Raw genomic sequence first — 72089 nt, 5'->3', positions numbered from 1 at the left:
TAGTAAAAATAGAAAAAAAATTAGCCAGTCTGTTGGCATGCACCTGGAGTCCCAGCTACGCAGGAGACTGAGACAGGAGAATCACTTGAACCCAGGAGGTGGAGGCTGCAGTGAACCGAGATCATGCCACTGCACTCCAGCCTGGGGAACAGAGCAAGACTCTGTCTCAAAAAAAAAAAAAAGAAAAGAAAGAAAAGAAAAAGAAAATGTGACATAGATCTGTTATGGAATACTACTAAACCATTAAAGGGAATGACATAATGTCTTTTGCAGCAACTTGGATGAAGCTGGAGGCAATTATTATAAGTAAAATTACACAGGAGTAGAAAAGTAAAAACTGTGTTTTCTCACTTATAAGTGAGAGCTGGGCTATGAACTTGCAAAGGCATGCAGAGTGATATAAGGGACTTTAGAGATTCAGAAGGGAAAGAATAGGAGGGAGACTAGAGAGAAAATAAATACACTTTAGGTAGAGTGTACACTATTCAGGTGATGAGTGTACTAAAATCTCACAATTTAATGCTATATAATTCCTCCAAAAATATTTACCCCAAAAGTTCTTGAAATTAAACAAAAATCAACCTACAAATAAAAGTATCTTCTGTATACACTAAGAAATGATTATTCAAAATTAAAATCAAGAAAATAATTCTAAATACAACAGCTTAAAATTCATAAAATAAATTTTACTGAAATAAATTTAACAAGGATACAAAATATCTGCACGTTGAAAATTATATTGATTAAAATGGAATAAAACAGAAATAAATGGAAGGCTATCTTGTGTTCTTGTGTTGGTGGAACTTATATTGTTAACATGTCCACCCTAACCTAAGCATTTACAGATTCAATGCAATCCCATTCAAAATTTCAAAGACATGCATTTACATAAATTGGGGGAAAAAAAAAAGCTATCTAATTTCAATGGCTGGGGTGATTGACCCGGACTCTCAAGTTGAAATCAGACAACTACTCCACAATGGAAGTCAGAAAGGGTATGTCTGGATTACAGGAGATTTCTTAGGGCATCTCTTTGTATTACTTTGCCATGGGATTAAAGTCAAAGGGAAACTACAACAACTTAATTCAGGCAGGAATGCAAATGGCCCAGAATCTTCAGGAATAAAAGCTTGGGTCACTCAATCTGGTTAACAAACCCTGACCAGCCAAGATACTTGCTGAAGGCCAAACAAACAAACACAAACAAACAAACAAACAGAATGAGTAGTAGAAGAAGGTAGTTATCCATACCAGGAACGACCATGCGACCAGAAGTTAGGACTATAATTGTAATGAGTATTTCCTCCTTATCTTAAGAATATATTTCTACATGTATATAACTGTACTAAGAAAATATCTTCATTGTGCCAGACTCAGTGGCTTACACCTGTAATCCCAGCACATTGGGAGGCCAAGGTGGGTGGATCACCTGAGGTCTGGAGGTCGAGACCAGCTTGAACCCGGGAGGTGGAAGACAAATACAAAGATTAGCCTGGTGTGGTGGCAGGCGCCTGTAATTCCAGCTTCTTGGGAAGCTGAGACAAGAGAATATCTTGAACCCTGAACCCTGGAGGTGGAGGTTGCAGTGAGCCACGATCGCGCCACTGCACTCTAGCCTGGGCGACAGACTGAGTCTCCATCTCAAAAACAAACAAGCAAACAAACAAAAATATATTCATTGTTTTCATTGAATTTGTTTTCTTTTTATCATGTATCATAAGATGTATTGACTTCATATCAGCATTTAAATGTTGTTAACCGTATGTAGTGGCATTTAGGTTAAGGATTAGTGACTTTCAGCTATATGAAGGATAGCTGTATTACGTTAGGCATAACTACGACCTTATTATTGTCTTTATTTGGAGATCAAGCTGATTGCAGCTAGATATGCAGGGGTACTAAGTTGACAAGAGGTGGGCTTGTGATGGTTAATACTAGGTGTCAACTTGACTGGATTAAAGGATGCCTAGAAGGTTGGGAAAGTATTGTTTTTTGGTGTGTCTCTGGGGGTTTTGCCAGAGGAGGCTGACATTTGAGTCAATGGACTGGAAGAGAAAACCCTCCCTCAATGTGACTCGGCACCATCCAATCAGGTACTGGCACAGCTAGAATAAAGCTGGTGGAAGAAGATGAGATAACATTGGTTCCTTTGCCTTCTGTTTTTGTTTTGCTTACCTTACTGGCTGCCTTTTGGTCTCCTCCTGCCCTTGGACATAAGACTTCAGGTTGTTTGGCGGTTGGACTCCGGGGCTTGAAGCAGGGGCTTGCTGAGGGCTCTTGGGCCCTTGGTTAGAGACTGAAGGCTGCGCTGTTGGCTTTTCTGGTTTTGAGACTTTTGAACTTACACTGAGCCACCACCAGTTTCTCTCTTCCCAACCTTTTAGAAAGCCTATATGGAACTTTCTTCTTGCAATTTTTGTGAGAAAATTCTTTCTAATAAACTATTTTTCCTATGTACATATGTTATATTAGTTCTGTTTCTCTGGAGAACCCTGAGTAATGCAACTTTGATACACAAAACAACATTGTTGTATTCACAAAACTTTATATTAACTAAAATAAGCCAACATAAAAGTGCATAAAGTATGATTCTATTTCTACAAACCATAAAAAATGAAAATGAATCTAAAGTAACAAAAAAGATTAGTAGCTGCTTAGGGACAGAGTGGAAAATTATATTTCTTCAAATGCTAAAAATAACATTCTTATCTACTACGGGCATTGCTCTCTCCTAAGGAATTTCACCCCAGAACTGACTCTATGGCAGTAGACATGCAAACAGGTTCCCGTTCATGTACTAACACTTCCTAATACTTCCTTTTTGTGTACTTCCTTGACTTATTTGTTGATGAATGTTGATACCATGAAAATATCTAAACAGGGTTCACCTTAGAGAAAAAAAAGAGAGTGACGGGAAGATTATGCCAGAGCATCCAGTTCCAGTGATTCTTTGACCCTGCCCTCCCTGAATTCTAGAGACAAAAGGATGATCCCTGCTGAGCAGTGCACATTTGTCCAGGGAGAAAGAGGAGAAAGAGGTGTAAATGTGCCCTTCCCATGCTCATATAATGGCCCATGGACAGTTCATTCCCTGTCCATAAAGCGAATGTCAACTGATGTCTGTGCCCTTCCTCAGTGTCCACAACATAGGTTCTGTGCTAATCTGGGCTTCTCTTTTTATCATTCTCAGAGATAGGGTCTCTGTGGATCAAGTCCAGCTGTGGCTGCTTCTCAGCTTGTTTGCTCTGTGTTTGTAAGAGTCCTACATGAAGTTCACTGGTGGAATCTGGAAGATAAATGGTACAGCCCAATAATTCTCAGATACTTTTTTACAAAGCCTCTGAATTTACCTTCATTGACTCTATCGTGAGATCAGTCCAGCAGGCTTCAGGACAGGGGTTGGTGTGGGGGGCGACAGTGAGTCTTTCAAGTGCAATCTTTTAGTGGTACCCTCCATCAATACAAAGAAGAATCGTAATCTTCAGGGACACCCTTATCAGCACAGTCTCCCTCGAAATGACCAACCTGAGAGCCGAGAACAAGGTCATATGCTACTGTGAGAGACACAGTTAGGGGACATCAGCGTGGTGAGTTCAGACACAAACCTCCCTGCAGGGAGACAGGAGGGGACTGCCAGGTAGACACGCTCAGAACCGCCAGGGGGCGATGGAGAAACACAGGATTGCTCAGGAACCAGCAGGGGGCTCTCAGAACACCAGGGGTTGCTCAGGAACCGCCAGGAGATGCTCAGAACCAGCAGGGGGAGCTCAGGAACCACTGGGAAGTGCTCAGGAACAACCACGAGTCGCTCGGGAATGACGAGAGGGCGCTAAGAACCATCAGGGGACATCCAGAACTATCAGGTGGTGCTCAGGACACCAGGGGATGTTCACGACCCCAGGGGGTGCTCAGGAACAACCACGGGGTGCTTAGATCCACCAGGGGGCGCTCAGGACACGAGGGGGAGCTCAGAACCACCAGGAGGCGATCAGAACAACAGACGGCACTCAGGACACCAGGATTTTCTTAGGAGGCAGCTCCTCATCAGGTCCCTGGGGAGGGTGGGTTTCTTTATCTGGGCCTTGTGATTCCTGACCTGGTGAAGCAAAAATCTTCCAGGATCTTTATTTATTTCTTCTTTAGAATCTATGGTTTCTCTCACCTACAAAACCTTAACTTAGAACCGAGGTTCAATTAAACATTTAATTCTTAATATTGTTATAATAATACTATAATATCTCAGTACAACTTTCAAATGAAGAAATTGTATATGCTACTTCAAACAATTTCCACAAACAGATTTTTGTTTCTGTGCTGTGTCAGCCACACTATTGTAAAGGTTTTCTAACAATAACTCAGCATATGCGTGGTGTTGAGTTTCTTTCTCTTTCATCTACTGATTGTGAAAATGAAACACCAATTTAAGGGCTCCTGTCCTCCACTTTGGTGGCTCCTGGTGTTCTACCCCTCAGTCTGTTTCTCCACCTTCGCTTCTTCTGTCCAAACTTTCATATTCCTCGATTTCCATTCAAGGAATCAGCAAGTCCATTTACTTTCCTCATCCATGTCTAGTGAATCAGTTCACTTCCCTTCATGATCACTGAAGCCAATCAAGTATAGGCAGGCAACAGTTCTTAGAATATGTTCATCCAGACTCATTGCCCTCCTCAGCCCTTTCTAGGGTCCTGCAGACATCACCCCCACCCCATCCCCTGCCTTCCCTAATTACCATAGAGAGGGCTCTGCAGCTCCTGCTGCTCTCTGTGTGCTCAACCCTGGGGCTCCCTAGGGCTTTGATGATGAAGTCCACGTCTCTAAAGTATTTGTACACTCTCAGACCACCCTCTAGCAATCTGCTGTTGTGAATGAATCCTGAGCATCCTGGGCAGATTTCAGTTTCACATTGCTGAATGTTCTCTAACATTCAGGAGTATTAGCAAATAAACACCAGTGTGAAATTTGATGCAAAAAATATTTAAAGGAATACTTTCCAGTAGAATATTTTAATATGAGTTTTATGAAAATACAATAATACAATCAATAATATAAAATTTTAATAGTAATGTTTATTACTTATTCAATTTATAAATAACTGACTGATATTCAAAAAGGATGTTGCTAACACACATGAGAAATAAACCAACACAGAGTTCATAAGTAAATACCATTGTACATTTAAATAATATAATTTTCAAGAATGGCATTTATGTTAACTTTTACCAGAACATGCATTGAAATGTATTTGTTTATTGATATTGGAATAGACAGAAATATATATAGAACATTATTTTAGACTAAAATCTCAATTACTATAAACACAATAATTTCAATTCAATAATTAAAATATGCAAAAGGTGTGTATTTTTGTGTTTGAATATGCATTCATTTTTGCTTTTGCACATGTATGTATCGTTGCTGAGCACGTGTGGTTTTTTTGGTGTGTGTGTGTGTGTGAGTGACTGAAGTAGAAAATACATCATTAACTTACAAAGTTATAATAATCAAAGTTTTGCCATGTTGAAAGATAATAGAGAACACACGAGTAAAAAATCATAGAGTACTTCCAACGCTTCAGACTTCTACAGGAGTCATATCAATAATGAGCCTACTAGTCCAAGGTTTTTAAAAAGACAGATAAAATAAGCTATGTCAAATTGAATTAATAGAATACTGCTATGCAGTTGAGAGAAACATCATACAATCAGGCTCACTACTGGCCACACAAATGCTTATGATAATAATATCTGTAATCAATCATATTGTACAATAAGTATATAAATATCACTTCCATTACTGGAATTTAGTATTAGTATTAGATACTTCTAGTATTTTCCTGATACAAATAAACATTTGCCAATATCTTAGACATTTCAAAATTATTTAAAAAAATAATTTGCCATAATGTTTGTAATAATATAATTTTCAATAACCTATTCCATAAATTCTTATGCTTTTTATTTTTATCATAGTACTTTTACAGTTTACACACTTTTGTTTTGGAATAATTATAGATGAGCAGAACAATTTTAGAAGAAATACATACTGTGGTCCCTTCCATCTCCAAGTTTCTTCTAAGATTAACATTTACATAAACATGGACATTCTACTAACATATTTATACTATGCATTTATATTCATTAGACTCCAGACATTATTGGAGCTTCAACAATTTTCCAGTATTTTTCTCTTTTCTTTTCCTTTTTTTTTTTTAAATATGAGGTTTGACTCCACATTTGCTTTTGTTTGTTTCTTTGTTCCAAGGTTCAACCCCAGTCACCACATTGAATTCAATCACTCTTTACCTCTAATCTTTCCTGGTTAATTGGAATCTGTATTCCTGATGTTTTCCAGTTGAACATTTTATAAATGAAAATTAGCCAAGTAGGTTTATACTGCCATTTAGGTCACTTATATCTTTTTGTAATTTTTAACTGTCTGTTCTTTCAATCACAATTAGTATTGAATTTTACATTTACTATAAATACTAGTTTATGTTCTGAAACATTTGTTAGATCTTTTTGGATGTCTTTTAGAAAAGTAAACCCTTTATTCTGTGTAACATTTTTCTTCAGTAGTAACAGTGTATTTCCTAATGAGTACTTTGTCTGAAATTAAAATAACTTCTTAATAATTCTTTTCATATTTTCATGGAACATGTCATCCCACATTTAACTTTGTATTTGTGAAAATATAGAGTAATTTTCTTGTAAAAAGCTAAAAGTTAACTCTTTCCTTTTTAAAGAAACTATAACAAATTATCATTTTAAACTTGTATCTCCTCTTTTCGGTTATGATTATTATTATTTTTTTGAGGTGGAGTCTCGCTCTTGTTGCCCAGGCTGGAGCGCAATGGTGAGATCTCGGGTTACTGCAACCTCAGCCTCCTGGGTTCAAGCGATTCTCCTGTCTCAGCCTCCCAAGTAGCTGAGATTACAGGCATGCGCCGCCACACCCAATTAATTTTGTATTTTTAGTAGAGACAGGGTTTCACTATGTTGGTCAGGCTGGTCTCGAAGCCCCGACCTCAGGTGATCCCCCTGCCTCGGCCTCCCAAAGTGCTGAGATTACAGGTGTGAGCCACTGTGCCCAGCCTGTTAATTATTGTTTCAATTTGGCATTTTATTGTAAAGTTTATCCTTTTTATTAACTTACTTATGACTTAATTTATTTTTATTAATATTTTCTTGGCTACCACGAGGTTTACGATAATAATTTCATATCATCAGATTCTAACTCAGATATTTTTGTATGTAGTACAGAGATATTAAAACTATGTACTTTTAATTCCTCTTTCTAATTTCTTGTTTTTTCCTCTGTTGCTTTTTTATATGCAATAGGATATAATATGTCAATTTTTATTACTGCTTCACATAGTTATATGTTAGAATAATCACAAATATTAAACATAAATTTCTACTTTATTTTTTCCATTTTTGACCATTTATGTTTTTTTGGATAGATTGATGCTTAGATTCTATATTGTGTGGCTGCTTGCCTGGAAAATTGACTAAAACATCTCCTGAATGATGATTGTGCTAGCTATGCATTTTCTCATTGTCTATATGTCTGATAGAGTATTTGTCTTTGAATTTAAATGAAAACAAATTTTTTTGAGATGGAGTCTCACTTTATTGCCCAGGCTGGAGTGCAATGGCTCGATCTTGGCTCACTGCGACATCCACCTGCCCGGTTCAAGTGATTTTCCTATCGCAGCTTCCTGAGTATCTGGGATTACAGGCATGCACCACCACGACTGGCTAATTTTTGTATTTTTAGTAGAGGTGGGGTTTTACCATGTTTGGCCAGGATGGTCTCGAACTCCTGACCTCGTGATCTGTTGGGAGCAAGCCCCCAAAATCTGGCCATAAACTGACCCCAAAACTGACCATAAATAAAATCTCTGCAGCACTATAACACGTTCTTAATGGCCCTAACGCCCAAGCTGGAAGGTTGTGGGTTTACGGGAATGAGGGCAAGGAACCCCTGCCCCACCCAGGGCGGAAAAGCGCTTAAAGGCATTCTTAAGCCACAAACAATTAGTATGAGCGATCTGTGTCTTAAGGGCATGTTCCTGCTGCAATTAATTCAGCGCATCACTTCGTTTCCCATAAGGGATACTTTTAGTTAATTTAGTATCTATGGAAACAACGCTAATGACTAGTTTGATGTTAATAAATATGTGAGTAAATCTCTGTTCAGGGCTCTCAGCTCTGAAGGCTGTGAGACCCCTGATTTCCCACTTCACACCTCTATATTTCTGTGTGTGTGTCTTTAATTCCTCTAATGCCGCTGGCTTAGGGTCTCCCTGACCGAGCCGGTCTGGGCAATGATCTGCTGGCCTCAGCCTCCCAAAGTGCTGGTATTACTGGCGTGAGCCACCCTGCCTGGCTTTGTATTTTTTTGGAACTCCACCAACGCCCACAGGGCACAGCTTTGGTTGATTTTCCCTGCAAGTAGGAAAGGGGGATCCAGATATTTGACAGTGACTGCTGCTCATTTCCCCTAATAAACACCGCAGGACGGAAGAGGAGGAGTTCTGTAGATTTTCCCCAATTCTGTAGAAAGAGCATGCAAACACTAGGAGCTTCACACTCTAGAAAGATTAGCACCATCGTCCTCAAACAACTCATTGAAGATTTTCAAGGTAGTCTTTTTTTATCTTAAATCCCATTCAGTAGCTCCTACCACATGTGAAGGAGTATGTGTGTCCTGGTTCTCTCTGCAGGCCCCGAGCTCCTTAGATGTCAGGAGGGATTTGTTTGTTTGTTTGTTTTTTACCCGTGATATCAATTCTGATACAATAAGTTTTTCTTTTTATCTTTATCTGTAGTTGTCCAGGATTAGGTAAAAATAATATTATACTTACAAGATTTTTACATTCCCTCACTGAGAAGCTGCTTTCTATATAAAAGACGGAAACTGAGAATATAGTCCAAAAATCCACATCAGGTGAATAGTTGAATAACTTGAGATGTGTTCACATACTGGAATACAACTCAGCGTTAAAATCCAGGCATGTCTGATCCACATAGAAGCATTGCTACATCCTCAAATAATTAGTCAGTGCAAAAACTAAATAAGTGTACATGTCATATAGTTTCATTTGTGTAAATTGTACAACCATTCAAAAATAACATGAGGAAGATTTTACTTTGAGAATAGGGTGGTGGGTGCAGTGTAGTGAAGAGAGAAAACCACAGAGGAGTGCGAGGAAAATTCAGGAGTTACTTCAATTGTTAACAACTTCTTGAAGTGTTTGTTGAATAATTGCAAATCGAGTTCAACATTTTCCACATGGAACGCTCTAAACTTGAATTAATTACTTACCTATTATAATTAAAGCAGCAAAAATGAAGAAATATATTAGTAGAGAAGGAAAAATAAGAGGAGGGATGTAAAAATTTAAGCGATCAGAGTCCTGAAAATACACATGCATGAACCCTGATACTCTCTATATATTTCACATAAATTCCAGAATACAGAAAATTACACAAAGTTGCGATGACAGGTGGGGAATCCTGCAAACCTCACCAGGCATGTCCCTTGCTGCTCTGGAGTTGTCTCAGTGGAGCAGTCTCCTCCAGTGTTAGGAGAGCGGTGCAGATAGTGGGCAAACTGTGTATGTGTGATCTTGGACACATTGCACAACCTTTCTGCTCTGTATGTAACTTATCATCTGTAAAATATAACATTGATACTGACAGTACATATATATTTATTCATATATGCACATAAATAAATATGTATATATGTACATATAGTTTAGATGCATAAAAAATGAAATAAAATGATGAATGATAAATGCTTATTAAGGCACTATCAGGCAATATAAAATTATATTTTCCTGAATGATGTGATTACTTTAATCTCCCCCCAAGGCACTCTCATCTGATCTGGGCAACGCCCCTTTCTCAGACATCCCACCCCAGAACTTGCTATATAGTAGGAGACATTCAAATAGGATCCTCCCTCTGCTGATACGAAACAGCCCAGCCCTGACCCTGCAGCTCTGAAAAGGAAGCCCCAGCCCTGGGATGCCCAGGTGTTTCTATTTAATGATAGAGCCTGAATTCAAACAACTTACAATGGAATCCAGGCTGAGCTGGGTTTTCCTTGCTGCTGTTTTAAAAGGCGATTCATGAAGAACTAGAGATATTGAGTGTGAGTGGATATGAGTGAGAGAAACAGTGGTTGCATCTGGCAATTTCTGACCAGGATGTCTCTGTGTTTGCAGGTGTCCAGGGTGAGGTGCAGCTGGTGGAGTCTGAGGGAAATTTCGTGCAGCCTGGAGGGTCCCTGAGACTTCTCCTGTGCCGTCTCTGGATTCACCTTTAGCAGCTACGATTTGGACTGGATTCGCCATGCTCCAGGAAAGGGGCTGGAGTGGGTCTCTGGTATTAGCATGCTGGTAGCACATATTATGCAAACTCTGTAAAAGGCCGATTCGCCATCTCCAGAGACAATGCCAAAAACACACTATATCTTCAAATGAACAGTCTGATAGCTGAGGACACAGCCATTTATTACTGTGTGAGTGAAGCACAGTGAGGGGAAGTCAGTGTGAGCCCAGACACAAACCTCCCTGCAGGAACGCTGGGGGGAAATCAGCTGTAGGGGGCACTCAGGGCCCACTGATCAGAGTCAACCCCAGAGGCAGGTGCGGATAGAGACTGACTTCCTGTCAGGATGTGGGGCTTCATCTTCTTCTGACAGTTTCTCTAGTGAACCTAGGTTTAGAATTATGTGCTTCTTCATGTCATCTTTACATATTTTTTAAAATATCATTTTAATATGAAGACCTATTCTCACATGCACCAAATGCAGATTGACACTTACAGAGATGAAAAGGCCTCAACCATGACCACCAAGATCAGAGTCCTGAGGAAACTCAGCGGTACCTGGTGAGTCTTCTCCAATCAAACCCAGGACAGAAACCTCAGGGAGATTCCCTGACAAAGTCTTTATGAATTTTGATCACAGCCAACAGAGAGTCTGGGCCAGGGTCAGTGTCTTTCAGAACTCACAGTTTGCACACCTGATCCTTTTCTTGACACTAAAGCCAATCAGCATGAGCACTGACCTGGTGCTCCTTTTGCTCGCAATCCATGTTCTTTCTTTGTAGTCTTTGTTCTCCCTTTTTGATTTGCTTTTCCTGCTTCCTGAAAAAGAAACAGATGGTCTCCGTGGTCTACATTCCAAGGATCAAGGGATTTTCTTGGAGCTCAGTGGGGCTTAGGCTTGCTCCTGCAGCCAGGTGGGAGAGGTTCATGGGATTTCCTTCTCTCCCCATTTTCTCAGGAACCCCCTCTGTGTTGTGTGTAGAATCATCTGAGAATGCAATTGGGCATCAATAGTGAAGGGGACAAACTTATTTGATCAAAATGGGTTTTGGATGTGGAATTAACTCTGTTCTATGCACATTGTCAGAGTCATCTTCAGAAGAAGTGTTAGAAAGAGCTTGTGAAATAATATCAGAATCTAAATGGAGCCACTTGTGTTAAAACCCTAATGAATGAAACTGGGGAAGGCCATGAAGGAGGGTTCTAACACACATATTCCTGATAACAGGAACTCTCATAAATAGACTCTGCACAGCCACAACCTTGCACAAAGGCCACCACAACCTTAAAAGAATTACTTCTCCAAGTGTATCTGCCCAGCAACTGCTTTTTCAACCTTACACTGATGTCACCCTTGTTATTGATTCTTCTAGCCCAGGATAGTTATCTCGAAACAACTTGTGTAAACCTTCTCATCTTTTCTTAATTCTTTATCTTCCTATACCAACCCGAATGCACCCATATATATTTCAATCACAATGCACATCCTAGAATAAATATTATATTTTAGAGTCTGTCTCTGTCCATTATTCAGGGTTGACAAGCTACAGGTGGACATGCCACATTTCTGTGAGATGTAAAGGATGATAGCTTTTGGAGATGGCTGGGAATATCCAATGTCCAGAAGATCATCCATCAGTAAGTGCAGGCTGCAAGTTCCAGAAAGAGGTGAAGCTGCTGAATCACCATGGAATTTTATTTTCCCGAGTTCTGCTCTGACGGAATCAGGCCCACCCATTTTTATCAATGACAGTATACCTAACACAGAGTCAGCTGATGACAGTTTTTGTTTTGTTTTGTTTTGTTTTTGAGATGGAGTCTCACTCTTTTGCCAAGGCTGGAGTGCAGTGGCATGATCTCAACTCACTGCCACTTCTGCCTCCTGGTTTCGAGCAATTCTCCTGCCTCAGCCTCTGGAGTAACTGAGTTTACAGGCATGTACTACCATGCCCAGCTAATTTTTGTATTTTTAGTAGAGACGGAGTTTCACCATGATGGCCAGGTTGGTCTCCAACCACTGATCTCAGGTGATCCGCCTGCCTGGGCCTCCCAAAGTGCTAGGATTACAGGTGTGAGCCACCATTCCTGGCCGATGACAGTTTTAATAACATCTATTAAGTAAATTCACCAACACCACCTGTATTAGTGCTGGATCGAATAACTACAAAATCTATCCTAACCAGATGTACCATAAAACTTACAATAACCCATAGAAAACAATGTTAACATGAGATCTATGTTCCTAATTTTTCTAAGGTGAAATACTGACAACTTGACTATCAGGCAATTATGATTTTGCTAATGAGTTGTAGAAGTTGCATGTATATTTGGGATTTTAACACTTTTTCAGATGCATGACTGCAATTAATATTCTCCCATTCTGTAGGTTGTAATTTTTTCCACTTTGCAGAATGTTTTTGTTTTGATGGAGTTCCACTTGTTCAATTCTGCTTTTGTTGTCTATGTCTTTAATGTGAAATATAGGAAATCATTGCTAATATTATTTTTGGTGGGGGAAATTTTACAAATTCCACTGGCTTCCTAATAATTATTTTGTGGATGTTCTATATATTATTGAGAGTGAGGTGTTGAAATCCCTTTTTTATTGTTTTCAATTTATCCCTTCATGTCTCTTAAAGTTGGTTAATGCAGTTATATTTCTATTTAATGTAGTTATATTTCTCTTCTATTTCTATGTTTACAAATATGTAAAATAGAAATAAAATAATATTTGCTTAGTATTTTTAAAGGGAAAATCACATAATAATAAATTATATTTTCCCAAATGCTGCCATCACCACTAAACTCCTCCAGGAGTCTCACATCTGCTCTGGGCTCTGTCTGTCCTTTGGAGTCACTCCTCAGTGTTTGCTGCAGAGGAGGAGACATGAAAATAGGGCCCTCCCTCTCCTGATGAAAGTCATCCTGGCACTGATCCTACAGCTCTGGGAGAAGAGCCCCCGTCCAGAATTACCAGGAGTTTTGATTTGATGATCATCTCTGAATGCACGGGGCTCACCACAGAATTAGAGCTGAGCTGGGTTTTTCTTGTTGCAATTTTAAAAGGCAAATAATGGAGAACTAGGGGTATTGAGTGTGAGTGGATATGAATGAAAAAACAGGGATAATGTGTGGCAGTTTCTTACCAAAATGTCCCTATGTTTGTAGGTGTCTAGTGTGAGGTACAGGTGGTGGAGTCTGCAGGAGAGGCAAGAGGCAGAAAAGTGCACAGGAGGCAGGGTGAGATTGTAGACACTGTCAGCCCACTATGCCAATCTCATACCTAGTGCTGGAGAAGGGTGGGAGTCTGATGGAGCTTCCTAACAACCTGTGGTTCAAGCTAAGTCCATTAAGGCCATTGGTTCTTCCCATTGCATAGTTGCCCATCAGAAATCTGCTATGTGCACAGTTATTTTGTGGGAGGAGCTCGAGCCTTTGTCTCTTTGTCAAAAACTGGGTGAAGGTGTCGGAGAGCTGTCCTGCGTGCCTGGTACAGTTGCTCCGTGATGTTGGAGGTTTGGGAGGTCCATTGTCAGGGTGGAAAAACCATTTATGGATATGTGCATGAGAAAACTTGATTGTACTTGGTTCTCTTAGATGACATGGAGAAGCAAGCAGGCTGCCTGCAAACAATTGTAATTTCCTACTTTACCCAAGTTCATGGTTTCTTGTAAACTTTGGTTTCTGCCCAAGTACGAAGATACTGATTAGAGTGAGTTTGGTTATTTCCACGAACTAACCTTCACCTCTTCCAGGTAAAGAGTACATTGTCCTTACTCTGAGTCTGAGGGAGGAGAGGGTCCTGTACAACTAAGGACCTGCAGAGACCCCCATGTGCAGCTTTGCAGAGTCAGATGTTTCCTCATGTAAAGAGACCTCCACTGCCAATGATTGCTGCTCAAGTCTAATGTTGGATTCAGTATTAGAACATCCTTTAGGCTATCACAGGTCAACCGTATTCTGAAAATCACCATTATCATAGATAGAGCTGATAACCCAGTGCCCATTCTCCTGACAGCACTTTCTCTTTCTTATTTGGTTGAAAGTTTGAAGAAAAAGCGGGGCCATTATTTGTCTAAATTTAACTTCAGAATCTACTATTTTCTTTAGTGGACCAAGAAATTTCAAAACAAGTGAACTCTTTGCATCAAAATGTGCATATTTGTGAATTTCAACGTGTTGTTCAGAACCTGTGCATGCCAACTACTGTGTTTCTCGCTCACTCTTGGTCTGGTGAAGCCGTCACAGACAATCTCCCTCAACTGTGCCATCTCTGCATTTGCCATCACAACCAGTGCTTCCTGTTTGGGCTGGATCCATCGGTCCCCCAGGGAAGGGACTGGAGTGAATCAGGTGCACAGTTCATGAGGGAGTGCACATTCCAAACCAATCCTCAAGAGGAGTCCAGTCACCATCTCCAGATCCACATCCAAAAAACCGTTTTTCCTATAGATGAGCTACCTGAGCAAAGAGTACACAACCATGAGTGTTTATACAGAAGCCACCGCGAGGGAAAGACATTGTGAGCCCAGACACAAACCTCCCTACGGGGAAGCTCAGGAGCAGCACCAGGCGCTGAGGACACCAGGGGGCCCTGAGGACACCAGGGGGCGCTCAGGACACCAGGGGGCCCTGAGGACACCAGGGGGCGCTCAGGACACCAGGGGGCCCTGAGGACACCAGGGGGCGCTCAGGACATACATAGCAAGGCAGGTGGAAGAAGGAAAAGGTGCTGGAGATGCGGTTTGGCATCACCATCATATTTCACCGCTGGACACCCGCCACTATGTTTATTTTCAGGTACATGATTCTCTGTATTATTAGAAAATGGCATTTATATAAATACATAACAATATGTAGATGCATCAAGCTGTCCTCTATCTTACATGGACCTTTTCCAAAAAGAATCTGAGTCCCTGTGTTTATTTGATCACCTCATAAATTATGGTCAATTATGTAGGATCTCTTTCTCTTCTTTCTCTCTTCTTTCCTCCTTCTCTCTCACAAACTCACTCTCACACACAGAATTCTACAACTGCAGTCACGTGATGTGTTGAAGACAATTCGTTAAAGGCCAGCTTTTCCAGTTTAGTTTCTGTTCATATTACTGTAAGAAGAAAAACATTGTTTCTCAGCTGTGTATTTCTCTAAGATGAGTATTAGGTTTTAAATAATACCCAGATACTGAAAGTAATCCAAATATCAATCAGCAGCTAAATCAGTAAACAAATTGTGCTGGAAAAACACCCACTGTTACAATAAGGTACAGCTGGATATGCTCAACAGTGAGGGTATTGTCACAAGTACGTATGAAGAGAAAAATAAGACAAATGAATACAAGTACATGCATACAAGTCCTCTTCTATAAATTCTACAAAATGAAAAGTAAAGTTACATAAAAAAAACCCAGTAGTTGACTCTAGACGTGGTGTGAGAAGGGAAGAGGTGTAGGAACCAGAAATTTTAGGAAAACAAGAGGAAATTTTGAGTGCAGTTGATTTTTTCTATGTTGAGAAAAGTAATGGTTATGTCACTATTTGTCAAATTGTACGTGTCACGGGATGGGTATTATTTGCTAATTTCACCTCATTAAAATATTACAAATTTAAACACGTATAATTTAGTAGAAAATGAGGTAGACAGATGAATAAAATATATGATAAATAAAAAAAGAAAATCATAGAACGTTGGCTTGAGGACTTCACTCATAAACTGAAGAAATTTTAAATTTCTCAACACAGAATTAAAGATTTATTTAAATACATACACGAAATCAAAGACTCCTGAATATACACATGAATAAACCCTAAGCCTAACTATATCTTTAGGGAAACACTAGAATACAACAAAATAATGTCATGATTTCATTACATAACGGGGGCTAATCAAACCACACCAGGCATGTCCAGCTCTGTCCTGGAGTTGGTCCAGGGAACAGGTGTGTCCTGTGGTTAGGAACCATGACACCAAGCTCACAGCATTTGTTCTATTTGACACCATAAAAAGACCAAGAGATCTCAACTAAAATGTAGTGTTGATGTCACATCTGTGGGTGCCACACACTCCCCCATGTGAATACAGAAAGGTTAATTACCTCTGGAGGTGTCTGCCGAGAGTAGAGCTGGTATCTCAGGAATGTCCAAAATGGCTTGATCAAGTAAGAAAGGAGACTGGCTCAGGGTTGCTCTAGTGGTTTGATGGTGGAGGCAGAGTGAGGGTTCTCATTCACAGAAAGGAGTTTGTGGGGTTTCAACCTCCAGATGGCATCAAATGAGGGAGTTCCTGTGATTCCTAACAAGATTCACCTTGTGTTGGAAAGAAAGGAGATGATGGAGGAATGAGCATTAAGTTATCAACAGTCAGACATCAAAACAATAGTGTGATGACTTATTCTATGTAGCAACTATAAAAATCGTGAATAAAAAGAAAAGATCAGTGTCCAATATGGGTGGACAACAACCAAGTCTACAAAAAAAGAGAAGACTGCTTATAAGAATAAGCAAATAATAATTAAAAGTAGGACTGAAATGAGGAGAAAGGGGTGAAAGGCACGGGGCAGGGAATTAGACATGGGTCCTGTTCCAATGTCTTGTGTGGAGTCATTTCACTATCTAAGATCATCCGCTTATTCTGAATGTATTAGGTCTTCTCCAAAACATCACAAGTGTCAGAGGATTCCTCAGGATATTCATTTTAATATCTTCTATTTGAGTAGCCTTACAATTGTGTAAAATTCTTAGTTATTATTATTATAATTAGAGTATAGGGTCTCACTCTGTCACACAGGTTGGAGTGCAGTGGCACAATCATAGCTCACTGTAACCTTGAACTCCTGGCTCACATAATCCTTCTGCCTCAACCTCCAGAGTAGCTAGGACTAGATGGATGCACCATCACACACAGCTGATTTTTTTTTTTAAATGTTTCATAGAAATGGAGTCCCTCTATGTGTGCAGGCTGGTCTCAAACACATGGTCTCATGTGATTCCTCTGGTTTTGCTTCTCAACGTGGTGGAATTATAGGCATGAGCCACCATATCTGGACTGAACTGATTCTTTAGTTGCAACATATCAACCCAAGAACTGACTCCCTGAATTTTTTTTCTGCAGTGTTTTGGTTAATAGCGCCTGAAAGGATGTATCCCAATATGTTCCAACAACAGAATTTTTTTTCCTGATGTTTCTTCTGATAGACATAATTTCTTGGTTGAAGATCACAAAATACTGTTGAAAGATGACATAAAAAGGCAACCTTAAAATTTTGGTGATTGGAGTGAGTATAAAAATTGCTTTCAATATTGTGTAACAAGCACCTCCTGCAGTAGGATAAAAGTGAGCAATGAAGGTAACATTTCTAAATGTATGAATCTTCCAGCTCCCGACTCATAGGGCAATAATGGATGTGTCCTGAGGGAGGGACCAGAATGTCTCAGTGCTAGTGGGATAACTCTTGGCCAAGAGATTTTCCATATTTTTAAAAGTTTTTTTTTAATTTAAAGATGCTATTTTTCAACATATCCAGAATATTAATAGGACTGATTTCGGTATGATATGAACAATGGCAATGCCTTCTATGTTTGGATAATATTACAAACCAGGTTAAGACTCAATGTTTCCTGTAATGATGCACCAGAACATTATTCTTGTTTCCATATTAGTTTTTTTCTCTTTGCATTTGGTTTCACATTTGTGTGTCAGGTCTCTAGAATGTATGATTTTATTTAAAACTGTCGTATCTTGCTGTCCATTTTGATAGGGCTTCCAGAAGATTAAAAAACCTCTGCTTGCAGCACATTTTAAAATTCTGCACTACAGCAGAACATCTGTATTTAATCCTGGTCTTTTGTTAATTGATAAGGTCTATTAAGTGCAATAACTTCTGCCTTCTTGGATGGTTTTAGATCAGGTAGAGGAATATATCATAAATGAATGTACTAATAGTATAAATTATTAATAACCACCACTTTTATTACTTAGGTGTTATTCTTCAAGAAATAATACTAAATCAAGGGTCTCAAAGGGAATATTATTTAAGGGATATACAAAATATTTTGTGAATCTAGGCAAAATAAATGTGAACACACACTTAGTATCCAGCCATGTCTCCCGTCTATCTCATTATGAACCACACAGTAACTGACTTCACTTGGGACTTATTCTAAATTTCAAATTCATTACTTATTTATGTTAATACTTCTAGGTTATGATGTGTGACTATTTTAGCAGAGAGTGAAGAAAGACAACCTAGGCTGACTAAACAATGAGGAAAATCACAACATGATGAAACAGGAAGCCGGAAGTGAGTGGCTCTAGGATTGAATAATTTGACAGCTCGTCTTCCCAGGCAGTTTCTTTTCTCAATTTTCCACACTGATGCATCCAGAAAGTCAGCTTCTACCCCCAGGGGACTCCCATCATACAGTGACATGGTGACAACATTCCCAAGAGTCACACACATATATTAAATATTGTCTGGAATTGGGGAAGAACCATTTCTGCGATTCTCCTCTGAAGGACCAGGAACACCTCAACTGACCACTTCCCCTGCCTCCATGACTAGAACTACAGCACGTGCTCACATGGACCCTCATCCCTGATGGGAATAATAAGACACCATTGATGACGTTGACTGTTTTATCATATACATTACTAAAGTCTGATATAAAGGTTTCAAAAACGAATTGAAGTCTGCCCTACTATGTCCACCAGAGACTACAGATCCTCCAATGATACCTTGTCTTTTCTGCTTGACTTTGTCTCTTCACCTTGTTCTGTCCTCCAGAGAATCTCTTTCAGCTCCCTCAGGTGCATTCAAGTATTTTATTTACTGACAATTTCTCAGTTGGTGAAAGGTATTAGACTAAAGGGTCCATATTCCTAGGAAGGCATCATGACCCTGGGTCTGCGTGTGACCTTGCGAGTGTTCCTGACCCTCCTACAGATGAGATGCTGGTCTGTGTGTTCTCTCCCCTTCCCCTGGGGTAGAGTCCTACTGTTTTCCGCAGGTATTCCCTCCCACAGCTCCAGTGTTCTCCGTCGGTGTCATCACCTTGCATATCTGCTGCACTGCACTGCAGACTAAGGCTCTGATTCCATAAGAAAGACAGGGGAGCTGCTTCTCAATAGATCTTTGGTGTTACCATCTCAATTCCTGAGGCATTGAACAAGTGCACCTAGGATTCTGGTTTCAGTGACTTGCCCCTACAGGGTAAATTCTTAGTTCTTTTGTGGGAATAAGGGAGTTGGGTCTGAATACATTTCAGAAGTGTGGGCTCTTATTATTTCCTAGACAGACACTTGGGGAAAGGAAGATTTTTGTGACTGTCCCTTTCTTGGGGAAAGGGATTCAAGAGGATAGGATAGTTCTTGAGCATATGATCCCTTACAATTTCATACTACAACATGCTTACCACACACAATTTCAAGCAATCCAATATGCACTTATATTTTCTCTTGTAATAGGTTATATATCATACTCTAGACTCTGCCATAGAAATATGTAATTTCAAACCCTGCCTTTGTTACTCTGTACAAGAACTTGCTTCTCCTTAAACTCCAGAGTTGTTGTTTGCTAAGAACTTTAAATATTGGAAGTATTAAACAAAATTTTCAAAATTCCATCTTCTCTGTTTATCTGTTATGGTTGATACAGTTGTAAAAACAAGAAAAATATATATCTTTTCTATGTACATTTCCAAGCTTAATATCAGAACTTTAGTAAAACCTAGAAAAATAAAAAAAAATCAAATATTGTTCAGCTGCTTAATAGAAAAACAAATTATAGTAAATTTGTCTGCTAGAATACTACCCAATATTTATCATAAAAAATTATGTTATACCAAACTATCAGGTAAAGTATCTAATTGTTTTTGTTAAGTAAAGTAAGCCAAACAAATCAGAATAATTACTATGTTATTTCATTTATATACATTCTGATAAATTAAAATGAATCTGCAGCAACGTAAAAATCAGTAGTTGCCAAGGAAAAAGGTAGAAGAAAGGGAAAACAACAAAGTATACAGAAGAACAAAAGGGAATATTGAGAATTATCTTGTCCCCCTTGATAATGACGGTTCCATCATGTTTATCAACTGTACAATATAAACATGCAAAAGATTATCATACGTAAACTAAAACTTATAAAATTTATTACAAGCAAACACATGGATAATTAGACAAGAAAGTAATGATAGAAAGATAGAAAAAAATGTATATTGAATTTCAAAAATACCTAAGAATTTATCTGCCTAAATCCTAGTTCTCACCATATTTTAGGTGAATGCTAGAATGCAGCAAAATTACACAAGTTCTCACTACAGAAATTGGGCTTCACAACCATCCTAGGCATCCCCAACTCTGTCCTGGAGTTGGTTCAGGGAGTAACTGGGGCCAGTGATGAGGAGCACAGGCCCAGATACCAGGGTTTACTCATCTAGACATGAGCTCTTAAATACACCCTTAGCCCATTTTCCACATGTGGTTTACTTTCACATCCGTACAGGGAGAAACATTGACTGCGACAAAACATAATTTACACAAACGTGTAAAAATAAAATAGGGTGATCAGTTCAAAGTGTTTATCACAGCATAATTTTATAAGACAGCATATTTTCCAAATACCATCATTGTCACCAAACCTCTGCAAGGCACAGTCATCGTATCTGGGCCCTGTCCTCTCCTCAGGCGTCCCACCCCAGAGCTTCCTATATAGTAGGAGACATGCAAATGGGGTCCTCCCTCTGCTGATGAAAACCAGCCCAGCCCTGACTCTGCAGCTCTGGGAGAGGAGACCCAGTCTGGGATTCCCAGGAGTTTCCACTTGGTGACCAGCACTGAACACAGACCACCAGCCATGGAGTTGGGGCTGAGCTGGGTTTTCCTTGTTGCTCTTTTAAAAGGTGATTCATGGAGAACTAGAGATACTGAGTGTGAGGGGACATGAGTGAGAGAAACAGTGGATACGTGTGGCTGTTTCTAATCACGATGTCTTTGTGTTTACAGGTGTGCAGTGTGAGGTGCAGCTGGTGGAGTCTGGGGGAGGCTTGGTCCAGCCTGGGGGTTCCCTGAGACTCTCCTGTGCAGCCTCTGGATTCACCTTCAGTAACTACTGGATGGACTGGGTCCGCCAGGCTCCAGGGAAGGGGCTGGAGTGGGTTGGATTTATTAAAAACAAAGCTGATGGTGGAACAGCAGAATACGCCGCGTCTGTGAAAGGCAGATTCACCATCTCAAGAGATGATTCAAAGAACACACTGTATCTGCAAATGAACAGCCTGAAAACCGAGGACACGGCCGTGTATTACTGTACTAGAGACACAGTGAGGCGAGGTCAGTGTGAGCCCAGACACAAACCTCCCTGCAGGGGCGCGCGGGGCCACCAGGGGGCGCTCGGGACCCATGAGGACGGGACAGGTCCCAGGAGCAGGTGCAGGGCGAGGTTTCCTTTCTACTCAACTGGAAAAGTCAGGATTGTATTTGCAGAACTCTGGAGTGTTCTAGCCTGTGATATTATATTACTTGTATTTATTATGAATTTATTATCGTTAGTATTTAAATTTTAATAATTATTAAAATTCTGTAAGTATTTTTAAGTATATACTTTCAAGAAATAAACATTCCTAATTATTTGCACTAATTCCCCCAGAATTTTACGAACATTTGTTGACATCAGCAACTACATAGCTATAGGGACATAAATCTATGGCCATAGAAATATGTACACGCCAGGCGCGGTGGTTCGTGCCTGTAATCCCAGGTCTTTGGGAGACCGAGGCAGGTGAATTACTTGAGGTTAGGAGTTCGAGACAAGCGTGGCCAACATGGCAAAAGCCCGTCTCTTTTAAAAATGCAAAATGTATCCGGGTGTGGTAGCACACACCTGTAATCCCAGCTACCCGGGAGGCTGAGGTAGAAGAATTGCTTCAACCCAACAGACGGAGGTTGCAGTGAGCTGAGATTGTGCCACTGTACTCCAGCCTGGGCAACAGGGCAATTCACCATCTCGCAAAAAAAAAAAAAAAAAAAAAAAAAGAAATAAAAAGAGAGAAAGATGTATAAATACACAGACCTATGCATATATACTAGGCATTCATATTAAACATTAAAACAAAATAATTCCAAAAATATTTTCTGAAGAATCAAACTAATGATGGACTAAGTGTAAATCTTTAAATTCCTAATTGATTTCAGTTGCTTTTATTTGTTTACATGAATTGATTTCTAGTTGTTCATTTAAAAATAGCATATTGGTCATTTCCAAAGAGCTCAGAGTAAATTTCAAATGTCACAATAAATGATAAGAATTTGAGGTGATTAATGAAAACTATCTTAAATCTTAATTATCAGTTATTCCATATTACATTCACAAATCATAACATTTCTTACCTTGTAAATCTAAACAACCATAATTTGTGAATTTAAAAGAAATTTTTAAAAAAATTTATCCCAGATCATTGTCTTTTCTTGACTTCCAGTTCTCACTGGACCCTCTCAAGGGCCCACCCACACCCCTGTCTCCTGAAGGCTTCTGGGAGTGGCTGATGGATGCGCAGAAGCAGGTTCCCCATGTGAGTCCACATGTCCTGGAGCCTCCCTCTCCTTGGATTAGGCCATCTCCTCAGGATCACAGGGCTCTTCATTATCCTCACCCCGCTGTTGTACCAAACAAGCAACATCACACTTCAATTCACCATGCTTTGTTTTAATTTTCCAAAATGACATGAAGGCAATAAATTTAACAGTAAGTTGATCAGAACCTAATAGGTCGAGGCCTTTTTCATATGCCAGGTTTCTTCTCAAGACTTTCCCTTTGATAGGTATTTTCCATTTCTTTATGAGATGACATACTAATATATCCATATTGGAGATTCTCCTTCTAAGTAGGCTCTGGGTCACTCACTCCTTTTATAGTAATCACCATACAAGTCCCATACAGAAGGAGTTGGAAAATCCTGGGTAGAACCAAGATTGTGTACAGCCCTGTGGTCTTTAATGTCATGGAGTTAAAGTCAGTGAGAAACAGCTTTAGTTGTGCACGGTGACTGAATTTGCACATTACTCTAGGAAAGTTGCCTTCCCATGACAAATGTGAATGCCAATTATCAGATTAATATGAATGGCTTCACAGTAGGAAAACTGATATCAAAACCTTACATCCTTTAAATTAAATTCTATCTTTGACAAGATGGGGATGGATCAACACCCATGTGAATGTTGCACTTCAGGGCCCAGCACTTGGAAGAGCCCCTCCAGGGCACAGTGAAGGCCTCTATAAACGTGGCTGAAATCACCACATTCAATGAGTTTTGTTGAATAATTGCTGAAGAAGTCAGCTGGAAGTGCCCTGAAATCTCACACCTTCTGCATAGAGGACTCCAAACAGATTGTCATGAGCTTGAAAAACACGAACATGGAATTAGCACTAATGAGTTGTGATGATGAAACAGCTCTCTTCCAAGTTGCGGGTCTTTCTCTCCTGCCAGCAAAGTCAACATGATCGCTTTCTTGTCTTAGACAAAGGAGTTACAACAGCTCCTTCTCTTCTGAGTCACAGGCTTGTGTGAAGTCTCTTCCCAACAGCTGGATTGTCAACTACAATATTTCCTAAAAATAAATAAAATACTTCATGAAACTAAATTCAAGGGGAACAAAATCAGTTTGTTTCTTTCATAATTTTTGTTTAAAGTGCTAACTAGTAAAGAAAGACTATTATATTTTATAAATTTTTGTTTATAATTAATTATTTTGAAGGGGAAATAATTTATAGGGTCATTACATTGTATTAAATAACACATGTAGTGTTTTAAAGATAAATTCCCTCCAAATGCAGAAACACATTCTAGGTAAGCTCCAGAGAAGAGATGCCCTCCTAGGGCCACGGCAGTCTCAGGAAAGCCTGAAATCGGTCTCTCCCCAGTTGCTAGGACAGGGGTCTAAACATGCAAATTACCCTTCAATCTCTTGGGTAAAATTTCACTCTCATGTTGTGGGAGCTGATGAATCTCTTCTCAGACAAGACAGAAAATCTCTGGAGAAGGCAGAGCTGTGGTCTTACAGAAAATGAGATGTGCATGTTGACAGCTACCCAAGGTGAGTGTTTCAGATGTCACACCTAGGTCTTTGAAATATTTGTGACTGCAGGTGACTGACAGAAACTGATTATCCTTGTCCCTAGGTATCCTGTCCCAGGTGCAGTTGCAGGAGTTGGGTCCTGGACTGGTGAAGCCCTCTCAGACCGTCTCCCTCCCCTGCACTGTCTCTGGTTTCTCCATAACAACCAGTGGCACCTACTGGCTTTGGATTCAAAAGCCACTGGGAAAAGGCTGCAGTGGCTGTGGGAGAAATAGGTTATTCTGGAGTCACCAGATACAACCCATCCTTCTGGAGCCACAGCAGCATCTCCTGTGACACACTGAAAAAACCGTTATTCCTCCAGCTGAGCTCTGTGACCTCGGAGGACACAGCTCTGTGTTACTGTGTGAGAGGCACATTGAGGGAACATCAGTGTGAGCCCAGACACAAACCTCCCTGAAGGATAGTGGAGCACACCAGGAACACTCAGGACACACCACGAATGGGGCCTAGACCCAGGGGAAGGTACACGTGGTGACATTTTTTAAGGTATTGTTATTTTCAAGTACTATTTGGAAAAAAAGTAACATACTTATTTTAGGGTATACATTAATCACGTCTCCGTGATACTGCTTGAGGGATAGACACACAGATCAACGGAACAGAATAAGAGTGACTTTGGACAAGAACAGAAACTGTCCCCTTCTAAAGAAACATAGGGGACAAGCTCCAAGACAGTGGTCTGAGCAACAATTTTCTGGATATTATTGCCCAAACATAGGCAACAAAAGCAAAGATAGCAAATGGGGTTGCATCAGACTACAAACTTCTGCAGATCAAAGAAAATAATTCACAGAATGAAGAAAAATCCACAGGTTTGGCAAAAATTTTACAAAATTAGGCATCTGATAAAGGGAATGTATCCAAAATATATAAGAGAGCCAAACCACTCCATAACAACAACAACAACAAAAACAACAATAACAACTAGTGACTCTATTAAAAATAACCAAAATATTTGAATATACCTTTTTCAGAAGAGTAAATACAAGTTGAAAACAGATATATAAAAAAGCTAAACATGACTAATAATTAGAGAAATTTAAATTTAATCCACAATTATCACCTCATAGAATGACTATCTTCAAAGAGATGAAAAATGACAAGTATCTTTGAGGAAGATGTGAAGAAAAGGGAATTTTTGTACACTGTGAGTGAAAATGCATATTAAGGTGATTATAAATAACATATAAAAGCCTTTCAAAAAATAGATCTATTATAATATCCAGCAATGCCACTACTGACCATGTATTGTTTTAAAAAATGAAATCAGCATGTCAATGAGATATCCACACATCCATATTCCTTGCAGCATTATTTACAATAGTAATAATATGGAAACATCTTAAATTCCCATCACTGGATAAATGAATAAACAAAACACAGTATATGCACATTGGAGAGATATTCATCCTTTTAAAAAAAAGGAAATCCTGCATTTGTGACAGCATGCATGAATCTAATGGACCTTATTCTAAGTGCAACAAACCAGACACAGGAGTACAATAATTCCTAAGTTGACTGTAGTGTATTAAATTGTAGAATCACAGAAATAGGGAGTATAATGTTGGTTTCAAGGTACTGGAGGGATGGACTGGGAAAGGGGAGGTTTTAATCAAAGTGTAAAATGTTCCAATTGGACAGAAGGAGTAAGTTATGCACAGACTAACAACAATAGCCACAAGGTATTATATATTTCAGAATTGCTAAAAAAGTACATATTAATGTTTTTCCCACTAAGAAGTGATAAAATTTTGAGGTGATGGACATGTTAGGTAGCTTGATTTACCCATTCCAAAATGTATACCCATAGCAAAACTACATATCATATTCCATAAACACACACAATAAATACTTGTCATTTTTCATTAAATAATTTTTAATTTAAATAATTGTATTAAGAAAACAAAGAGAACAGAGTACAATTGTAAGAAAATAGTTTATACTTATGTGCCTTATCATGAATTTGCAAAATAATATAGAAAGAACTTTTAACATTCAATAAAAAAGACAAGTCAACAAAAAGTGGTTTTAAAAAAGTTGTATCATCACAGAAGCTTCAGAAATGATATATAAGCATATAAAGAATTTCACTCTCTTAAAATTAGAATTCCATATGACAAGCAACTCCTCCTGACCTGCTTGGGTGGGAGGCACAATAAAGAATGCTAACAGTGATTCACTGAGCTTTATAGCTGTGTGTTCATCTGTGCTCGCTCAGTGGAAGGAATGGAAAAGAAAAAGGAAAAAGCAAAAGATGTAAGGGGGAAAAGAAGGAAAACAGAGAGAAAAACAGGAAAGTAAATGAGAAAGGAAAGGGAAAAAGGAAGAAAGGAAGGAAGGAAGGCAGGCATTAGAAGTCATTGCATTATGTGCAGAGGCAATCCTTGGACTCCTCCACATCCATTTCTACTCCAGTCCAATCAAAGTCCAATGAATACATTTTCTATGTTAATGAATTTTAAGCTTTTTAAGTATTGCTAGAAAAAACCACTCAGCTGCTTAAATTTTGTCATATCACTTCCATTATTGAAGTCAGTCTAGTTTTGGGGGTCTATCAATGCCATCAGCAAAAATAACACATGAAGAAATGACATTAAAACATATGAAAACTTTCTGAAAGCTCCATAATTCAAACCTGCATTCCCACTTTTTCCAAGCCCAGATCACCAAATATAGACCCAGAGCGAGCAGACCTCGCTCCTGGACATGGACAGAGCCCAGGACTCCCGGCAACTTGGACCTGGGAATCTGATGGCGGAGCAGCCTCTGTCCTGAAGGGGGCGACATAGGCCCTCTGAGCCCAGGGGTGGCCCAGAGGCCACTCACAGGAAGGCGGGGAAGGGACTTCCTGTCAAAGTCAGGTGCTTTTTCTCCGTTCCTGGTGAAATTGATCGTCTTCCAACCACTGAGACCTCCTCACTCGATTGACTTTGTGGGACAAGTGACCTCTTTGTGGCCCACACTTGCAAAGCAGATTGAAAAGCATGGGCCTGGAGCAGAACCCAAGTGTGGGGTTGGCCGCATGATGCCTCCTCGTTTGTTTATTTCATCTTCACTCACAGGGCTCTGTGAGTTAAGTGGTTGTTCCATGTGCAGGACTATTCTCCAGGTGGCCTCGAATACCCCAGTTCTCCTTCTTCCTTAATGTAGTTCTCAAAAATAACCGTAGAATGTTCTGGAAATGCAGCATCCTGAGATAGGGAAGAACTGCCTGGAAAAGCCCAGGACTTGCTTCTGTTCCTCCCAAAGGATGAAACATCTTGAGTTAGGGAGAAACTGCCAGGGACATCTTGAGTTAGGGAGAAACTGCCAGAAACATGCCAGGGCTTTGTTCTTTTTCTCTTCTGGAAGCAGGATGTCCTACAGAGCTTTATCCCAGGGGGTCACTTAGTCCGTGGAGGTACACCACAGGGTGGTCTCCTGTCAGAGCCCTCGACTGTGACACAAGTGGGGCACAGGCTGACAAGGCTCCATCCACTGTAGGGAGATGTCTTGAGCCTTGGGAGACCAGCTCACAACAGATCCCAGGCTTCTGTTGTCCCATGCTGCCTTTCTATAAGTAAGAATCCAATTAATATAACGTGTTGCATAAGAGTGTGTTCTCCCTTGCTGAACTCAGACACATTGGTCAATTTTTCATGGTGAGCCTGCTTTGTACCATGGCTTACAATATGCATGTGTAACTAGTCTGTCTCCCCCGTCAAGTGACATTACTCCACATCAAATCTAGCTCAGGTGCCTTATACAGAACATTCTCAATTACCCTCTTCATTCATAAAATTGACTCCATTAATTTCAATTATCTATATGCTATGCTCACCTAATATGGTGTTATTCTCATGGTTTTAAACAGATTATGTTTAAATCCACTAAAATAACAATCATAGAAATTATATTTTGAAGTCAGGTAACATGTGTCTTCATATATATATATGCTTAGGATAGATTTGGCTATTTTGGGTTCTTTGTGTATATATATAAACACATATATATGTATATACATTCATCTATATATCCGTGTGTGTGTGTGTGTGTATATATATATGGATTTTGTTTTTATTTCTGTGGAGAATATCATTATAGTTTTCATGAGAACTGGATTGATTCTGTAGATTGCTTTGTCCATGTGGATATTTTAACACTGTTGATTCTTCCAAAACATTAAGAAGGAATATTTTTCCACTTTGTTGTGTCTACTTTAATTTATTTAATCAATGTTTTATACATTTTATTGTAAAGGTTTTTTTACATTGATGATCACACATTGTATGCCTGTATAAAAACATCACATGTATCTCAGAAATAGAAATATATACAACTATCATGAGGGCATAATAATAGAAAATTATGTGTGTGTGTGTGTGAGAATACATATATAGTTAATTTATTTAAAGTCAGATGCATTCTTTTTACTGCTTGGAAGGTCTTGTGTCTAGAGTATACAAAAAGTTGTAAAAATCATCTTAAATAATACTAAAAACAGAACTATAAAGTAATTGGAAATCTTAACACTTCCTCAAAGTAAATGCATGATTGACAAACAAAAATCTGAAAAGATGTCCAATATCAATACTCATGATTAACATTCAAAATTGCCAAATAAAGAGCAATTATGATGCATTTAAACAGGTCAGCAGGTTCTCAAAATATGCTATACCCATACAATTAACACTATTCTGTGAATCTCCTTAGAGCTACATTTGACATTTACTTTTGCAGTGGATGTCAAGGGTTGAAGTCTGTTCTTCCATGTTCACCAGAGACATCAGATACTCCAGTGACACCTTGTTTTTCTTTCCTGCTTGGCTTTGTATCTTCACCTTGTTCCATTCTACAGAGGATTTCTTGTAACTTCCTCAGGTGGATTAAAGTGTTGTATTTAACTGACAATTGTGAAATTGGTGGAAGGCATTGGACTAAAAGAAGATTCTCATCCTTCTCATGAGGCTATGTTCCTAGGAAGGTATTGTGCCCTGGGTCTCGTTGTGACCACCAGAGTGTTCCTGACACATACCTAGATGAGATACTGGTCTATGTGTTCTTTTCCCTTCTCCTTGGGAAGAGTTTGCAGTCATTTTCTCCCACAGCTCCAGTGTTCTCCAACGGTGTCATCACCTTCCAGATATGCTGCCCTGCCCTGCAGATTAAGACTGATTCTGTAAGAAAGAGAGGGCAGCTGCTTCTCAAGAGAACGTCAGTGGGGACCTCTGTTTCCATCTCAAGACCTGAGAGGTTGCACCAATATCCCTAGGATTCTGGTTTCAGTGACTTGTCCCTGCAGAGTAATTCATTAGTCCTGTAGAGGGGATATGGAAGGTGGGTCTGGCTGTGTTTCGGAAGCGTGGGATATCATTCTCTCTCAGACACTTTGGGAAATAAAATTTTTATGTGAATGTCCCCATTCTAGCAGAAAAATATTAAAGATGATAGAACATCAGAAGCGTTCAGGATGGCAGGAGACTGGACATGATGGGCAAACATGGGGATAGGAGGAAGGAAACAGAGAATAGAAGGAGGTTACAGCTGACAAGGCCTTGTGTTCTCAGATGCTGAGCATGAAATGAAGCATTTATGATTGAAAGAAACAGAACAGATGTATGGTACAATATTAAATATACAACAGTAAATTACAGCAGGTGGCTTCACAGCAGCTTAGACACAGCAGAAGAGAAGAGGATGGAATTGGAAGATCAATGCCCAGGACGGATGCAGAGTTGCAGACTCTGGGAGTGGACCCACCCCAGAAAGAGAGGTGGAGGGGGATTGGAGGAAGAAGGAACATTTGAAAGTACTCCATAGAGAACCAGGATAGCACTTGGGCCAAGCAAGCAGCCCATGACCCTTGCAGCCTCAGAGGTCCAGACTCCAGCCTGGCCTCACATGCTGGTTGGTCTTGTCCCTGCCAGGCCAGAACCCTCCTCAGAACCCAGAGCCCCCAAGGCTCTCCCTCACCCTATGCCGAGGACATGTCTCCTGTGCACTCTTCCCTGGCCCACAGGTGGGAGTTTATACCTGCTCGGGCGGCCTCGGCATCCACACCAGCAACCTGGTAGCAATTACCCTGCTGCCTCCACCTGGCACAGCTCGGATTTCCCACAGTGCAGGCCCCGTGGTCAGGAGTGATTAGAACACACAGGAGGGCAGCTCAAGACAACAGGTGCTGAGGCATGCAGATTTCGAGGATTTAAGTGCTGATGCCCTTGGAAGACCATTTCCATGGGGTTAATCATGGTTTCTCTTGGTGAACTGTTGGCTTGTGTTTTTGATGTTGTTGTTGCTCTAAATAGTGTTTACCTGACTTTGAACTGGATTGATCACGTTCTTTGTTAAAATATGTGTCATTCTAAAAGTTCACATGGCATTAGATTTTTTGCTCAAACTACCTATACTATTTCTCCAACAGAATGCACATTTGCCTTCCTTCCACGCATACCTCCGCTCCCTGCCCTGAGCAGTGTCCCTGCTGGTCCCATCTGCTTAGGGGGTGGGGCAGGGGACACAGGCCCTGACACGAGGTGGGGCCGTGCCAAGCATGGTGGTCTTGCAAGGGCACTGAGTGTGTGGGCCCTGGGAGAGGGGAGGTCATTCCCCCCAGGGAACCCCCCAGGCCACAGGAGAGAGGTCAGCTGGAGTGTGAGGTGGGGGGTGGAGATGCAAGAAGGCTGGGATGGGGCCTGCTGCTCTATCAACAAAACCGCTCACACCCGAAGGGCACACAGCAGGAGGGCATCGTATTCACTGACCTCACAGGTAACTGTCCATTAGCGTTCACCCACAAAATAATAAAACACACTGAGGGGGCACAGGAATGGATTGCTCGCATCTTTATGTCGGCTGAATGGAGGAAATTTCTAAGCAGGCTGAGAGAAAGGATATCAAGCTGTGTTTGGAGAAAGGGGTGGGAATTCTAAACAATGTTATGGAAGCAGGGCAGCTAGAACCACAGGTGTATTCAGAAGAATGCTAGATCTCAGTACTACTCTAGAATATCAACAGTTTTCTGTGGACGGTATGGGACGTGTAATTTCTTCTGTTTGTGGGTTTTGCGTTTCACATTCTCTGTGACATATCTACACTGCGTTTTAAAAGTCAATATTATTGTGAATTTTAATTTAAAATAAAATGTTATTTCATTCAGTTCTTTATACATTTAACTTTCATTTTCCTTCACAATAACTTAGCAACACACCTAGCCCTGTTTTCACCCGACCAGCCTGTGCTGCTACAAGCCTGGTTTCTCTTCCTCATCACAACGTACTCAGCTTCCCTTCCCGTTTCAGTTCGAGGCAATGTGGGGCGGGAAGGGAGGGGCAGCTGCCACTCACACAGCTCACACTGAATGCTAGACAGCTTGCCCCGCACCTCTGCCTATTTTTCTAGTTGAATTTCATTGCATGCAGCAATCAACCTCGGGAATTCATTTTCCCACATACGGGAAGCTCAGCCCCAGGTAGGGGGATTTGCTTGGTGGGGGATTTGAACCCAAATCCCTCTCACTGCAAAACCCACAGCATCCCCGTGAGGAAGAGACAGGGAACAAGGAGTAGCCCTGGGTCACCCTAAACTGACTTCAGGCTCAGAGAAGGACAGATTACCGGGGGAGTGAGGAGGCTTATTGCTCTGGAGCTCACTTCTGGAGAAATGTCATGAAGGGGCCCTGTAAGGAGCTGGTGGTAAATTCTGTTAATTCTGGGACCAACAACCTCACGTCAAGACCTGCCTGCTCACTTAGGTCTCTCCAGACCAGAGGCTCTGGCCAAGTTTGGGCTCCCAACAGAGTCTAAGAAAATGTGGAGAGCACCAATACGTGTTCTTGAAGATTTATTTCAGAGTGAGCATCAGTGAACTACAAGAACCTGAGACAGAAGCCAACGCCTCCCGTTTCCCCATGATGTGAGACAGGACCCTGTGCCTCCTGCAGACTTCAAGAAGTGTGGACTTGAGCTTTGGCATCCCCCTCAGTGATCCTGTTCCATAGATTTTGCTGTTACATTCTCTGTATCTTTACCGGGGTCGGGAGGCTGACTTAGTCTTATTCTGGGTCAGTAACTGTCACTTTCTCAACTGTGGTGGTCCTGAGAATTCACGCATTTGTGGCCATCCCAAAGAGCAGTGCAATTACGAAGGTGTAAATACAACCAAAGACCACTCTCAGATACAGCACGGACTGCTGGCTTTGTTTGACCAAACGTGTTCTTCTTGGAGGTGGCCCGCTGTCGACACTCCCACCAGCACCTCTTCTTAGGCACAGTGGAGGATACCAGCCTATATGGCAATGGCAGTTCCTTCTGTTGTTGCAGACCCCTCTATGACTGCACTTCTCAGGGTGACAGTCATAGCCCAGTGAAGTGATAGTTGCATTGCACTGGCTGTTATTACAGAAGATTCCATCAGCACAAGGAGTGCCGTCTATCACACGCCCAACATCAGTTGTGCCTGTTGCACGGTGTTCATCCAATCCAAAACACTGAAACCTTCCTCTCACTGAGTGATGGAATGAAACATGTTCCTGCAGCCGGGGAAGATGGGTCACGTTGGTACACTGCAGTCTTCCACAAAACTTATCTATTACTGCACAAGCCTCATAGGTGATAGCTGTTCGTTCTCGAGTACAATGTCCGAATCAGTGATTTTCAAGATTGATGTCATAGCAGTCCTCAGGAGCATCCTCAGCACTGACACCAAAGATCGCCTTGCAGAGCACATTGCGGTCAGTGCAGTTCCCATGATAGCAGTAGCCTTCTTCAGTGCACGGGGTTCCATCTTGCAAATAAAAGTCTGGGGGGCATGTCAAGGTGGTCCCATGACAGTACTCTGGAAGGTCACATATATTTTGGATAGGTCTGCAGAGAGTCCCTAGTGGGGAGAAGCTGCAGTTTGTACAACAGTCTCCTAGATGACAGATGCTCCCCGGTGTGAAGTGACGGTCACTTTGGCAGCAATGATTGTCATAACACTGCTTGAAGGAGCCACAGTCACATTCCTCCCTCCCTTCCACGATTAGGTTTCCACAGACAACCGTTGTCATGGTTTCGTTATACACTGGAGCGAGTGCTTTGAAAACACACCGGCCTGTACTTACAAAACAATTTTGTAAATGTCCATAAGAACAGTTACTGAACGCATCTGTCATCCCAGGATATCGCTGCATAATGCAGGAGGTCCTTCTCTGACATGTGCAGTATTTATAATCATAAGCCACACCCATACTTCTCATCAGTAAATGGGTTGTTATGACGGCTACCAATAAATAATGTCTGCCTAGAGTACCAATGTGTACAAGGCCTAAATGTGAACAAAAGCTATATCTTCTTGGTTCATAGTTAGATTCATGTGGCGCATCTTTAATAAGAAGTGTGGATGAATGAACATGAAAAGTATCAAAAAAGGTTCTTCTAAAATAGTTAAGTATTGGACTACGATATCGATAGTCATTCACAGGGGCTGGGTCACGACTATTATATATGGTCAAAATATAAATATAGTACCGCAGATCAATATTTTGAACAATGCTATCAATGACACTGAATGTCTGGACCACCTCTTTGGAACAAGTTGTAATATTGCCATATATACGATAATATGAGTTGGAACATTGAACGTGGCCTTTTATATTGCCTCTATGAGAACTATACAGCGAAGGAGATAACCTGGGATTCATGCTATCATTTGCTTCAGAGAACAGGGGGTCTGTCTCCTCATTGTCACCATCTCTAAATGTGGGCCCCGTTGCGTTGGGCTCGGCCACTATCTGAGAAACAACATGTTCAAACCTGCGGGAATCCTGGAGGGGTCTGATTTCGTAGGCAAGGTCGTCCAGTTTCATGATGCCTCTGAGGACCCCACAGCATGTGTCGACGGTGACCATGGACAGAGGCACCTCCTCCAGGTAGCCGAGGTAGTAGCAGTCTGGAGGGATGTAGGGGTTATCCACCTGCAAGGCTCCTTGGTCATCCTGAGTTGTCATCAGCAGATGTCTGGGCCAAAGAAGGTGTTTTCTCCGCATGTGAACAACGTGTCTTTGACCCCCAAAACGCAGGCTGTAGGACAGCCAGCCGGGAAACTGAATGCCTTTGCCATGGTGCGTCTCCTTCCTGGGAATCACCACCTCAGAGGATGCGTAGTGCCACAAGGGACGGCCTTGAGAACACCAGACTGGAGCCAGGAGTGCCCAGAGCCCCAGCAGCAAGACAGGGGCTCTAAGGGTGACCCGCACCTCTGCTGACCTCATGCCCCAGCCCAGGGATAGTCATCCAAAGAGAATGGGAAAGGAAAGGACTGTCCTTGGGGAAGCCAGGCCCCAACCAGCTGCGGTGGCTGCGTCCCTCCCAGGGAGACCCTGACATAGAACAAAGGACCTCCCCCCAGGCTCCTGCACCACACGTGGGGGCACCTGGACTCCGGGAGGGAAAGAGGTAACAGTCCCAGGGTGGGGCAGAGGGTGGGCCTGGACAGGATGGCAGCTGCTGCGCTGCGGGATAAGGCTGAGGGTCCTGGCTGTGAGGGCTTATCTGGAAGGGAAAAGGGAGAGGGAAGCAGGGCTCTGTCTCTTTTACCACCGTCAATCTTTTCTGTTGCTTTCTGAATCTGCAAAATACAATGATGTGTTCAATGCCCTCGCATCAGGCGTGTTATTCTCGGTCGCTCCGTGGGTTAATACTGCTCCTTTCTGTGGGTCACATTGCTTACTCCGTTGCCATGTGGAGGTAGACACTGCCAACACTTTCTGTGTGGACTGAATGGTTTTCTCGTCTTAATAAGTACCCATGTCTTATTCTTTTTGATGTTGTTTCATTTTGTTTTGGCTTTGAAGTTTGGTTTGAAGTTACCAGATTGTGAAAGGAAAATATCCTGGGCCCCTTCAAGCTGGGAACCACTCAGGGAAAACCTGCCTCCCAATCTATTTAAAGCTGTCCCTCTGTTCACAGAGATAGACACATATTCTGAAGGCCTCCTTTGCAAACACTTATCAGAAACTCAAAAGAATGCAACCATCTGTCTCTCACCTACCTGTGACCTGGAAGCCCTAAGTGGGGAGGACTTGCTTTGAGTTGTCTCGGCCTTTCTGGGTGGAACTAATGTCCTTCTTACTTATATTCACTGGTGTCTCATGTCTCCCTGAAGTGCGTCAATCAAGCTGTGCCCGACCACTCTCGGCACATGTCATCAGGACTTCCCGAGGCCGTGTCACAGGCGTGTCCTCAACCCTGGCAAAGGAAACTTGCTAAATTAACTGAGATCTGTCTCAGAGTTCCTGGGTTCACAAGATCAACAGTTGAAATAGGGTAACTCTTTCTTCTGTGCTGTGTAAAACCCTTGTGAATTATGGTACTTTTTACTTAGTCCATCTATTGGGGGCAGACGCTATTCCTGACCCCATGAGAGCCCCAGGTGCTGCCCCTCCCATGCTTCTGTGTGGTTCTCTCCTGGTCTTTGGTCATTTCTTCAGATGCACGAGCCAATCAGTTCTCAGGGCAGGACACAGGGGGCCCTCTGTTGGTGTCTCATGTCTGAGAACAAATATTTTGCATGTATCTGCCAATTCTGTCATTGCTTATGAGGGGAGGGAAAATCCAAGGCCAGATCGTTATCAGAAACACAAATTACTGTTTCCTCAAAAGTGTAAATATTTACCTTTCCTGGCAAATGTGGTCACTCTATTTAAACTTAACGTGACCGTGGTGTGTTTCGAAGGCTGTGTTGTATGGCACTTTGTCTTCCAATGTCCCGTACTCCCATCTTCCATCCCTTTGAATCCCGACTTTTTACCACAGATGTACAATTACGGATGAAGCTGGTTTCCCCTCTACGAGTGTGCAGTTTGGACGCCCTTTCCCTGCCCCTTCAGGGTTTTCACAGGGAGAAGGAGGATATTTGACCTCCCTGAAGAATTCTGCTATGGGAGACTGTGTCCCTCCTAAATTCATGTGTTGAAGTCCCAACCCTTGGTCGTTCAGAATGAAATCATACCTGGATGAGTGTCTTTTAAAGAGATGAATAAGTTAAAGTGATATTTCTGGAGTGGGACCCTAATGCAATCTGACTGTTGTTATAAGAAGGGGAAGCAGGAGGGAGCGTGCACATGCCCCGACGGATGGTCATGTTACCACAGAACAGCAGGAAGGCACCGTCTGCACACCAGGGAGCGAGACCTTAGAGGAAACCCACCAGCTGGCAGCTTGATCTTAGGCTTTCATCCTCCACAACTGTGAGGAAATCGGTTTTGTATTGTAAGCCATTCAATATGTGGTATTTTGTTATATAAAATGCATACAGTAGGTAACAGGAGATCTTCTATAAATTGAAAAAGTCGGATGGCCAGACAAACCTGGACCCTCCTTTTCAGACCTGAGCAGGGTGATGGACCTGCTTTGGGACAGAAGAGGGGAAGAGATGAACCCAGCACCCAGACCCAGGTGAGCCATTCCTCAGCAGGCCATCGCTGGGCCGGAGCTTGCACAGGTGTGAAAGAGCGTGTCTTTGTCTTCAGGGGCCCATTGGAGTTGGAGGGAGGATGCTGTAAACTCTCGCTCACAGAAGAACCCGTCATTGCTGTGCCCGTGTTTATGTGAATGGGAATGTGTTTCCAGGGTGTGCTCATCCCCAAAGAAGAATTAATCAGGTCTCTAGGGCTAGAAAGAGGTTGTGGCATTTGTGTGTATTAAAAACTGTGGCTGGACCATAAATTACATTAAAATGCTCATGGGAAGGCACAATGGAAAGAAACACTTTGTTACAGAAGGGAAAAAATGGTAATTATTTAAATGAGATGCCTTTGGAGTCACTGCGCCGAGAGGAGCCGATCACATGAGAGTGCTGGGTTTCACGTTCAGGAGATCAGGAGTGTCCGTCTGCTGGCTTTTACGATACTCAGAAAGAGCTGAGAGTATAATCTGTGAATGGAGGGCACGTAGAGAAAGGGGAGGCCAAATGTTTGACAGGAATGGAGGGTCACTATTGGAGCCATTAGGAAATATAGAAGCTGAATTATGCTGAAGCACAGAACAGTGTTCCCGGGTAATTCTGTGTTGCTTTGGGAGCTGCTGAACATACAGAAGTTTCACTCTTCTTAGTCCTCGAATTCTCTAGAATCTCTTGAAAGCCCAGTTTTAAATATTGGGAATGTAGCTAAGACACATTCACGGTTAAAAATTCTTAAGAGAGGATGTAGGAAGAAATGTAAAGTAATCAATTTAGGTTATGAAAATTTAGTTATGGCAAACTGTGATGTCCCTTTCTCACTTGGAATAATGAAATGTGCGTCATTAATCATCATTTTTCTATAGCCATCAATTACAAAACTGCTGGATAATTTCCTGAATTGCCCATCCTAGAAGCTGACCTCACATTTCCTCAGTGAGAAACCACCAGTCCCATTGATCCAGCCTCGTTTTTCCCATCAGGGATTTTGTATCTCTGTGGACCCATGGTACAGTGCTGGTGAGGGCAGCAGAGGAGAAGAAGCCATTCTTGGGCCATTCTTCAGCAGAGGAGAGAAGAAGAATTGCAGTCTTCCCATTTACCTGTTGGCCTTGCATCTGCATATGGCCTCGGGAATGCTGCCAGCCTATCCACGCATGATGTAGCTTATTTAGGGGATGAAGGCGGCATGCTGGGTGTGCCAGTGCCGGCAGCCAAGAGAATCAACTGCCTGGTGCATGCTGCTTTTATGAAACCAAGCCCAGGGTCACTTGCTTTCTTCTGTATTAGATTCTCTGGTGAAGATTCTAATTCTTCTGTATTAAATTCTCTTTCTTCTGTATTAGATTCTCTGGTGAAGATTTTTCTTTGTTTCTGCCTGAAATTGCCACACATAGTTACCTAGAGGCATTACAATAAACTGATCTGAGAATTCACTGACTTCCTGGTGAGGTTAAAATGAGTGTCAGGTGCATAGTGAGACAGACAGGAGACATGGGTGCATAGCAAGCTTGTGTTCACCATGGTTTGTATCTTAATTAGGGAAATTTTTGTACCTTCCTTAGATGTTCAGGCACTCCATTAAGGACCCTGACATAACATGATTTATTGACAGACCATAGCTCAAAATATAGAACTGGATATTACCAAGGAGAATGTACTATTACTATTTTATCTTAAAATACACTCTTCCATCTGAGGTGAAAATTAATCCAGACAGTAGAACTTATTGCAGTTATTACAGCATTTTAGCAAATCAAAAGCCACAGAACAAACATATGGACAGATAGTAGGTATGTTTTTGGAATCATAAACAAGTTTGTGATGATTTTAAAACCGAAAGATGTCTCACGATGGCTGGAAACCTCTCAAAATGAAACAACACACTAAGGATCTTTGAGAAGTACTCTGACCTCCTAGCGAACTGACTGATACAGAGGCTGAGCTCCATGTAGAAAGCCAAAGGAATTTCTGCAGACACCATCATGTCAAGCACAACCGTAACGTGGGTCCCAGGCCTTTTCACACGTTCAAGGGTTAGATCTTGGGAGGGAATCAAAGAAACCTTTGTAAAATATCAAAATTTAAACACCGATTTCGATTTAAAAAGTGTTAAAATATGCTTGTGGCCCACACTCAGAAAATCTGTGTCCTTCAGATGGTGGCACCAGATGGTTTCAAGTGGCTATTCGGTAAGTTTCTCAGTGAAACTACCAGATATAGAATAAATAAATTGCCACTGTCTTAAATCAACCCGTGGGAAAGGAAAATCCTGGCTAACCCGGTGAAACCCCGTCTCTACTAAAAATACAAAAAACTAGCCGGGCGAGGTGGCGGGCGCCTGTAGTCCCAGCTACTCGGGAGGCTGAGGCAGGAGAATGGCGTAAAGCCGGGAGGCGGAGCTTGCAGTGAGCTGAGATCCGGCCACTGCAGTCCAGCCCGGGCGACTGAGCAAGACTCCGTCTCAAAAAAAAAAAAAAAAAAAAAAAAAAAAAAAAAAAAAATACAGCAGAGAGGAAACATTTTCCAAGGAAAAAACAATCTCCAGAAACTCTTGTTGAAGAAACAGAGGCATCACAGTTACTAGAAAAATATATTGCATTTCATTATATTATGGAGTACAACGTGATGTTTTGATATATGCGCGCATTGTGAAATTATTAAATCAAGTAAATAAACATGTCCATCACCTCACATACTGCTTTTTTTTATGGTGTAAATGTGTAAAAGCTACTCTCTTATCAGTTTTCAAGTATATGTAGTACATTAATATCCCTGAGGTCACCATGCTGTGCAATAGATCTTCAAAAGAATTCCTTCTGTCTAACCAAAACTCTGTACCCTTTCACCAACGTCTCAGCTTTCACATCCTCCTGACACCAGCCCCTGGTAGGCAACATGCTACTCTCTACTTCTCTGGGTTCAGCATTTTTAGATTGCATGTATAAGTGAGATCATGGAGTAATTTTTTATACTAGGCTTATTTCACTCAATATAAAGACATTCAAACACTCAGCATCACTAATCATCAGGGAAATGCAAATTAAAACCACGATGAGGTACCACCTCACACATGTTACAACGTCTTAGTCTCAGTCTGTCTTTGTGTTGCTATAACAGAATACCAGAGACTGGGCAATTTTTTTGTTTCTTTTTTGAGACAGAGTCTCACTCTGTTGCCCAGGCTGGAGTGCTGTGGCGTGATCTCCGCTCTCTGCCAGCTCCGCCTCCCAGGTTCATACCATTCTCCTACCTCAGCCTCCCGAGTAGCTAGGACTACAGATGCCCACCACATGGAGAATGGGCAATATTTTTAAAAAAGGAATTTATACTTAATGGTACTTGAGTCAGAGAAGTCCAATATCAAGGCGCTGGCGTCTGAAAAGGGCCTTCTCACTGCGTCATCTCACAGCACAGGAGGATAAGCAAGAGACCACTTGTCTGTGAGAGAAAGGAGACCATCTTTTATTAGAAACTCAATCCTGTAATAACTAGCCCACTCCCATGATAGTGACAGTAATCCATTCACGAGGACAGAGCCTTCATGACCTGATCACATAAGAAAGTCCCACCTCTCAACACTGTTGCATTAAAGATTTTTTCCAAATCCTAAACTTTGGGTGACACATTTAAACCATAGCATTCCATTCCTAATACCAAAGTTTATGTCCTTATCACAATGTAAACTACATTCATTCCATCCCAATTATCTCCTAAGTCTTAACTCATTCAGCATCAGTGCAAAAGTATGAAGTCCAGTCTCATCTAAATCGGATATGAGTGATACTGAAGGCAAAATTTAGCCTGATACAAATTGTTTCCATCTGTGAGCCTATAAAGTGAAAACGAGTTATCTACTTTCAAATACAGTGAACGATGGGGCAGGTATGGGATAGAAATTCCCATTTCAAAGGGGAGAGATAGGCAAGAAGAAGGGGAGCCTTGTCCAAAATCTAACAGGGAAAACAACATTAAGCCTTAAAGCTGGAAAATCATCCTCCTTGACTGCATCTTGTGCACACTGGGGTGGGGGATGGGCACCCAAGGCCTCCGACAGTCTTGCCCCTATGGATTTGCTGGGTTCAGTCCACTCAGCTGTTCTCACAGGTGGGACTCTCATCCCTCTAGCTCTCCTAGGCTGACTGGAAACTCTTTGTGGTGCCTCCAAATCCACATTTCTGTTTGGCATTGTGCTAAGGGCCCAGTGTGGTGACTCCATCTCTGCAACAACTCACTACCTGAGACCTTAGGCTGTCCACAGCATTCTTTGAAATCTAGGTGAAGAAAGTCGTGCCCTCGTGGTTCTTGCATTCTGCACACCTGCAGAATTAGCAACACTTGGATGCCATGGAAGTTGATGATTTGTACCATTAAAGTGATGGCTTGAGCCACACCTAGGTCCTCCTGAGCCACAGCATGGGCAGTCAAGGAGTGCTGTGCCTGAACACAGGAATCCTAAAGTGCATGCTAGAAGTGAGGCCATAGATTTGTCTCAAATTTCTTCCACCATATATCCTTGTTGATGGCTCTGAACTTCCACCTTACAGAAAGGCCTGGGGATGAGCACAATTCAGCCATGTTCTTTGCTACTTTATAGTAAGGATGGCCTTTGCTCCATTTTCTGATAAGCTATTCTTCTTTTTCTTCTGATTCCTTATCAGAACGGCCTTTATTGTCCACGGTTCTACCAACATTCTAATGGTCATCACTTCAATAATCTCTAAGAAGTTTCAGAATTTCCTCACAGCTCTCTTCTTCCAAGTGCTCAAAAGAATCACCCCTCATGTTCTATTCAGGGCAATGTAGACTTTTTATAGTCTGATCCTCCAAATTATTCCAGTCTCTGTGCATTACTCCTTCCACTTCTACATTTTGGGGTATTTGTTATAGCAACAGCCCCACCCCTTGATACTGATTTCTTTGTCTTAGTCCACTTTGTGGTGCAATGAGTGAATAGTACAGACTGGCTAATGTATAAGTAAAAGAAATTTATTTTCTCACAGTTCTAGGAAGTCCAATATCAAGGTGCTAGTATCTTGCAAGGGCCTTCTTGCTGTAACACCTATGTGGGAGGCAGGAAAGCATGTGTGAAGGAGAGAAAAGGGGCTAAATTCATCTTTTAATGAGGAACCCAGGCCTGTAGTAACTAATCCACTCCCTCAATGAGTAACCCACTCTGGCAATAATGGCATTAATTGCTTCATGAGGGCAGAGCCCTCATGACCTAATCATTTCTTAAAGTTCCCACCTCTGGACACCATTGAATTTGGGATTAAGTTTCCAATATACATTCTTTCTGAATAGCAGGGACTTTTTAATAGGTTTACCACCCAAGGCTGCAGCAGGCTCTGAAGCAGTGGCCTGAGCATGGCTGTCCTTTGTGAGAATGCAGAGAAGTGAACTGACTCATGGAGACACAAGTTGATGAAGTCAAGGGACTCATTGCTTCATTACATGGATAGCGAGGGCGATTGAAGGCATTAATAGATTATTGATGGTGGCAAAACCATCTGAGGTGGAGACCATGGGGAGTCAACCAGAAAAAGAGGACACATCCCATTAAATGGTGCTTCATCTCCTTGCAAAACAGATGAAAGGAAAGTGAAACACAACGCCATAGTGTATACCAGACAGTGAACTGAGGGAAGAGTTTCCTAAGGCATAACTGATAAACTGAAGAAATCATACGAATCTTTGCATGGTACTAACATTTGGACTGTGGCTTCATTATTTCTTATTACAATTTTACTGAGATATTATTTCTAGAAGGAGACTGAAAATGAAGTGTGAAAAGTTAAATGGGATTTCTATTCTAAGTTAGTCCTTTTCAGATGAAAGGAACTAAGGAGTTACAGGGGAGAAACAATAATAGCTGCTGAGCAAGACTTTTGCAGGACAGGACAAGGAATCACCAAGGAGAAAAAGGAAACATCAGCTTCACTTCTCATCTACTCCTGAGCCAGGTCCTGAGCGCCCCCTGCTGGTGCTGATCGTCCCCTGGTGTCTGAGCACCCCCTGGTGGTGTCTGCGCCACCCTACTGGAGTCTGATCCCCTATGCCTGCCCTTAGCGCCCCCTGGTGGTGCCTGAGCTGCCCTGGTGGTGTCTGAGCCTCCCTGGTATTGTCTGAGCCTCGCTGGTGGTGTCCTGAGCTCCATTAGTTTCTGAGCTTTCCTGCTGGGTCCTGAGCCGCGTTGGTGGCATCTGAGACCCCTGGTTTCGAGCCCCCCGCTGGGTCCTGAGCCCTCCTGGTAGTGTCTGAGTGTTCTTTTCACCATAGACTCAAATAAGATTGAGCAGTGATTCTTTCATCTGTGGTGGTCATTCCAGGTGAGCTGTCTCAGGGCACATGGGGACTCTATCCCTAGGACCACTGGTCCCCACAGGAGGAGAGACCACAGTAGCAGCATCAAGGGTAGGTCACAGCATTGTCACCGGAAGACCCCATATTTTTCTTCCAGACGCAGTGAACCTTGTTACTCTCTTCCCACACTGCACGGGGGTCATACAGAGAGGCATCTTGGGGTGACCTGACCCTGGGATGTTATGGAAAAGGAGACAGCCTGAGCTCATGACTCCTAGAATTACATGCTCCAGTCATGGCTATATACAGACCTGCAATTCTTTTCCTTTTACTCAGGCACTTTGCCTTCTGGGAGAGGACAGTGGAGGTCTACAGCCCTCCACAGTGTACTAGAGCCGACTAGAGCTGAATAGCCACTTTCTTTGTACAAGTTTCCTTTCTGTGACTTTACTGGATTTCATTGCTAGTAAGAGTTCATCCAGACAGATTCCCAGGCAGCGTCCACATGAAAGGAAAGGAAAGGCCGATGGGCAGAGACACCTTGAGCATCCAGTCCCAGGGTACCTTTGCCAGCTGCCCTTCCTAACATCCAGAAGCAGGGAAGGGAGGAGCCCTGCTGAGCAGTACACGCGTGTCCGCAGAGAGAATGTCATAGAAATGCAGCTCCACTCCCGCTCATGAGAAGTAGCTCATCCGCTTTCTGTAGGCCCTGGTGAGGAGCCAGTCCATGTCTGGGTCCCTCCTCAGCATCCCCACCATGGAGCCTGTGCCTGCTCATCACTATTGAGGGAGCATCCCTCCTGCAGCAGGTTCACCTGTGACTGCCCCTCACAGGGCTGCTCTCGGTGTGTTTTCTCTGTGCTTGCAGGCCTCCCTTGTGAAGTTCAGCTGAGGGAGGCCGAGGACATGCAAGTCTGCCTTGGGCATTCTCTGAGCCTTCTGTAAAGACTGGTTTCACCTTCACTAACAATAGCTTAAGCTGGGTCCAGCAGGCTGGAGTGGGTGGCACAAGTGTGTGATCCAACTGGAAAAAATCAGTCCATTCTCCATCAGACAAGGAAGAACTCAAAAGACTTCTTGCTGTTTAACAGGGAGCTGAGCAAGAGTAAGGTGTAGAAAGCTTACTTAAAGAAATAATAACAGATAAATTTCCAAAACTTGAGAAAGATATAAATATCCAGGTACAGGAAGGCATTACAACACCAAGCAGAATCAACAAAAATAAGACTACTACAAGACATACAATAATCAACTTTTCAAAGGCAAGGACAAAAACTGGATCATAAAACCAGCAAGAGGAAAGAAACAAATAACATTTGAAGGCATTCCAATTCCTCTGGCAACAGGCTTCTCAATGGAAATGACACAGGCCAGGAGGGAGTGGATTGAAATTTTTTAAATGCTCAAAAGAAAAAAAATCTGCCATCCAAGAATATTTTCTTCAGCAAATTATCCCTCCAATTCAAACAAGAGATAAAGACTTTCCTAAACATACAAAAGATGAGAGAATTCACCACCCTCGGACCCGTCTTACAAGAAATGCTAAAGGGAGTTCTTAAATCTGAAAGAAAAAAGTACTGAAGAACAAAACAAAACTTTTATAAATATAAAACCCACTGGTAAAATTAGGCACATGGAGAAACCCAGAGGATGGAGTCCAAATGTAGAATGTTTGCGTGTCTTTTTTGCCTTTGCTTGTTTCTGTTCTTTCATTTGAGTTGTCATCTCCTTTAAGTAACTTCTTATATCTGTAATGTGTTTCTTCTAAGACTCATGATGACCACAGCACAAAAACCTATAACAGATTCACTAAAAATCAGAAGCAACAAATTCTACCAGAGTAAATCACATAACCACAGAGAAAGACAAGAGAAAGAAAAAGAAAGAAAGAAAGAAAGAAAGAAAGAAAGAAAGAAAGAAAGAAAGAAAGAAAGAGAAAGAAGGAAGGAAGGAAGGAAGGAAGGAAAGAGGGAGGGAGGGAAGGAGGGAGAGAAGGAAGGAAGGAGGGAAGGGAAGGGAAGGAAGGAAGGAAAAATAAAGAAAGGAAGGAAGGAAGAAAGAAAGAAAGAGAGAGAAAAGAGTCTCAAAACTGCCAGAAAATGGGCAACAAAATGGCAGTGGTTGCTCCTTCCTTCTCTCTTCTCCCAATCAGACAGCATCGCTCCCCACACTGTGCTACTTGGTGTTGGGAAAGGAGTGACACAGGTAGTGCTAAACTGTTATTCTTATTCTCTTCAGTGTGTCTTTTCTTATTTTTAGACTGTAAACAGGTATGGGGATCTCTCACTTGGCTTCCTTAGCTCTTGTGACAGTATTTTTGGACATGGATAGTTGTTCAGATTAATGTTCCTGCAGGGATCGATCACTGGAGAGTCCTATTCCGCCATCTTGCTCCTGGAAGATCACTCAAGACTGTCAGACTAAAGGACACACATACACTGAAACTGAAAAGAAGGAATGAAAGAAGACATTTCATGCAAACATTAACCAAAAGAGAGTGAGGTGTGAGTATCTACATATATATCAGAAAAAAATAGATTTTAAGTAAAAAGCTCTCACAAAAGACAAAGATCTTTGTCTTATATAATTATTATATGTGATACGAAGTTTCACTTATCAGAAAGACACAGTTACACACACACACACAAATGCATCCAACATCAAAGTACCTAGACATATAAAACTATCATTTACAGATCAGAGAGGAGACACAGAAAGCAATACAATACAATTAGGAGATTTCAACACCCCACATTCATCAACAGACAGAAAATCAGTAGGGCAACAGCAGACGTGAATAGCAATAGAGACCGAATTGACCTAACTGATAGATACAGAACATTCAATTCAAGTCCAGCAGAGCATGCATTCCCCCCAAATGCACAGGAAACAGTCTTCAGGATAGATCACATGCTAGGTACTACACATGACCTCAGCCAAAAGGCTGAGGAGCAATTACATCACATGTTAGGTCACAAAGAAGACTCAACAAAATTAAGAAGACTGAAATCATATCAAGTATCATTTCTGACAATGGATTGAAACCAGAAATCAATAATAGGGAAAAAACTGAAAATTAACAAAGAAGCGTAAGTTAAGCAAACTTAAAAGATAAGGTAGAAAATATTTTGAAATAAATGACAGTGAAAACGTACTACATTGAAACATGGGATACTGCAAAAGCAGTACTAAGAGGGAAATTCATAATGATGCACACCTGCATTAAAAGAGGAGCAAGGGGCCAAACACAGTGGCTCTCGCCTGTAATCCTAGCACTTTGGGAGGCTGAAGTTGGTAGATCATTTGAGGTCAGGAGCTCAAGACCAGCCTGGCCAACATGGTGAAACCCTGTCTCCAATAAAAATACAAAAACACAAAAATTACCTGGGTGTGGTGATGCATACCTGTAATCCAAACTACTCAGGAGGTGGAGGTTGTGGTGAGCTGAGATTGCACCACTGCACTCGAGTCTGGGCGACAGAGTGAGATCCTGTCTCAAAAAACAAAAACAAGAACAAAAAGAAGAGGAGAAAGAACCTAAATTAACCTTATTAATCTCACACCTCTGGATTTAGAGAAAGAATAAGTCTAAAGTTAGAAAGAAATAATAAACATTAGAGTGGAAATTAATGAAATAGAAAACAGAAAAACAATAGGAAAATCAACAAACTAAGGGCTTTTGAGAAAAAGACAAAATTGACAAAACTTTAGCTAGACTACGAAAAAAGAATACTCAAATAGCATCAGAACTGATCAAGGAGACATTACAACTGATGCTACAGAAATAAAAATGATCATGATGTGATATGATCTGGATCTGTGTCCCCAGCCAAATGTCAAGTTCAGTTGTAATCCTCAGTGTTGGAGGTTGGGGCCTGGTGGGAGGTGACTGGATCATGGGAGTGGGTTTCTCACAGTTTAACACCATGCCCCTTGGTGCTGTCCTCCGATAGTGAGTTCTCCTGAGATCTGGTTGTTTAAAAGCATGTAGCACGGTCGGGCACGGTGGCTCACGCCTGTAATCCCAGCACTCTGGGAGACCGTGGCGGGCGGATCACAAGGTCAGGAGATGGAGACCACCCTGGCTAACACGGTGAAACCCCATCTCTACTAAAAAATAAAAAAAAAAACTAGCCGGGCGAGGTGGCGGGCGCCTGTAGTCCCAGCTACTTGGGAGGCTGAGGCAGGAGAATGGCGGGAACCCGGGAGGCGGAGCTTGCAGTGAGCTGAGATCCGGCCACTGCACTCCAGCCTGGGCGACAGAGCGAGACCCCGTCTCAAACAAACAAACAAACAAACAAAAGCATGTAACACCTCCCGTTCTCTCTCTTGCTCCTGCTTTGGCCATGGAAGATGTACCTGCTTCCCCTTTACCTTCCACGATGACTAAGTTTCCTGAGGCCTCCCCAGACGCAGAACTTGCCATGCTTTCTGCACAGCCTGCAGAACCTCTTTTTTTTTAAAATAAATTATCCTGACTCAGGTATTTAGAGTAGTGCGAAAACAGACTAGTACATGGAAACTATTATAAATCATTATTGAATAAACACCAACACATTGGATAATCTAGAAGTGTGTAAATTCCTCAAAACATACATTCTACCAAGACTGAATTATAAAGAAATAGAAAACCTGAACAGACCAAAAAGGAACAAGGAGTTTGAAACAGTAATCAAAAATCTCCCAATCAAGAGGATTTCAAAATCAAGTTCAAGTGGTTTCTCCAGTGAATTCTACCAAATGTTTAAAGAACTAAAATCAATAACTCTAAACTCTCCTAGAAAGTAAAAGGAACACTTTCAAAATATTTTTATGTGAACACTATCTGATACCAAAGCCAGGAAAAGACCATTTAAGAAAAGAGAACTACAGTTCAGATCTCTAATTTGTATAGGTACAAAAATCGCCAAAACCCAGCAAATAAAATTCAACAGCACAATAAAAGGAACGTATACCACCACCAGAAATGCATGATAAAGTGAGATGTTCCTGTTTGGAAACACAAAATCAAACACCTTTGTAGCAACTCTAAGAGCTGTAGCCTGGCCTGACACGGTGGCTCAAGCCTGTAATCCCAGCACTTTGGGATGCCGGGACAGGCAGATCACCTGAGGTTGGGAGTTTGAGACCAGCCTGACCAACATGGAGAAATCCCGTCTCTACTAAAAATACAAAATTAGCTTGGCATGGTGGCACATGCCTGTAATCACAGCTACTTGGATTGCTAAGGCAGGAGAATTGCTTGAACCAGGGAGGTGGAGGTTGCAGTGAGCAGATATCTTGCCATTGCGCTCCAGCCTGGGCAACTCCGTCTCAAAAAACAAACAAACAAAAAAAACCAAACAAACAGTGTAGCCTTTTGACAAGGAAATGCTTCAAACCTTTCTGAAAATAGACGCACCATAAAAAACACATATCCAAACCCCAAGTGGTTCATTCTTGGGTTAAATAGTTTTAACTGTGTTCAAAATATTTTTGAGTTTTGGTGTCTTCCCAGGGTTCCCATCACTCTTTCACCAGCATGATGTTGTTGACTGGTGATAAATTATCCAACAACAACCACAGCTGTGACTTCAAATTTTACCATCAGATGTTGATTGGAGGGAATAATCAATTACCATACAGCAAGATTCACGGAGAAATCATAGTTTCGTGGAGAAATCGAGCTAACATCCACTTGAGCTCATCTGGTGCCACCAAGCATGTATCTTGAGAGCTTCAGAAAACATCGGAGTTAGTTGCACAACCAGATTTTTCTAATATTTTAAATTTAAAATCAGGAGTTGAACATTCATATTTTATAATGGCTTTCTGAATGCCTCCAGAGCTTGATCACTTGAATGTTTAAACAGGATTATAACCTGGGTTGTGGGGACTAGTTTTGAATGATAATCTGCTAGAGTGTGCTCTTTTGCTTCCTTGTTACCTAATTTGTGTGGATGTCAATCTTCATATCAGCCAGCACAGAGAAAGGAGGTGTGCATTTAAAGGTTCCTTAACGTTGTCCATCTTTTTTGGTGATGATTATATTCTACTTGTTTTCAGTGTTTTCTGCTGTGTACATTAAGAGCGTACCACCTGATATTTAAATATACACATGCATAGTAAAAAGGTTACTACAGCCTAGCAGCAAATTAACCAATCAATTACCTTTCATGGTTACTGTTTTGTAGTAGAAGAAACTAAATTCTACTCTTTTAGCAAATGTTCAGTGTACAATAAAATATAACTACAGCCCACCTGCTGAGCACAAGAGCTCTTGATTTTATAACTGCAAACTCTTTCTTGTGTAGCTTCTGTATACCTGCAAACTCTAACTTGTGTAGATTCTGTGTGACTGCAAATTTGTTCACTTTGACCTGTTTCTCCCCATTTCCTACCTCTCCACACCCCTGGTAGCCATCATTTCACTCTGTTTCTATGGATTTCATATTTTTAAAGATTTTGCATGTAAATGAGAACTTGCTGTGTTTTTATCTTGTGTCTGGCTTATTTCACTTAGCACTATGTCCTCTGGATCTATCCATGTTGTTGTAAATGACAGTCGATCTCCTTCCTTCTTGTGTGGTATTGGTGTATATTTCATCAAATCTTCTTTTTCCCTGAAAACCTCCCCAAATCATGCACTATTTCAACACTTACCTTCTAGATATCTGTCTGTCTGTCTATTCTTGAGATTTGGCTAGCTTACGTGTTCTAGTCAGTGCCTTAAATTTTGCTGTTAAGGGTGGGTTTACTTCAGCTGATGGTGATGGTACCTCCTTCTCCATAATACACAGTTTCAGTTTTGAGCTGGGATCCATCAGCACATATTGTGAGGCTCACACTACCAGTGGGAGTCTGTAATACATCTAAGCAATATGCAGGCAGTTTCCCCACTAAGATGAGACAGTGGTGAGCACAGCGTGATACTCAGCCACGCCCCCTGCCTGTCTCACTACTCACTACACACTAATTTTGAACTCACATGGACCTGCCAAGATTGAATCATGAAATAGTAGAAACAGAACTATTACTAGTAAAAGACTGAATCGGTAATCAAAAACGAGCTTGGAACCACTTCCAAAAGTTTGTTGTTGTTGTTTTTATTTTGAGAGGAGTCTCGCTCTGTCGCCCAGGCTGGAGTGCAGTGGCGCGATCTTGGCTCACTGCAAGCTCTGTCTCCCGGGTTCACGCCATTCTCCTGCCTCAGCCTCCTGAGTAGCTGGGACTACAGGCACCCACCACCACATCCAGCTATTTTTTTGTATTTCTAGTAGAGACAGGATTTCACTGTGTTAGCCAGGATGGTCTCGATCTTCTGACCTCGTGATCCGCCTGCCTTGGCCTCCCAAAAGTTTTAAGATGAGGAAATACTTCTAGATGTATTTTATAAAGCCAACATTGCCCTGAAATCAAAACCAGGCAAACACCAAAAGAACGTAAATCACAGACCACTCTTCCTGAAACACAAAGATGCAAAAGTACTCAACAAAATACTGGTAAACCAAACTGAACAACACATTGCAAGGATCATTTGCCATGATCCAGTGGAATGTCTGTCTGGAATATTAGGACGGTGCGACATCTAAACATCCCTAAATCTGATGGATCATATTAACATAATGAAGGACTAAAATATTATCTCATCAGATGCATCATCAGATGCATAAAAATCATTTGACAAATTTCAACATCTTTCCATGATAAAACCTCTTAACAAACTACAATTAAAGGGAAATTATCTGGATATATTGAAGGCCCTATTTAAAAACCCACAGTTAGCATCATACCCAATGGTGAAAAACTGAACATGCTTCCACTCAAATGATGAAGAAGACAAGGATGCCCTATCTCACCAATTCTATTCTACATAGTATTCTAAGTCCTAGCCAGAGAAATTAGGCAAGAAAAAAAAGTTATCTGAATTAGAAAGAGAGGAGTAAAAGTGTCACTGGTTACAGATGACATGTCTTGTATATAGAAAATCCTAAAAACTGCCCCCCAACATCAAAGCAAAACCAAAACAAAACAGCTCTAAGTTGCTAATTTGTGTGTATAAAATTGGTGTTATGCAAGATGAATAAGTTCTGGAGATTGGATGCACAGAATCCCGACTCTAGATAACTTGACTGCACAGTACACTTCAAAAATTTGTTAAGAGAGTAAATCTCATGGTAGGTATTCTCATCACACTGCAAACTTTAGAAGTTGTATATTAGGACCTTGTTACCGCTTTCTTGTTATTTATTTTGAATGAGTTTCAAAAAGAAGTGGTATCAGCAATGAGTTGAGGAATTCATATGCAGGAATAGCCTCGAGAGAACAAGAGGAGGAGACGCATTTAGGTTAGAAATCCTCACATTTTAGATGCGTTTTAAATGCCTAGATAATGGGATACTTTAAAAGGGGTGTGTCTGTCTCTTCCCTCAACTATTGAGAATTAGTTCCAGAGTAAATCACAGAACATCGTTTTAGTCAGTCCCGGTAGGTCCTGAGTTCCTTGTCTCTGGCATCACAGAATGGGTTAGCGTGCAGGGCTTGCCTAGAGCTCCTGAGACAGTAATGTGATGATGTCTGAAGTTCCACAGGTGAGGAGAGCCATGCCACAGGCGGGGCCCAAGGAAAGAGCACAGAAGCTGTGCTGGGCTCAGCACTGATGAAGCAAGACCTGGGCCTGTGGATGGGGAGAGCTGCGCTAGAAACAAGGAAGGGCAGGAGGGAGGAGGGGTTGGAAGGAAAGTAGCCCTGGGATCAGAATGGCGGGGCCATCCTTTACCCAATCCCATCGGCCTCGCAGACAAGGTGTCCTCCAAACACAGACATGCCACATGGGTGTAGGAGGAAAGACACCTGCACAACCCTCAACTACCAGGATGTGGGGCCGTATCTCAACTCTTTTCTACTTATAAAAAGAGTCACCTAGGCCGGGCGTGGTGGCTCATGCCTATAATCCCAGCACTTTGGGAGGCCGAGGCAGGCAGATCACTTGAGGTCAGGAGTTCGAGACCAGCCTGGCCACGTGGAAACATCCTGTCTCTACTAAAATTACAAAAATTAGTCATGCATGCTGCTGGGCACCTGTAATCCCAGCTACTCAGGAGGCTGAGGCAGGAGAATCACTTCAGCCCAGTAGAAGGAGGTTGCAGTGAGCCGAGATTGCACCACTGCACTCCAGCCTGAGTGACAGAGCGAGACTCTGCCTCAAAATAAATAAATAAATAAAGAGTCATCCACCCTGTGTAATTTTTTCTTTCCGCTCTGGAGTAAAATTCACCCCTGGGCTGTGGAAGCGTCCAGTCACTCCTCAGACTGGGATGGTGTCTCTGGGGAAGACAGAGGTGGGTTCAGAAGAAGATGAGATTGCTGGGCCTTTTCCTGTGCCTGGAGACAGCTCCCGAAGGTAAGCATCTCAGATGCCAGACATGGGCTGTGGCGATAACTGTGATGTCCCATGACTGACAGGGACCGATTGTTCTTGTTTCCAGCTGTCCTGTCCCGGGTGCAGCAGCAGGAGTGAGACCCAAGACTGAAGAAGGCCTGGCCGCCCCCTCCCTCACCTGGAACGACTCCGGATTCTCCATCACAGCCAGTGGTTACTGAGGAGGCCGGGTCCACCGGCCCCTAGATGAGGGGCGACACTGGCCGAGGAGCATCGATTGTAAGGGAAGCACAAACCACTGCCGCCTCTCAAGAGCCTCATCTCCATCCAGAGACTCATCCAACAAGCAGCGCTCCCTGAGGCCGAGGTCCAGGACCGCACAGGACAGCCGGGTATTCCTGTGGGAGATACAGTGAGGGGATGCGGTGGGAGCCCAGACAGGACCCTCCCTCCTGGGGACCTGAGCTGTGCAGGACGCACTGGACACTTGGGTCCACTGAAGAGTACGCTCAGATGGGAAGTGGTGAGGACTTCTCTTTAGAGTCTGAGGCTTTCTTTCCTCCGCTAATTCTCAGATGTCCTCAGGGACATTTCATTCTCTTCTCCATGGCTCTGATTTCCCCTATTCTCACTGCAGGCAAAAAAAGATGAAATAACTCTCTCCACTGGCAGATAGGCTGTTTCAATTTCATAGAAACCTTCCCTTCATCCGGCTCCCACGTGGTCTGCTTTTTCCTTCATCTGCTCCCACGTGGTCTTCTTTCCTTCCTGAAAAACAGGTATTGTTCAGGATTCTCAAACACTTGCTGGAGAAGTTCTTCCCTCAAACTCCAGTTCAGACCAGGCACACCCTCTCCCACCTCTGTCCCCACGTTGACCTTTCCATGAGATGAGCCCACCTGTCCCCATGTGGTCCCTTCTCTCAGATACGCACACCTGTCCCCAGGTGGACCCTTCCCTCAGATGAGCTCACCTGTCCCCAGGAGGACTCTTCCCTGAGACAAGCACACCTGTCCCCATGTGGACCCTTCCCTCAGACGAGCTCACCTGCTACCAAATGGACCCTTCCCTGAGACAAGTACACCTGTCCCCACTTGGACCCTTCCCTCAGAGGAGCACAGCTCTTCCCTGAGACGGTGGACTCTTCCCTGAGGTGAGCACACCTGTCCCCAAGTGCACCCTTCTCTCAGATGAGCGCATGTGTCCCCACATGCACCCTTCCCTGGGACAAGCACACCTGTCCCTACGTGGACCCTTTCTTAAGACTAGCACACCTGTCCCCACGTGCACCCTTCTCTCAGATGAGCACACCTGTCCCCATGTGCACCCTTCCCTGGGACAAGCACACCTGTTCCCACCTGGAGCTTTCCTTCACACAAGCTCACCTGTCCCCACATGGACCCTTCCCTGAGACAAGCACACCTGTCCCCATGTGAACCCTTCTCTCAGATGAGCTCACCTATCCCCATGTGGTCCCTTCCCTGAGACGAGCTCACCTGTCCCTACGTGGATTTTTGCTTTAGACGAGCACCTCTGTCCCCACATGGACCGTTCCTTCAGACAAGCTCACCTGTCCCCGCATGGACCCTTCCCTGAGACTAGCACATCTGTCCCCACCTGGACCCTTCCCTGAGATAAGCTCACCTGTCCCTACGTAGATTCTTGCCTTAGATGAGCACCTCTGTCCCCACATGGACCCTTCCCTGAGACGAGCTCACCTGTCCCCACCTGGACCCTTCCCTGAGACAAGCTCACCTGTCCCTACGTAGATTCTTGCCTTAGATGAGCACCTCTGTCCCCACATGGACCCTTCCCTGAGACGAGCTCACCTGTCCCCACCTGGACCCTTCCCTGAGACAAGCTCACCTGTCCCTACGTAGATTCTTGCCTTAGACAAGCACCTCTGTCCCCACATGGACCCTTCCCTGAGACATGCTCACCTGTCCCCAGGTGGACACTTATCTCAGACAAGCCCACCTGTCCCCACGAGGACCCTTCATTGAGACAATCACTCCTATCCCCACATGGACCCTTCCCTCAGAGGAGCTCACCTGTCCCCACGTAGACCCTTCCCTGAGACAAGCACACTTGTCTCCATGTGGAACCTTCCTTGAGACAAGCACACCCGTCCCCATGTGGACTCTTCCTTCACCTGCGCTCAGACACCACCAGGGGGCCTCAGACACTAGCAGAGGTGCTCAGACACCACCAGGGAGGATCAGGCACAAGGTGGGGCTCAGAAACCACCAGCGGGGCTTAGACACCAGGGGGTCTCAGGCACCATCAGAGGGGCTGAGACACCACCAGAGGGCGGTGGAGGCACAAATTATGAAGCCACAGTCCAAATCTTAGCACCTGGCAAAGATTCGTGTGTCTTCTCAACTTTGTCAGTTACGCCTTAGGAAACTCTTCCCTCAATCCACTGCTCAGTATACACTATGGCGTTGTGTTTTGTTCTTTCCTTTCTTCTGCTTTGCAAGGAGATGAAGCACCATTTATTGGGATGTGTCCTCCATTTCTGAAGGTCTCCCCGTAGTCTCCACCTCAGATGGTTTTGCCACCATCATTAACCCATTAATGCCTTCAATCGCCCTCACTATCCATGTAATGAAGCGATGAGTCCCTTTACTTCATCTACTTGTGTCTCCATAAGTCAGTTCACTTTTCTCCATTCTTGCAAAGTACAGTCACCCTCAGGCCACTGCTACAGAGCCTTCTGCAGCCTTGGGTGGTAAACCTATTAAAAAGCCCCCACTATTTAGAAAGGATGTGTATTGGAAACTTAATCCCAAATTCCATAGTGTCCAGAAGTGGGAATGTTAAGAAATGATTCGGTCTTGAGGGGTCTGCCCTCATGGAGCAATTAATACCATTACCATCAGAGTAGGTTACTTATTGCGGGAGTGGATTAGTTACTGTAGGCCTGGGTTCCTCATTAAAAAATGAGTTTAGCCCCCTTTCCATCCTTTGCACATGCTCTCCTGCCTTCCACTTGGGCATCACAGTAAGAAGGCTCTTGCCAGATGTTAACACCTTGATATTGGACTTCCCAGCCTCTAGAACTGTGAGAAAATAAATTTCTTTTACTTATACATTAGCCAGACTGTGGTATTCTCTCATTGCACCACAAAGTGGACTAAGACAAAAAATCATTATCAAGAGGTAGGAGTGTTGCTGTAACAAATACCCCAAAATGTAGAAATGGAAGTAGTAATGCATAGAGACTGGAATAATTTGGAGGATCAGGCTATAAAAAGTCTAGATTGCCCTGAATAGAACAGGAGGGTGATTCTTTTGAGGACTCAGAAGAAGAGAGCTGTGAGGAAATTTGAAACTTCTTAGAGATTATTTAAGTGATGACCATTAGAATGTTGGTAGAACTGTGGACAATAAAGGCCGTTTTGATGAGGTCTCAGGAGAAAAGGAAGAATAGCTCATCGGAAAATGGAGCAAAGGCCATCCTTGCTATAAAGTGGCAAAGAACGTGGCTGAATTGTTCTCATCCCTAGGTCTTTCTGTAAGGTGGAAGTTCAGAGCCATGAACGAGGATATATGGTGGAAGAAGAAATTTGGAGTAAATCTATGGCCTCACTTCTAGCATGCACTTTAGGACTCTGTTCCCTGTGTCCAGGCACAGCACTCCTTGACTGCCCATGCTGTGGCTCAGGAGGACTTAGGTGTGGCTCAAGCCATCACTCTAATGGTACAAGTCATCAACTTCCATGGCATCCATGTGTTGTTAATTTTGCAGGTGTGCAGAATACAAGAACCACGAGGGCACGGCTTTCTCCACCTAGATTTCAAAGAATGCTGTGGACAGGCTAAGGTCTCGGGCAGTGAGTTGTTGCAGAGACAGAGTCACCACACTGGGCCCTTAGCACCATGCCAAGCTGAAATGTGGGTTTGGAGGCACCACAAGGAGTTTCCAGTCAGCCTAGGAGAGCTAGAGGCATGAGAGTCCCACCTGTGAGAGCGACTGAGTGGACTGAACCCAGAAAATCCATAGGGGCAAGACTGCCGGAGGCCTTGGGTGTCCATCCCCAACCCAACTGTGCACAGATGCAGTCAAGGAGGATGATTTTCCAGCTTTAAGGCTTAATGTTGTTTTCCCTGTTGGGTTTTGCACTAGGCACCCCTTTCTCCTTGCCTATCTCTCCCCTTTGAAATGGGAATTTCTATCCCATACCTGCCCCATCGTTCACTGTATTTGAAAGTAGATAACTCGTTTTGACTTTATAGGCTCACAGATGGAAACAATATATATCAGGCTAAATTGTGCCTTGAGTCACACTCATATCTGATTTAGATGAGACTTTGGACTTCAGACTTTTGCACTGATGCTGGATAAGACTTTTTGGAGACACTTGGGATGGAATGAATATAGTTTGCATTGTGATAAGATCGTAAATTTTGGTATTAGGAATGAAATGCTATGGTTTAAATGTGTTGCCCAAAAGTTAGGATTTCGAAAAAATCTTTAATGCAACAGTGTTGAGAGGTGGGACCTTTATTATGTGATCAGGTCATGAAGGCTCTGTCCTCATGAATGGATTAATGTCACTATCATTGGAGTGGGTTAATTATTACAGGATTGAGTTTCTAATAAAAATTGGCCTCCTTTCTCTCACGGACAAATGGTTTCTTGCTCATCCACTTTGCTGTGAGATGATACAGCGAGAGAGCCCTTGTCAGATGCCAGCGCCTTGATATTAGACTTCTCTGACGCAAGCACCATAAAGTAGCAATTCTTTTTCTCTAGAAATTGCCTAGTCTCTGGTATTCTGTTATAGCAACACAAAGACAGACTGAGACTAAGGCATTGTAACATGTGTGAGGTGATATCTCATCGTGGTTTTAATTTGCATTTCCCTGATGATTAGTGATGTTGAAGGTTTGAATGTCTTTATGTTGAGTGAAATAAGCCTGGTATAAAAAATTACTCCATCTCACTTATACATGCAATCTAAAAATGTTGAACTCAGAGAAGTAGAGAGTAGAATGTTGCCTACCAGGGACTGGCATCAGGAGGATGAGAAATCTGAGACGTTGGTTAAAGGATACAGAGTTAGAAGGAATTCATTTGAAGATCTGCTGCACAGCATAGTGGCTTCAGTGATACTAACGTACTATACACTTGAAAACTGAGAAGAGAGTAGCTTTTACACATTTACACCATAAAAAATAAGTATGTGAGGTGATGGACATGTTTATTTACTTGATTTAATAATTTCACAATGCACGCATATATCAAAACATCACGTTGTATCCCATAATATATGAAATAGAATATGTTTTTCTAGTAAGTGTGAGGCCTCTGATTCTTTAACAACAGTTTCTGGAAATTGTTTTTCCCTCAAGCAATGGTTCCTCTCTGCTGTCTTTATACAGTTTTCCTTTCTCAAGGGTTGATTTAAGATAGTGTCAGTTTATCTATTCTGTATCTGGTAGTTTCACTGAGGAACTTAACAAACAGCCACTTGAAACCATCTGGTGCCACCGAGAAACCATCTGAAGGACACAGATTTTCTGAGTGTGGGCCACAAGTATATTTTAACACTTTTTAAATTCAAAATCAGAATTTAAATTTTGATATTTTACAATGGTTTCTTTGATTCCCTCCCAAGATCTAACCATTGAGTGTGTGAAAAGGGCTGGGACCCAGGTTATGGCTGTGCTTGGCAGGACGGCGTCCTGCAGAAATTCCTTTGCCTTTCTACATGGAGCTCAGCCTCTGTATCAGTCAGTTCGCTAGGAGGTCAGAGTACTTCTCAAAGATCCTCAGTGTGTTGTTACATTTTGAGAGGTTTCCAGCTCTTGTGAGACACCCCTTGGTTTTACAATCATCACAAAGTTGTTTATGATTCCAAAAACATACCTGCTATCTGTCCATATGTTTGTTCTGTGGCTTTTGATTTGCTAAAATGCTGTAATAACTGCAATAACTTGTACCATCTGGATTAATTTTCACCTCAGAGGGAAGAGTGTATTTTAAGATAAAGATAAAATAGTAATAGTACATTCTCCTTGTTATATCCAGTTCTATATTTTGAGCTATGGTCCGTCAATAAATCATGTTATGTCAGGGTCCTTTATGGAGTATCTGAACATCTAAGAAAGGTACAGAAGTTTCCCTAATTAAGATACAAACCATGGTGAACACAAACTTGCTATGCACCCATGTCTCCTGTCTGTCTCACTGTACACCTGAAACTCATTTTAACCTCTCCAGGAAGTCAGTGAAGTCTCAGATCAGTTTATTGTAATGCCTCTAGGTAACTATGTGTGGCAATTTTAACAAAAATGAAGAAACAGCTTCATCAGAGAATCTAATACAGAAGAAAGCAAGTGACCCTGGGCTTGGTTTCATAAAAGCAGCATGCACCAGGCAGTTGATTCTCTTGGCTGTCGGCACTGGCACACCCAGCATGCTGCCTTCATCCCCTAAATAAGCTTCATCATGCGTGGATAGGCTGGCAGCATTCCCGAGGCCATATGCAGATGCAAGGCCAACAGGTAAATGGGAAGACTGCAATTCTTCTTCTCTCCTCCTCTGAAGAATGGCCCAAGAATGCCCTCTTCAGATCCTCCCCTCTGCCGCCCTCACCAGCACTGTACCATGGGTCCACAGAGATACAAAATCCCTGATGGGAAAAACGAGTCTGGATCAACGGGACTGGCGGTTTCTCACTGAGGAAATGTGAGGTCAGCTTCTAGGGTGGGCAATTCAGGAAATTATCCAGCAGTTTTGTAATTGATGGCTATGGAAAAATGATGATTAATGACGCACATTTCATTATTCCAAGTGAGAAACGGATATCACAGTTTGCCATAACTAAATTTTCATAACCTAAATTGATTACTTTACATTTCTTCCTACATCCTCTCTTAAGAATTTTTAACCGTGAATGTGTCTTAGCTACATTCCCAATATTTAAAACTGGGCTTTCAAGAGATTCTAGAGAATTCGAGGACTAAGAAGAGTGAAACTTCTGTATGTTCAGCAGCTCCCAAAGCAACACAGAATTACCCAGGAACACTGTTCTGTGCTTCAGCATAATTCAGCTTCTATATTTCCTAATGGCTCCAATAGTGACCCTTCATTCCCATCAAACATTTGGCGTCCCCTTTCTCTACGTGCCCTCCATTCACAGATTATACTCTCAGCTCTTTCTAAGTATCGTAAAAGCCAGCAGACAGACACTCATGATCTCCTGAACATGAAACCCAGCACTCTCATGTGATCGGCTCCTCTCGGCGCAGTGACTCCAAAGGCATCTCATTTAAATAATTACCATTTTTCCCCCTTCTGTAACAAAATGTTTCTTTCCATTGTGCCTTCCCATGAGCATTTTAATGTAATTTATGGTCCAGCCACAGATTTTAATATACACAAATGCCACAACCTCTTTCTAGCCCTAGAGACCTGATTAATTCTACTTTGGGGATGAGCACACCCAGGAAACACATCCCCATTCACATAAACACGGGCACAGCGATGACGGGTTCTTCTGTGAGCGAGAGTTTACAGCATCCTCCCTCCAACTCCAACGGGCCCCTGAAGACAAAGACACGCTCTTTCACACCTGTGCAAGCTCCGGCCCAGCGACGGCCGGCCCAGCGACGGCCTGCTGAGGAATGGCTCACCTGGGTCTGGGTGCTGGCTGGGTTCATCTCTTCCCCTCTCCTGTCCCAAAGCGGGTCCATCACCCTGCTCAGGTCTGAAAAGGAGGGTGCAGGTTTGTCTGGCCATCTGACTTTTTCAATTTATAGACGCTCTCTTATTACCTACTGTATTCATTTTATAGGGCTTTTTATAACAAAATACCACATATTGAATGGCTTACAATACAAAACCAATTTCCTCACAGTTGTGGAGGATGAAAGCCTAAGATCAAGCTGCCAGCTGGTGGGTTTCCTCTAAGGTCTTGCTCCCTGGTGTGCAGACGGTGCCTTCCTGCTGTTCTGTGGTAACATGAACATCCGTCGGGGCGTGTGCACCCTCCCTCCTGCTTCCCCTTCTTATAACAACAGTCAGATTGCATTAAGGCCCCACTCCAGAAATATCACTTTAACTTATTCATCTCTTTAAAAGACACTCATCCAGGTATGATTTCATTCTGAACGACCAAGGGTTGAGACTTCAACACATGAATTTAGGAGGGACACAGTCTCCCATAGCAGCCTCCTTCAGGAAGGTCAAATATCCTCCTTCTCCTCCCTGTGAAAACCCTGAAGGGGCAGGGAAAGGGCGTCCAAACTGCACACTCATAGAGGGGAAACCGGCTTCATCCGTAATTGTACATATGTGGTAAAATGGCGGGATTCAAAGGGATGGAAGATGGGAGTACGGGACATTGGAAGACAAAGTGCCATACAACACAGCCTTCGAAACACACCACGGTCACGTTAAGTTTAAATAGAGTGACCACATTTGCCAGGAAAGGTAAATATTTACACTTTTGAGGAAACAGTAATTTGTGTTTCTGATAACGATCTGGCCTTGGATTTTCCCTCCCCTCATAAGCAATGACAGAATTGGCAGATACATGCAAAATATTTGTTCTCAGATATGAGACACCACAGAGGGCCCCCTGTGTCCTGCCCTGCGAACTGATCGGCTCGTGCATCTGAAGAAATGACCAAAGACCAGGAGAGAACCACACAGAAGCATGGGAGGGGCAGCACCTGGGGCTCTCATGGGGTCAGGAATAGCGTCTGCCCCCAATAGATGGACTAAGTAAAAAGTACCATAATTCACAAGGGTTTTACACAGCACAGAAGAAAGAGTTACCCTATTTCAACTGTTGATCTCGTGAACCCAGGAACTCTGAGACAGATCTCAGTTAATTTAGCAAGTTTCCTTTGCCAGGGTTGAGGACACGCCTGACACGGCCTCGGGAAGTCCTGATGACATGTACCGAGAGTGGTCGGGCACAGCTTGATTGACGCACTTCAGGGAGACATGAGACACCAGTGAATATAAGTAAGAAGGACATTAGTTCCACCCAGAAAGGCCGAGACAACTCAAAGCAAGTCCTCCCCACTTAGGGCTTCCAGGTCACAGGTAGGTGAGAGACAGGTGGTTGCATTCTTTTGAGTTTCTGATAAGTGTTTGCAGAGGAGGCCTTCAGAATATGCGTCTATCTTTGTGACCAGAGGGACAGCTTTAAATAGACTGGGAGGCAGATTTTCCCTGAGTGGTTCCCAGCTTGACGGGGCCCAGGATATTTTCCTTTCACAATCTGGTAACTTCAAACCAAACTTCAAAGCCAAAACAAAATGAAACAACATCAAAAAGAATAAGACATGGGTACTTATTAAGACGAGAAAAACATTCAGTCCACAAGGAAAGTATTGACAGTGTCTACCTCCACATGGCAAAGGAGTAAGCAATGTGACCCACAGAAAGGAGCAGTATTAACCCACAGAGCGACCGAGAATAACACGCCTGATGCGAGGGCATTGAACACATCATTGTATTTTGCAGATTCAGAAAGCAACAGAAAAGATTGACGGTGATAAAAGAGACAGAGCCCTGCTTCTCTCTCCCTTTTCCCTTCCAGATAAGCCCTCACAGCCAGGACCCTCAGCCTTATCCCGCAGTGCAGCAGCTGCCATCCTGTCCAGGCCCACCCTCTGCCCCACACTGGGACTGTTACCTCATTCCCTCCCGGAGTCCAGGTGCCCCCACGTGTGGTGCAGGAGTCTGGGGGGAGGTCCTTTGTTCTATGTCAGGGTCTCCCTGGGAGGGACGCAGCCACCGCAGCTGGTTGGGGCCTGGCTTCCCCAAGGACAGTCCTTTCCTTTCCCATTCTCTTTGGATGACTATCCCTGGGCTGGGGCATGAGGTCAGCAGAGGTGCGGGTCACCCTTAGAGCCCCTGTCTTGCTGCTGGGGCTCTGGGCACTCCTGGCTCCAGTCTGGTGTTCTCAAGGCCGTCCCTTGTGGCACTACGCATCCTCTGAGGTGGTGATTCCCAGGAAGGAGACGCACCATGGCAAAGGCGTTCAGTTTCCCGGCTGGCTGTCCTACAGCCTGCGTTTTGGGGGTCAAAGACACGTCGTTCACATGCGGAGAAAACACCTTCTTTGGCCCAGACATCTGCTGATGACAACTCAGGATGACCAAGGAGCCTTGCAGGTGGATGACCCCTACATCCCTCCAGACTGCTACTACCTCGGCTACCTGGAGGAGGTGCCTCTGTCCATGGTCACCGTCGACACATGCTATGGGGGCTTCAGAGGCATCACGAAGCTGGACGACCTTGCCTACGAAATCAAACCCCTCCAGGATTCCCGCAGGTTTGAACATGTTGTTTCTCAGATAGTGGCCTAGCCCAACGCAACGGGGCCCACATTTAGAGATGGTGACAATGAGGAGACAGACCCCCTGTTCTCTGAAACAAATGACAGCATGAATCCCAGGATATCTCCTTCGCTGTATAGTTCTCATAGAGGCAATATAAAAGGCCACGTTCAATGTTCCAACTCATATTATCGTATGTATGGCAATATTACAACTTGTTCCAAACAGGTGGTCCAGACGTTCAGTGTCATTGATAGCATTGTTCAAAATACTGATCTGCGGTACTATATTTATCTTTTGACCATATATAATAATCATGACCCAGCTCCTGTGAATCAATATCGAGTTCATAGTGCGATGTTTACCTATTTTAGAAGAACCTTTTTTGATACTTTTCGTGTTCATTCATCCACACTACTTATTAAAGAAGCGCCACATGAATCTAACTATGAACCACAAAGGTATAGCTTCTGTTCACATTTAGGCCTTGTACACATTGGTACTCTAGGCAGACATTATTTATTGGTAGCCGTCATAACAACCCATATACTGATGAGAAGTTTGGGTGTGGCTTATGATTATAAATACTGCACATGTCAGAGAAGGACCTCCTGCATTATGCACCGATATCCTGGGATGACAGATGCATTCAGTAACTGTTCTTATGGACATTTACAAAATTGTTTTGTGAATTCAGCTCGGTGTGTTTTCGAAGCACTCGTTCCAGTGTATAATGAAACCATGACAGCAGTTTGCTGTGGAAACCTCATCGTGGAAGGGAAGGAGGAATGTGACTGTGGCTCCTTCAAGCAGTGTTATGCCAATCATTGCTGCCAAAGTGACCGTCACTTCACACCGGGGAGCATCTGTCATCTAGGAGACTGTTGTACAAACTGCAGCTTCTCCCCACTAGGGACTCTCTGCAGACCTATCCAAAATATATGTGACCTTCCAGAGTACTGTCATGGGACCACCTTGACATGTCCCCCAGACTTTTATTTGCAAGATGGAACCCCGTGCACTGAAGAAGGCTACTGCTATCATGGGAACTGCACTGACCGCAATGTGCTCTGCAAGGCGATCTTTGGTGTCAGTGCTGAGGATGCTCCTGAGGACTGCTATGACATCAATCTTGAAAGTCACCGATTTGGACATTGTACTCGGGAACAAAACGCTATCAGGTACCAGGCTTGGGTAGGAATAGATAAGTTTTGTGGAAGACTGCAGTGTACCAACGTGACCCATCTTCCCCGGATGGAAGAAAGGCAAATGTGCATTCTGTTGGAGAAATATTATAGGTAGTTTGAGCAAAAAATCTAATGCCGTGTGAACTTTTAGAATGACACATATTTTAACAAAGAATGTGACCAATCGAGTTCATGTTGAAGTCAGGTAAACACTATTTAGAGCAACAACAATATCAAAAACACAAGCCAACAGTTCACCAAGAGAAACCATGATTAACCCCATGGAAATGGTCTTCCAAGGGCATCAGCACTTAAATCCTCAATCTGCATGCCTCAGCACCTGTTGTCTTGAGCTGCCCTCCTGTGTGTTCTAATCACTCCTGACCACGGGGCCTGCACTGTGGGAAATCCGAGCTGTGCCAGGTGGAGGCAGCAGGGCAATTGCTACCAGGTTGCTGGTGTGGATGCTGAGGCCGCCCGAGCAGGTATAAACTCCCACCTGTGGGCCAGGGAAGAGTACACAGGAGACACGTCCTGGGCATAGGGTGAGGGAGAGCCGTGGGGGCTCTGGGTTCTGAGGAGGGTTCTGGCCTGGCAGGGACAAGACCAACCAGCATGTGAGGCCAGGCTGGAGTCTGGACCTCTGAGGCTGCAAGGGTCATGGGCTGCTTGGTCCAAGGGGGTGTCCTGGTTCTCAGTGGGGTACTTTCAAACGTTCCTTCTTCCTCCAATCCCCCTCCTCCTCTGTTTCTGGGGTGGGTCCACTCCCAGAGTCTGCAACTCTGCATCCGTCCTGGGCATTGATCTTCCAATTCCATCCTCTTCTCTTCTGCTGTGTCTAAGCTGCTGTGAAGCCACCTGCTGTAATTTACTGTTGTATATTTAATATTGTACCATACATCTGTTTTGTTTTTTTCATCATAAATGCTTCATTTCATGCTCAGCATCTGAGAACACAAGGCCTTGTCAGCTGTCACCTCCTTCTATTCTCTGTTTCCTTCCTCTTATCCCCATGTTTGCCCATCATGTCCAGTCTCCTGCCATCCTGAACGCTTCTGATGGAAGGTCCGAGATGTCTCATGAGCATTGTGAAGATTCTTTGTCATATGACTTTGTTCCAGGCAGGAATTCTCCCCCACCTCCCCTGGAAGCCAAGTATAGGAAGATTGCATGCTCATTCAAAGACTGAGCTAACTTAACACTGGCTTTGGTTTGAAGGTTTCTCCAATCCCCAGGGCACAGGATTTCAGGGAGTTCAGGTGAGAGTCTGGGTGTTACCCTTCAGGAGTTTGTAAAGTCCATTTCACCTAGTCTACACTGTAGACTATGGAAACTATATATATATATATATATATATATATGTATATATATATATATATAATTCTGTCATACATATGTGTGTGTGTATATATATAGTTCTGTCCCTCTAGAGAACCCTAATATGTGTATATATATCATATTATATACATGTATATACATACATATATCATATTATATATATGGGAGTTTATTAATGAGTATTAAACTCACACAATCACAAGGTCCCCCAGTAGGCCACCAGCAAGCTGAGGAGCAAGGAACCCAGTCCGAGTCTCAAACTTGAAGAACTTGGAGTCTGATGTTTGAGGGCAGGAAGCATCCAGCACAGGAGAAAGATGTAGGCTGGGAGGCTAAGCCAGTCTAGTCTTTTCACGTTTTCTGCCTGCTTTATATCCTGGCCACACGGGCAGCTGATTAGATGGTGCCCACTTCGATTAAAGGTGGGTCTGCCTTTCCGAGCCCACTGGCTCAAATGTTAATCTCCTTTGGCAACAGCCTCACAGACACACCCAGGATCAATCCTTTGCATGCTTCAGTCCAATCAAGTTGACACTCAGTAGTAACCATCACAAGTCCACCCCTTGTCAACTTGAACCCATACAAATCTCCTGAGATCATAAATAATCTTCAAATAAAGATAATAATAAGGTCATAATTACACCTAATGTAATACAACTATCTTTTGTACAACCAGAAATGCACCAATCCCCAACCCAAATGCTATTATGTAAAGTTAAGAACACTTAAATGCTGATATGAAGTCAATAAATTTTATGTCACATGATAAAGGACAAAAGAAACAAAACGAAGGAATTTTCTTAGTACAAGTGGATACATGCACAAACATGTTTTTAACAAAAAAAGAAGGAAATACTGATGACAATTGCAGTCCTCATTTTGGCAACTGATCACGTGGTTGTAGCTGGTATTGATGACCACCTTCTTCTACTACCCATTCTGTATTCCCTTTGCCTTCAGCAAGCATCGCAGCGGGTCGTGGTTTTTTTCCTAGTGCAGTGATGCAACCTTTCATCCCTGAAGGGTCTGGGCCATTCATAGTCCTGCCTGGATTGGGTTGTTGTAGTTTCCCATTGACCTTACTGACAGGGCATGGGAATGCTAAGAGACGCCCTAATGGATCTCCTGTATTCCATACATACTCTTCCTTACCTCCAGTGTGGAGTAATAGACTGATTGCATCTTGATAGTCCAGGTCAGCCACCCAGCCAACACTGTAACTCCCTTCTTAGCCTGTGGACTTAAAGGTAGGAGGGGCCAAAGTGTCCAGGTGGCAATCTTAACTTCCAGTTTAATGGAATTATTGTTGTGTCTCCTGACAGCAGCATTATTCCCACTGGATCTAAGACCTCTAGGCCAACAGAATGTGATGTCATGGGAACAGGAAGCAAAAAATTTGCTAGTGGATCACTAGGGGCGATGGTGAATGGTGCCACTTCCACTTCCACCCTTGACTCCTGCATCCACGAGTTATGGCTATGGGAGAAGCAGGACCATATATTGGATGCTGATTCAGAGCACACACGGCCTTCTGGAGAGCTTTGCCCCAGCCCTGCAAAGTATTGTCACCTAGTTGGCATTACAATTGTGACTTCGAAAGGCCATTCCATTTTTCTGTCAATCCAGCTGCTTCAGGATGATGGGGAACATGGTAAGACAAGTGAATCCCATGAGCATGAGCCCACTGCCACACTTCTTTAGCCATCAAGGGAGTGCCTTGGTCAGAGGCAATGCTATGTGGAATACTGTGACAGTGGATAAGGCATTCCATGAGTCCACAGATGGTAGTCTTGGCAGAAGCATTGCATGCAGGATAGGCAAACCCATATCTGGAGTCAGTGTACATTTCAGTGAGGACAAACCTCTGCCCTTTCCAGGATGGAAGAGGTCCAATATAATCCAACCTGCCACCAGGTAGCTGGCTGATCACCCTGAGGAATGGTGCCATTTGGGTAGAGACACAGAGCCAAACCATACCATGCCACCCAGGCCCTCCCAAATCTCATGTCCTCTTTGCATTTCAAAACCAATCATGCCTTCCCAACAGTACCCCAACATCTTAAATTATTTCAGCATTAACTCAAAAGTCCAAGTCCAAAGTCACATTGGAGACAAGGCAAGTCCCTTCCATCTATGAACCTGTAAAATGAAAAACAAGTCAATTATTTTCAAGAAACAATGGGGGTAGAGACATTAGATAAATGCTCCCATTTCAGATGGGAAAAATGGGCCGAAATAAAGGGGCTACAGGTCACATGCAAGCCCAAAAATCCAGTGGGGCAGTCATTAAATCTTAAAGTTCCCAAATAATCTCCTTTGACTCCATTTCTCACATTCAGGGCATGCTAATGCAAAGTGGGGGCTCCCACAACCTTGGGAAGCTCTCACCCTGTGACTTTGCAGGCTTTGCAACTCTGATCCCGTGGCTGCTCTCATGGGCTTTGCAGAGTTCAGCCCTCCCGGCTACTCTCATTGAGTGCCTGCAGCTTTTCCAGGTGCACAGTGCAAGCCGTTAATGGATCTACCATTCTGGGGTCTGAAGGATGGTGGCCCTCTTCTCACAGCCCCATTAGTCACTGTCCTCGGTGGGGACTCTGTGTGGGGGCTCCAACCCCCCATTTCCTTTCTGTACTGCCCTAGCAGAGGCTCTCCATGAGGACTTTGCTCCTGGAGCAGACTTCTGGCTGGACATCCAGTCATTTCTATAAATCCTCTGAGATCTAGGCGGAGGATCACAAAGCTGAACTCTTCTCTTCTGCACACCCATAAGCCCAACCTCATGTGGAAGCCACCAAGGATTGGGGCTTGTACCCTCTGAAGCAATGGCCTGAGCTGCACGTTGGACTTTTTTAGCCACAGCTAGAGCTGGAGCAGCTGGGACACAGGGCACCAAGTCCCAAGGCTCTCCACAGAGCAGCTGGGCCCTGGACCCAGCCCATGAAACCACGTTTCCCTGATAGGCCTCCAGGCCTGTGATTGGAAGGGCTGCTGCAAAGATCTCTGACATGCCCTGGAAACATATTCCCCATTGTCTTGGTTATTAATATTCATCTCCTCATTACTTATGCAAATTTTTGCAGCCAACTTGAATTTCTCCCTAGAAAATGCATTTTTCTTTCCTATCACATGCTCAGGCTGCAAATTTTCCAAACTTTGATGCTCTGTTTCCCTTTTAAACATAAGTTCCTAGTTCAAATCATCTCTCTCAAGTGCAAAGTTCCACAGATTTCTAGGGCATGGACAAAATTCCATCAAACTTTGTTTTATACATTTTAGAGAGGCATGAGACATCAATAAAATACATTTAAGAGATACATTTGTTTGGTCCAGAAAGGTAGAACAACTCAAAGTGAGGGCTTCCAGGCTATAGGTGAATTTAAACATTTTCTGGTTGACAATTGGTTGAGTTTGTCTAAAGACCTGGGATAGATAGAAAGGTAATGTTCAGGTTAAGATAAAGATTGTAGAGTCCAAAGTTCTTTTGAAGTCTTATAGTGGCTGCACTTAGAGACAACAGGTGACAAATGTTTCCTCTTCAGATCTTGGTTCATCTCTTTGGGATTGGGAGGTTCTAGAAGAAAAAGATCTGGCTATGCTGATAGAGATTCTTTACAGATGCAAATTTTCCCCCACAAAGAATGGCGTTGCAGAGCCCTTTCTTTCTTTCTCTCTCTCTTTCTTTCTTTCTTTCTTTCTTTCTTTCTTTCTTTCTTTCTTTCTTTCTTTCTTTCTTTCTTTCTTTCTTTCTTTTTCTTTCTTTCTTTCTTTCTTTCTTTTTCTTTCTTTCTTTCTTTCTCTCTTTCTTTTTCTTTCTTTCTTTCTTTCTTTCTTTCTTTTCTTTCTTTCTCTTTCTTTCTTTCTCTCTCTTTCTCCCTTTCTTTCTTTCTTCTTTCTTTCTTTCTTTCTCTCTCTTTCTCTCTCTCTCTCTTTCTTTCTTTCTTTCTTTCTTTCTCTCTCTCTCTTTCTCCCTTTCTTTCTCTCTCTTTCTTTCTTTCTCTCTTTCTCCCTTTCTTTCTCTCTCTCTCTTTTTCTTTCTTTCTTTCTCTCTCTCTCTTTTTCTTTCTTTCTTTCTGGTGGAGTTTTCCTCTTGTTGCCCAGGTTGGAGCACAATGGCATGACCTCAGCTCACCGCAACCTCCACCTCCTGGGTTCAAGCAGTTCTCCTGCCTCAGCCTCCTGAGTAGCTAGGATTACAGGCATGTGCCACCACACCTGGCTAATTTTGTGTTTTTAGTAGACACAGGGTTTCTCCATGCTGGTCAGGCTGGTCTCGAACTCACGACCTCAGGTGATCCTCCTGCCTCAGCCTCCCAAAGTGCTGCGATTACAGGCATGAGCCACCATGCCAGGCCTGCAGGGCCATCTCAGACTAGGGCAAAGAAACATGTTTTGGGGTAAAAATATTTTGATTTTCTTATTTGTCTCATAATGTTATGCCAGAGTCAGTTTGGAAAATAAATCATGATATATAGGTTTAAATAAAACCCATCTGATGAGAATTTATGATTTGTAGAGCATGACTCCCCAGACTCCTTAGATAGCAATTTGGGCAAGATAAAAAATATCAGAGTTTAGCCCTCACCACCAAAGAAAATCTCAGCTTGGACGTTCATGTCACTATCAGTATTTTGGTCAAAACCACTCAACAAGTCTCTGGAAGTTCCAAACTTTCCCACATCTTCTTGTCTTCTTTCAAGTGCTCAAAACTGTTCCAACTTCTGCCTGGAGGAACCCAGTTCCAAAGTTGCTTCCAGATTTCAAGTTATCTTTTTAGCAGTTCCCCACTCCTGGTACCAATTTACCATATTAGTCTGTTTTCACACTGCTATAAAGAACTGCCTGAAAGTGGGTAATTTGTAAAGAAAAGAGGTTTAATTGACTCACAGTTCTGCGTGGTTAGGGTCGGGGACTCAGGAAACTTGCAATCATGGTGGAAGTGGAAGCAGGCATGTGACACATGGCAGCAGATGAGAGACAGAGAGAGAGAGAATGAAGGAGGAACCACCACACATTGATAAAACCATCAGATCTCATGAGCACTCACTCACTATCATGAGAACATGAGGACAGCATGGGGGAAACCACCCCCATGACCCAGTTACCTTCCACCAGGTCCATCTCTTGTCACATGAGGATTACTATTTGAGATGAGATTTGGTTGACGACACAGAACCAAACCATATCAGCATGTGAGAAAGGTCTGATATCAAGAATCTACAAGGAACTTAAATAAATCAGCAAGCAAAAACCAAACAACCTTATTAAAAAATGGGCAAACAACACGAACAGACACTTCTCAAGTGAAGACATATGTGTAGCCAACAAAGCATATGAAGAAATGTTCAACACCACTAACCATTAAAGCAATGCAAATCAAAACCACAGAGAGATACCATCTCAAACCAGTCAGAATGGCTATCCTTAAAAAGTCAAAAAAACAACAGGTGTTGGTGAGGCTGCAGAGAAAACAGAACACTTATGTACTGTTAGTAGTGTGAAAGGAAAATAAATCTTGGGATCCCAAAATCATGAAGCTAGAGGAAAAAGTCAAGCTGGGAACTGCTTAGGGCAACTTGCCTCCCATTTTATTCAAAGGCATCCCTCTGAGGCGCATGTGAGACAAATGAATGTCTGATTGCTTCCTCTTTTCTAATGTTTATGTAAAAATGAAGATTCACTGAGCCAGACTAAGTTGTATATTCAGTGGAAGGTTTATCAAGGACTCAAAAGAATGCAAAATTTTGTCACTTATCTACCTCTAACCTAGTGGAAGCCCCCACTTTGAATTGTCCTGCCTTACCAGACTGAACCAATGTACATCTTTCACATATTGATTGATGTCTCATATCTCCCTAAAATGTATAAAAGCAAACTGTACCCCTAACTACCTTGGATGCATGCCATCAGGACTTCCTGGGGCTGTGTCACAGGTGCATCCTTAACTTTCCAAATTGACTGAGACCTGTCTTAGATATTCGGGGCTCACTGTAGAAATGTAATGTAGTTCAGCCACTATGGAAAGCAATTTGGAGATTTCTCAAAGAACTTGAAATAGAACTACCACTTGACACAGGAATCCCAGTATTTATACTCCTTTCTTCCCAAAGGAATATAAATTGTTCTACCAAAAGACACATGCACTCATATGTTCACTACAGCACTATTCAAAATAGCAAAAGCAAGGATCCAACCTAGATACTCATCAGCAGAAGAGTGGATAAAGAAAATGTGGTATATATACACTGTGGAACACTATGCAGTCATGAAAAATAATTAAATCATGTCCTTCGTAGCAACATGGATGCAGCAGCTGGAGTTAATTATCCTAAGTGAATTAATGCAGAAACAGAGAATGAAATACCACATGTTCTCATTTATAAGTGGGAGCTTGACCTTGAGTACCTATGGACACTATGCAGGGAACAACAGACATCAGGGCCTACTAGAAGCTGAAGGGTGGGAGGAAGGCGAAGATTGAAAAACTAGCTATTGCGTACTATGCTTATTACCTCAGTATGAAATCATTTGTAATTGTGGCATGTAATTTACACATGTAACAAACCTGAACATGTTCAGTCTGAACCTAAAAAAAAGTTGGAAATGGAAAAAAAAATATTTCAAACAGGGAGAATTAGAGCCTTTCTTATTGAAATACCACATTTTTAAAAAAGAGATAGAGTCCCTCTTTGTCACCCAGTCTAG

The 72089-nt window shown here is 42.7% G+C and overlaps 2 protein-coding genes across 2 annotated transcripts; one reads left to right on the top strand and one right to left on the bottom strand.

Moving 5' to 3' along the window:
* Positions 1-32286: 32286 nt before the first annotated feature.
* Positions 32287-35313, bottom strand: LOC119623767 (disintegrin and metalloproteinase domain-containing protein 20-like). Its single transcript, XM_037996413.2, has one exon. The coding sequence runs from the start codon at positions 34702-34704 to the stop codon at positions 33097-33099; it is 1608 nt and encodes a 535-aa protein (XP_037852341.2). The 5' UTR covers positions 34705-35313; the 3' UTR covers positions 32287-33096.
* Positions 35314-62275: 26962 nt separating this feature from the next.
* LOC140710017 (disintegrin and metalloproteinase domain-containing protein 20-like) lies at positions 62276-62907 on the top strand. The gene has a single exon (XM_073010815.1). It carries the CDS (start codon positions 62401-62403, stop codon positions 62890-62892), a length of 492 nt encoding a protein of 163 aa, XP_072866916.1. The 5' UTR covers positions 62276-62400; the 3' UTR covers positions 62893-62907.
* Positions 62908-72089: the final 9182 nt, after the last annotated feature.

The sequence above is a fragment of the Chlorocebus sabaeus genome, chromosome 24 (genome assembly GCF_047675955.1).
Source record: "Chlorocebus sabaeus isolate Y175 chromosome 24, mChlSab1.0.hap1, whole genome shotgun sequence".
In the NCBI taxonomy this organism is placed as follows: domain Eukaryota; kingdom Metazoa; phylum Chordata; class Mammalia; order Primates; family Cercopithecidae; genus Chlorocebus; species Chlorocebus sabaeus.
The sequence above is the reverse complement of the archived record's forward strand: the minus strand, read 5'-3'. Positions and strand labels throughout refer to the sequence as shown.

What these genes read in the sequence shown, in the direction of transcription:
- LOC119623767 (XM_037996413.2), bottom strand. Translation starts at nt 34,704, where the DNA reads ATGAGGTCAGCAGAGGTGCGGGTCACCCTTAGAGCCCCTGTCTTGCTG.
- LOC140710017 (XM_073010815.1), top strand. Translation starts at nt 62,401, where the DNA reads ATGAGGTCAGCAGAGGTGCGGGTCACCCTTAGAGCCCCTGTCTTGCTG.